The 72089-nt window shown below is 37.0% G+C and overlaps 1 pseudogene; it reads right to left on the bottom strand.

Annotated features, from left to right (window-relative positions):
• Positions 50709-50815, bottom strand: RNU6-458P (RNA, U6 small nuclear 458, pseudogene; annotated as a pseudogene).

Raw genomic sequence — 72089 nt, 5'->3', positions numbered from 1 at the left:
TTTGTATATAAGTTTAAGAGGAGTGGAAGATTATTTTTTGGAGTTATAATTACATTCAAGGTATACGTTTTTCCTTGAAAAAAATGTAGATTTTTTGAAAAGCAAATAGTAAGGTAATTCAACTGTAAAATTGCTTCATGCTGTTCCTTTTTTCCTGTTGTTTGTTTAAAAGCATGTCATCAATTTCTGTTGCATCAGAAATCTGAGAAATTCCCTTCTTATTAGGTAGGCATCATTCATTAACTTTTCCATGGAAGAGTAAGGATATTAAAATGTAAGATGCATATTGAAAATCTAATTGGAGAGGCTCTTTATGTCTGACTTTTAACATTGTTCATGTGATACATGAGTTATGTGTTTAGAGTGATATTCTGCATTATAGTGAGAGGAAAACTTTGTTTTAGTAGTAAATTGTTTTACCAATTGTACTTTTATGCAATAAAATGTAGGGAATTTTAAAATTCTTTTATAAGACTGTGATAACTTAGCTTTTAAATTAAATGAAATAGTTTTAAACTTTTTAAGACCTGCATTTAGTAAAGTGCTATGTCACCAACTTTAACGTGTCCCACCTTGTTAAAGATGTAGATAAAAGATGGTAACATAGTAGAATGACCTCTCTAGCAATCTCTTTTGCCTGTGGCATTAAACTGAAAGGTTTAAGAGTATTGTTTCAATGGGTAAAATGTACATTTGTTTAACGTTTTAAATTTTTGTAGGAACATAGTATTGTTTACCTATTTATGGCATATATAGAATATTTTCATACAGGCATACAACTTGTAATCACATCAGAGTAAATGAGGTATTCATTACGTAATGCATGTTTTGTGTGTGTTACAGACAATCCAATTAAACATTTTTAGTTATTTTAAAATGTACAAGTAAATTATTACTTGCTACAGAGGTTTTTTTATGGTCATAATAATAATTACATAGTAGTATAATAAGAAATCTCACATTTCTAAGTCCTGAATAAATATTTTTAAAAATTGGTCATATATATTTTGAACAAGTGGCCTCTCTGCCTGTAAACTCATACAGACTGTTAGTTTTTACTTACGTGATGCTAAATATACAAATATATTACTCTTAAGATAAACATTAGGTGTAAGAAAATTGTGGGGCAAGTAATTGTGTGAGTGTGAGTGTACCTATTTTCAGAAGACAAGAAATATTGGAACAAAATATCGCTTTAATAAAGTGGACAAATAGTTTACTAGAAGATGAGAAACCTCAGTGATTTTGAATATCTGTATTCTCTGTATTTTATTTAATTAATTACTGTGAAGTCTTATGGATTGCTTTTCCGAATCTTTCCATGCAAATTCTTTCTTTCATGTGCCTGGTACTCATGGTAGACTGATATTTTTTTCATATTTTTTGTGTTTATAATTTATTAAGTATTCATTATGTGAGTTGCTCAGGTATTCTAAGAATTTTTATAAAATTTACTAATGCACGCAAAATAATTTTTCAATGTTATTTCACAATGAGTGTATTAACTTATATTTCTTTTGTTGCTTTCTTTTTTCTTTTTTTTTTTTTTGAGATGGTGTCTCACTCTGTCGCCCAGGCTAGAGTGCAGTGGTGGGATCTCAGCTCACTACAACCCCCACCTGCTGGGCTCAAGAAATTCTCTTGCCTCAGCCTCCTAAGTAGCTGGGACTACAGGCATGTGTCACCATGCCCAGCTAACGTTTTTGTATTTTTAGTAGAGACAGTGTTTCACTATAAATGGCCAGAGTGGCCTTGAACTCCTGACCTGGTGGTCCACCCACCTTGGCCTCCCAAGGTGCTGGGATTACAGGCATGAGCCACTGCATCTGACCAACTTATATTTCATTTAGTTAGAACATCCCATTTTGTTATTTTAATTGGAGAAGCCTGTGTAAGCTAAGTTTCCTTTATTATTGTTCCTTTTACTCTTTATAATTGACATAGGTTAATTTATTCATTCAGCCAATTTGTTTAGGTAAATACTGGGGAGGCTTCATAAGTCATAAAGATATTTTGATATGTAAATGTAGCAAACACAATGCTTGCTGATGCACCATTATTGGCCACAAATATTTCTGCTGGAGTTAGTTTGTAGCTCCAAGTAAAAATAAAGAAATACGCATGGTGAAGAAAGAAAATCAATTCTGTATATGGAGAGGACACTGTTCTTATGCTGCAAAATTGTCTCTTTCTGAATTTAAAGAGACATTCTGCTTATTTTCTGATTATCTTTAGTTTTGTTTGTGTGTCTACTTATGTTTATCCCAACTGTGTATGCATCACAGCCCTTCTTTTTATTCTTTGTGTTATGGCTACATCTTTATTGCTGTTTGTTTTGTGCCATGCCACTTCACACAGTACTTTGTAGGTTCTGATGAAAGTTTGTCAATGTAACTTTCAGATCTGTTAATTGAGATAAAAGGCATGCAGTGTTCACAGGTGAGAGGAATAAATCAGTCAGAATTTCTTGTCTTTGTAAAACCAAACTTTTATCAAATTTTAACACAGTCTGTGTGTGGTAGCTCACACCTATAATCCCAGCACTTTGGGAGGCTGAGGTGGGAGAATCACTAGGTCAAGAAGTTGAGACCTTCCTGGACAATATGGTGAAACCCCATCTCCACTAAAAATACAAAAATTAGCTGGGCATGGTGGCATGCACATGTTGACCTAGCCATTCAGGAGGCTGAGGCAGGAAAATCGCTTGAACCCAGGAGACAGAGGTTGCAGTGAGCTGAGATTGTGCAACTGCATTCCAGCCTGATGATAGAGTGAGACTTCATCTCAAAAAAAAAAAAATTAACACAAGGTATGGAAAATATAAAATTAGTTAGAAGATATGTCTTAGAAATTAAACTTTTAGAAGAGTTAATGTTAAGTGGAGAATGTTAAATTTAATTTTTTATTACATACTTACAGCTCAACTTAAGTTTTCATTCAGAATCTTTTATTTTGGTGTGAATGTTAAATATTCGAAAATAATAGAATGACACCTGTGGATTTCACTTGTGAAATAATCTTTTTCATATTAATGTTAAAATCTTGAGGAATTTCTCACACTTGTATAATGTACTTTTTTATTGGGTGCAGTTTACAATTTAGAGGTTTCAGTCTTTGTCACCTAACTAGTCAACTCCTTGGTCATTTTATCTCGAAAAATTTTAAAGATCATGGCATCTTTTGAGTTAAAAAATGTCTTCAGTGGTCTGGGATGCAAACTTATTTACTCTCTTCAGAGTGGTTTAATCATGTGAAACACAGCAAGAGCTGCCCTTTTTGTGTCTTCCCTATCATTACCACCAGCACCAGAAACTCCAGTTGTCCCAAGCTCAAAATAAAAGCCCTAAGGTACATTGGCTTCTCCCATGCTCTGTGCTGGTTCCCGAACATGGTGGTAAATATTAGAGTTCATATGGTCATGACTGACTAGGTGACAAAACAGCACAGAAACTGTATCTTTCATACTATTCAGACAGGTTTACGACAAAAACACAGGTCAGAATTTGAAACATTGTCATTTTTAATACTTTTTATAAATATATTTTTAAATTCACTGATGAAATATGTATTTATTTTGTAAAATAGTATTTTGAAGTAAATATACATTGTCGATGCCTAATTTTAGGTAATTGTCAAATGCTTTGCCTCACATTGTTATTATTTTTGTGGTGAGAAGACAACATTTATTGTCTTAGTATTTTTTCAGAAATACAATACATGCATTATAATCTCTTGAACTTATTTTTCTTATCCAATTGTAATTATGTAATCAAGATACGTTTTGTAGAATCCACATGTGAGTGAAATCATGAGATATTAACCTTTCTGTGCCTTATTTCAACAACCATAGTGTCCTTTAGGTTTATCTTTGTGATTAAAAATAAGATTTTCTGTTGAAAATACACTATTTGATTGTATATATACCATAGTGTCTGCATTTCGTCATTGAATGATGGACACATATGTTGATTCTATGTTTTGGCTTCTGTAAAGTGTGCTGCAACAAACTGAATTGCAGATGTCTGTTCATCAATCTAGTTTCATTTGTGTTGTAATAGATATCCAATAGTTCAATTACATGTTAGAGTTTAATTGTTTTGCAAAATTTCTATTTTTCATAATGGCTGTTTTTATTTACATTGACACAAACAGTGTGAAAGCTCCCCTCTTTCTCTTTTTTCAAGTTTACCAACAATTTTTTTAAGCATTTTAACAGGAGTGAGTTTATATCTTAGAGTTGTTTTGGTTTGCCTTTCCTTGATGATAATTGACTTTGAGCCATATTCATCTATCTGCCAAGCTATATGTATGTCTTTCTTTGAAAATTATTTATATAGATCTTTTGCTTATTTTTCATGGTTATTTGTTTTTTGTTGTATAGTCCTTTGAGTTTCTTATATATTTTTGATATTAACTGCTTTTCACGTGTAATTTGCAAATATTTTCTTCCATTTTTCAGTTATGTCATTCTGCTGATTGTATCTGTTGGTGTGCAGCAACTTCTTAATTTTAAGGAATCTGATTTGTCTTTTTCCCCCTAAAATTTTGAGGTGAAACCCAAGAGTCACTGCCCAGACCAATGTTATGAGGCATTCATTCTATATTTCCTCATCTTAGTTTTAGATTTTCAGGTCTCGTATTTAAGTATCTAATTTGAGTTAATTTTTATATATGGTGTGAGATGAAGGTCTGATTTTATTATTTTGCATGTGGATATATATTTTCTCAACATCATTTATAAAAGAGACTGTTCTTTTTTTAAAAAAATTGTCATCTTTATTTACAATCAGTTGTCTGTAAATACATGAATTTATTTCTGGTCTTTCTCTTTTGCTCTGCTGGCCTTTGTGTCCATTTTTATGTAAGTAACACTCTGTTTTGATTACTGTAGCTTTGTTGGACATTTAAAAGTCAGGTAGAGTGATTCCTTCAGCCTTTTATTTTTCATTTTCTGCTTGATTTTCTTAGCTATTAAGGCCTTTTGTGGGGCAATATACATTTTAGATTTTTTAAAAACCTTTCTGTGGAGAATTTAACTGGTATTTTAATAGAAGTTTTATTATATCTGTATATCAGCTTGTGTAATGCTGATATTTAACAATATTAATCATGCCCATTTATGAATTAGAAATATCTTTTTGTTTGAATATTATTTTCTAACTTTTTTTTAGATTATAATGTACAGATCTTTCACCTTTTTGGTTACATTCATTTCTAAGTATAGTTATTGCTGCAATTATTGTAGATGGGATTTTTTTTGGTTTTATTTTCAGATACTTTATTGTTAGTGTATAGAAATATTACTGAATTTTTTATGTTGATTTTGTATCCTGCAAGTTTAATAAAATTGTTTATTCTAATAATTTTTTGTGAAGTCCTAGGTTTTTCTATACTTAAGATTATATCATCTGCAAGGAAAATATAATTTATCTTCTTCATTTTATTTAAGGTTGTTTTGATTTTATTGAATAATTTTTCTGTCTTGGTCATTTTGTATTATGTTCAGTAAGATCAAAGAAATTGGGCTGGGTGTGGTGGCTCACACCTGTAATCCCAGCACTGTGGGAGGCAGAGGTGGATGCATCACGAGGTCAGGAGACCAAGACCATCCTGGCTAACAAGGTGAAACCCCGTCTCTACTAAAAAGACAAAAATTAGCCTGGTGTGGTGGTGGGCACCTGTAGTCCCAGCTACTCAGGAGGCTGAGGCAGGAGAATGGTGTAAACCTGGGAGGCAGAGCTTGCAGTGAGCCAAAATTGCACCACTGCACTCCAGCCTAGGCAACAGAGTGAGACTCCATCTCAAAAAAAAAAAAAAAAAAGGATTGGAGAAATTGGACATCCTTGTCTTGTTCTAGCTCTTAGAGAAAAGGCTTACAGTTTTTCCTTATTCAGTATATTAGGTGTGCATTTTTGTTACACACGACATTACCTTGAATTTCATTTATTTTATAACTAGTTCAAGAGATTTATTATGAGGAGATATTGAATTTTGTTACACTTTCATTATACATCTATTTGAATGTTACATTTGTGACAACCAATCCCACAAAAATACAAAACATACTTGCAGACTACTATATATATCTCTGTGCACACCAACTAGAAAGTCTAGAGGAAATGAATAAACTCTTAGAAATATACAACCTCCCAAGATTGAATCAGGAATAAACAAATCTTGAAGAAACCAAAATGTGTAAGCAAATTGAATTGGTGATAAAAAAAATCTACCAATTATAAAAAGTGCTAAACCAGATGCATTCACAGCATGATTTTATCATGTATACAAAAATGAGTCAGCTATAATTCTACAGAAAGTATTCCAAAAAATCAAAGTGGGACTCCTTCCTAATTAATTCTATCATATCAGTCTCATCTTGATATATTAATCAGGTAAAGACACACACAAAAAATTACAGGCCAATATCCTTGATGAATACAGACACAAAAATTATTCATGAAATGCTTGCAAACTGAGTCAGGAAATCAAAGTTATTTCACTGCAACTATGTGGACATTATTCTGTGAATGCAGGAATGTTTTAACATGTGCAATCTATAAATGTGATTCAACATATAAAAATAATTTAAAAACAAAACCACATTACCTCAATAGATGTGGAAATAGCAATTAATAAAATGTAATATCTATTTATGAAAAGAATTCTCAAAAAACTAGGCATTGAAGGAACATACCTCAAAATAATAACAGCCACATGAGACAAATCCTCAGCCAACATCATACTGAACAGGTGAAAGATTAATGCATCCTTCCTAAAAACTGAAATAAGAAAAGAATGTGCACTTCCACCACTCCTATTCAACATAGTCCTGAAAGTTTTAGCCAGAACAATCAGGCAAGATAAAGAAAGGAAAAGCACTCAAATAAGAGAAAAGGAAATCAACTTATCTGTCTTTACTGATGCTATAATTTTCTACCAACTTCAAAGACTCCTCCAAAAGACTCCTAAGCCTAATAAAAGACTTCAGCAAAATCTCAGCAACAACAACAAAAAGCAAAACAACATTCAAAAATGAGGAACATTTCTACACCAGTAACACTTAAGCAGAGCAAAATTAAGAAAACAATCCAGTTTACAATAGCCAGAAACAAAAAATAAAATAGTGATCCATTAAACAAAGGAGGTTAAATATCTCTACTAGAAGAACTACAAACCACTACTGAAAGAAATCAGACACAGTGCAAATAAATGGAATAGTATTTCATGCTAATGGATTAGAATTATTAAAAATTTCATACTGCCCAAAGCAATTGACAGTTTATTTGTATTTCTATCACTCTACCAATGCCATTTTTTATAAAATTAGACAAAAAAACTATTCTAAAATTTATATGTAAACAAAAAAGCTCAAATAGCCAAGGCCATACTAAACAAAAAGTATAAACCTGGAGACATTATGTTACCAAACTTCAAACTTTACCACAAGTTACGGTAATCAATATAATGTGGATGCAGATACACACACACACATATCCCTATTGAACAGAAGAGAGAGCCCTGAAATGAAGCTGAACTCTTACAATTAATTGATTTTTGACAGCATCAACAGAAACAAATGGAAAGAACTCCCTACCCAATAAAAGGTGCTGGAAAAACTGGTTAGTCATATGCAGAAGAGGAAAACTCGACTCATGATATGGAAAATTAACTCAAGATACATTAAAGACATATCTGTAAGAGTTCAACCTATAAAAATCCTAAAAGAACACCTAGAAAATTCTCTCCTTGGCATTGGTCTCTGTAAAGAATTAATGACTACATCCTCAAAAGTGAAAGCAACAAAAATAAAAAATAAAAATTGTGACCTGCACAGCAAGAGAAACTATTAACAAAATAAACAGACAACCTACAGTATGGGCTAAAATATGTGTAAACTGCATACAACAAATAACTAATATATATGTTTTATAAGGAATTTAAGAAAAAATATTGACAAAAAATGTGAACATATACTTTTAAAAGACAAGAAAAGCAGCCATCAAACATATGAAAAATGGATCAACATTTCTAATGATTAGAGAGATGTAAATCCAAACTACAATGTGATACCATCTCACCCCAGTCTAAATGACTATTATTAAAAAGTAAAAAAAAAAAAAAAAAAACAGATATTAAAATTGTGTAGAAAAGAGAACCCTGATATACTTAGTGGGAATGCAAATTAGTTCAGCTCCTGTAGAATGCATTTTGGGGATTTCTCAAATGACTAAAACTAAAGTTACCATTTGACCCAGCAGCCTCACTACTGGGCATATACCCAAATACAAATAAATTTTTCTTCCAAAAATACACTGCACTCGTATGTTTATTGCAGCACTAGTCACAATAGCAAAAACATGGAATGAAACCATGTGCTCATAAATCTTAAGATGGATTTTAAAAATTAGGTAATTACACACCATCCAATACTATGCAGCCACTGAAGAAGAATCTTGTAATACTCTTTGCAGCAACATGGATGCAGCTCAAGGTCATGATCCTAAGCAAATTAACACAGAACAGAAAACCAAATACTACTTTTTCTCACTTATAAATGGAAGCTAAACATTGGGTACACACGGAAGCAATGATGAGAACAATAAACACTAAGGATTCCAAAACGGAGGGAGAAGGGGTACAAGGGTTAAAAAGTACTTATCATGTATCATGTACACTACCTGGGCAAAGGGATTATTAATTGCCCAAACCCCAATGTCATGCAGTATACCTATGTTACAAATCTGCACGTGTATCCTTGAATCCAAAATAAAAATAATAAAGTACTTTGTGATATAATGCCATGTTAGATTTCTCCAGTTTTGGTTAATGGTTGGAATTAAGGGTGGAAGACATAGAATTTTGTCCCCTTTAGACATAGGGGTGAATGTTTCTATAACAGGTCTCCTGACATCCTATAGGCTATTTTCTCTGAAAGCCCTTGGCCTTAGTCTTGAGTGTGCAGCTAAAATAAATGACAGTATATCAAGCTTGTCCAACTCATGACCTACAGGCTGCATGTGGCCCAATATGGCTTTCAGTGCAGCCCTAAACAAATTCATAAACTTTCTAAAAGCATTATGAGTTTTTTGTGATTTTTTTTATCATCATTGGTGTATTTTATGTATGGCTCAAGACAGTTCTTCTAGTGTGTCCCAGGGAAGCCAAAAGATTGAACACGCCTGCTCTACATCATTATTTTTCATCTATTTACAGTATGCTAGATGATAGTGTTAATTTATTAGTCTACTCCTTTGGGAAACAAAGATGGTCAGTGGTTTAAGTTTTTTTAGAACCGTTTTTGAAAATATGAAGCTATGGTAATCATACCTAAGTGACATAATTAGGAAATAAAATTTCTAGAAAAAGCATGAAAGCGTTATGGTTAAAGTTCAAGAACAATGAAACGGGAGTATTGGTTATTTAAGACAACCGTCCTGCAAAGGCAATCATTTCATCACAACCATTTTGGTGAAAAAGAATAATGTGTCAGAAGGAATTTTTAGAATAATTTTCTGATTATATGGCAGTGTTAAATTTTTATTTGTATTATTTGTCATATATAAGTCTGTAAATAAAAGAGAACATGGCCTGACTTTCAGATGCATCTTTTCACACATATATTCTCCCTAGAAGGGCACTGGTGTGCTTTTCAAAAGGGGTAGCATTGCTGGCTTTCGTTGTGCTGCTATGTTTGTGTGCTAAATGAAGGCAGAAAGTGAAGCAGAGTCAACCAGGACGTTTCTAGTTTCTACATCCACATCATCTGAAATCTAGTGTTATGTCAACTAGAAATAATCCTGGGGCTAAGTATTTTAAAACTGAAAAAAAATGCATTGATAAATATATTTTTTGTTTATTTCTATAGTTTATAAAAAATTATAGTTTCTGACTTATTATAAGTTAAAACCATTTGAACATGCAGATAACTAAAAGTTCCAACTAGATGATGGTATTAATATTTAATAACTTATGATTGTGAGCCACAGTTGCCCCATTTGGCTTACTGAAAAGCAGTATTTTAAATGGAGAATAGGATTTCCATAATTCCAAGCATATAGATCTTTTAAGATAAGCACTATGCTTAGATTTGAATAGATTGTGTTTGTAGTAACAGGAACTTTAATATTTTTTTCTAATAGGAGCAAAAAAGCAATAAAAATAGGTAGTTATAATTAGTTCAAAAGAAACTTCACATGTGGTCATTGAAGGAGTAGCTGGGGTTACAGGCATGTGCCACCACGCCCAGCTAATTTTGTATTTTTAGTAGAGATGGTGTTTCACCAGGTTCATCAGGCTGGTTTCAAATGCCTGACTTCAGGTGATTCCCCCCACCCCGGCCTCCCAAAGTGCTGGGATTACAGGCGTGAGCCACCATGCATGGCTGGAAAAAGTATTCTTATGTTACTGTTTCTGAAGTTTTGAGAAACTTTAGTCGACTCAATGGATGGCGATGTACATGCAGACCACCAATTATAAATAAAATAATAGGCTCCTTTTAGCTTTTAACATTAAAACTAAATATATGTCAAAAGTAAAATTAGTGGCTCTTTTAAGTCAGGAGAAGAATGTCAGTGTCAGAAAGCCTTTACCAAAATATTTGTGTTAGGCTTAGTAATGAGTGCTTTGCACCAAAAATTAAGTTCATTTGTTTTTATATTTTTTCTTTTTTTGTTATTTCTAGAAATATTTTAATTTTAAAATGTAAACTATGACTGTGTTAAATGCCTTCATTTCTATTCCTTTTTGTTAATATTTTGCCTGACTGAGAAGATGAGTTTTTTAAAAAAAATTCTTGAATCAAGACCATTAATTAACATAGAAACAAAATAGTAATGAAAATCGACCTTGATTAGTAAAACAATTATCTAACTCCTAGTAATCCTTACCTGTCTCACTCAACATAAAATCTACATCTTTGCATCCCTCTTAGTTATAAGGAAGTGGCATTTGATCAAATTGGTCAGCATGACATTGGGTAAAATGTAACTATGTTTTGGTCTGACAGTTGAACTGATTTATTACCAAAGAAGTTGATTTTTTTAGTATGCGATATTTTACTATTTTCTGTTTATTTAGGGAAACTAAACTGACAAAGCATGAAATTAAAATTTTATTTCAAATGGAAAATGCTTAAACATGTTTTATATAACTAAAACTAAAAATATTTTTGGATTTTTAAATTAAAGAACATCTCAAGTACTTCAAATTACCTTCCCTGACAGCAGATTATATTTTACTTTATTGCTAAAATGGAGTTTGGCTGTCTTTTATGGCTATATTGATCATTTTCATTCTATTTTTTGTGCACTATTTGCATCATGCATTTCACATTTTAATAGTTGTAGTTCATGCGATGTGGATTTTCAAACAATTGTCCTATTTACATGGCAAGCCATCTGCTTAAGCAGCAGACACTTTATTTTCAGTCTTTTCAAAGCCACTTTGCCTGAAAGGCAAAGAGACAATTCAATCCAGTGTGCCAAGCTGGTCCCCTCCAGTGACCATCTATTCAAATTCACACAGGTGATCTTTTGGTGAAAGAAGGAAGGTGCACTTCAACAGCATTGTCACAGCAATGTGGAACAGATATTATAAAATACAAGACGAAACATTGCCTTCAAGGAAAAAAAGTTGATTTTTATTATTCTGTGTACATGAGTATCTGATGGTTGTAAGGTTGAGAATAAAGAGTAAAATTGGGCCAGGCTCGGTGGCTCATGCCTGTAATATCAGCACTTTGGGAGGCTGAAGGAGGTGGATCACAAGGTCAGGAGATTGAGACCATCCTGGCTAACAGGTTGAAAGCCCGTCTCTACTAAAAAATATAAAAAATTAGCCAGGCGTCATGGCAGGCGCCTGTAGTCCCAGCTACTCGGGAGGCTAAGGCAGGAGAATGGCGTGAACCTGGGAGGCGGAGCTTGCAGTGAGCTGAGATTGCACCACTGCACTCCAGCCTGGGCAACAGAGTGAGACTCTGTCTCAAAAAAAAAAAAAAAAAGTAAAGTTAGATAAAGAAAATCTTTACATTAGTAGTACCTTCTTGTTTATCTAACACATCCTGAATGGTTTTGTCAAGTGTTAGGTTGCCATATCCATCATTTGATAGACTCTGATAATCATTTTCTATCTTACCAGTGTAATTATGCAATTGACATCATCTGGAGTTGATGTCTTTGATTCTTAGGTTCTCAGACATAAAACTATTAAATTATTATTGATAAAAATGTTAGGTTTTATTTGCCTGTTTTACTACAGAACATTTGATGCCAGTAAGCTTAAGTCCCTTGAACCTTTGAAAAAAATGCTTTAGCTTTTCCTGTTTGGAAAGTCAAATTTGGTCAAAAGTAAATATAACAACAAACTTGAATATAAATTACTTTTTAATTGAATCCAAAAAATTGAATAAAACAATACATTTGATATTTACTTGAGTATATGTCAGAAATTTTCAAAAAATTCAAATAGATACAAATTTGTGACTGAGCTGAAACTTGAAAAATATACCTGCTTTCATGACAAATCATTTTGTGATCACATTAATTTTCAATTTAGCCATGTTTTATAGTAGACTTCAGTAAAAGTCAGCTGTGGTCCAAATGTAAATACTGACATATTAGAGAAGAAAATGTTGGTGATAAAGAATACAAAACAAAGCATAATAGTACTTGCCTTGATTTATTCCCAACCACCAACTCTGAGACCAAGATTTAACTGTTACATCAACATTGTCCACAGTGGAAAAGGGAGAATTTTAAAATCAAACACATCTGAGCTTGATTTGGGTCATTAGCTGTGTGTCCAGGATAAATTATACAACAACCTTGAAGTTTTAATATTTTTTTAGATGGATTCTCACTCTTGTCATCCAGGCTGGAGTGCAATGGTGCAATCTCAGCTCACTGCAACCTCCACCTCCCAGGTTCAAGCAATTCTCCTTCCTCAACCTCCCAAGTAGCTGGGATTACAGATGCCTGCCACCACGCCTGGCTAATTTTTGCATTTTTAGTAGAGACTAGGTTTCACCATGTTGGCCAGGCTGGTGGCGAACTCCTGACCTCAGATGATCTGCCCACCTCGGCCTCCCAAAGTGCTGGGATAATAGGTGTGAGCCACTGCACCCTGCCTTAATCTTTATTATTAATAGAATTAATATTTCTTCCAGGGCTGTTTTAATCATACATTGTAGCTATAAGTATTTTTCATTAAAAGTCTTGTCTAAATATGGTAAATATTTGTAAATAAGATTACCATTTAAAAATACTTTATTGTAATTGTATATGTTCTGTTATATTTAACGTTATATTTAATGCTAGTTTTTTATTTGTTGTGGGAAGTCAGGGACCCCAAACAGTGGGACCGGCTGAAGCCATGGCAAAAGAATGGGGACTGTGAAGATTTTATGGACATTTATTAGTTCCCCAAATTAATACTTTTATAATTTCCTATGCCTGTCTTTACTGCAATCTCTAAACACAAATTGTTAAGATTTCATGGACACTTATCACTTTCCCAGTCAATACCCTTGTGATTTCTTATGCCTGTCTTTACTTTAATCTCTTAATCCTGTCAGCTGAGGAGGACATATGTCACCTCAGGACCCTGTGATAACTGCGTTAACTGCACAGATTGTAGAGCCTGTGTGTTTGAACAATATGAAATCTGGACACCTTGAAAAAAGAACAGGATAACAGCAATTGTTCAGGGAATAAGAGAGATAACCTTAGACTCTGACCACTGGTGATCCAAGTGGAACAGAACCATATTTCTCTTCTTTCAAAAGCAAATGGGAGAAATATCACTGAATTATTTTTCTCAGCAAGGAACATCCCTGAGAAAGAGAATGCACCCCTGAGGGTGGGACTACAAATGGCCCCCTTGGGTGTAACCATCTTCTATGGTCAAAACTTTAGGGATGAAATAAACCCCAGTCTCCTGTAGAACTCCCAAGCTTATTAGGAAGAGGAAATTCCTGCCTAATAAATTTTGGTCAGACAGGTTGCTCTCAAACCCTGTCTCCTGATAAGATGTTGTCAATGACAATGGTGTCTGAAACTTCATTAGCAATTTTAATTTTGCCCTGGTCCTGTGGTCCTGTGATCTTGCCCTGCCTCCATTTGCCTTGTGATATTCTATTACCTTGTGAAGTATGTGATCTTTATGATCCACACCCTATTCGTACACTCCCTCCACTTTTGAAAGTCCCTAATAAAAACTTGCTGGTTTTGCGGCTTGGGGGGCATCACGGAACCTACTGACACGTGATGTCTCCCCTGGATGCCCAGCTTTAAAATTTCCCACTTTTGTACTCTCTCCCTTTATTTCTCAAACCAGTTGACACTTAGGGAAAATAGAAAAGAACCTACGTGACTATCGGGGCAGGTTCCATGATATTTATAGGCATAATAGACTAAAGGTTTCTGTATTTTGACTTTGGTAATTTTTACAAATGGTTTTTGCCTGGTACTGTTGAAGTTAGGCTTAATTTTGAACCAGTAGCTTTGTTGTTTATCTTATGTGGTTTTGGGTTCATTTGTTCTATACGTATAATGCATATTCTTTTGGGGGTAATTTGGCTTTATTTCTGCTTTTTTATTTTTACATCTGGGACTGGAGAAATTGCTAGAATTTCAATAAGTTTGATTTGAAATCAGGCAACAGAACATCCCAGAAAAGACTGAAGGTTGTATGTACTGGATAATGCCTTTAGGTGAGGTTTATACATAAAACACAGTTCAGTAAAATTTATATAATCATTACAAGTTTGTTAAATTTGAGAACAAAATGCCAATGACATATTAGGCACTTGTCTTAGTTTCTCTTTGACATCCCTGTCTTGAGAAGCTGATATTACATGAAAGTATATTGCCTAATATAATATAATATGATGTGGAACAATTACTTATGTGCTGGAAACATTCCCCTTAATAACCCTTAAATACATTTTATTCTGGCTCAATTCTTTTTTTTTTTTTTTTAATTGACGGAGTTTCGCTCTTGTTGCCCAGGCTTGAGTGCAATGGCACGACCTCGGCTCACTGCAGCCTTCGCCTCTTGGGTTGAAACTATTCTCCTGCCTCAGCCTCCCAAGTAGCTGGGATTACAGTGCCTGCCACCATGCCCAGCTAATTTTTTGTATTTTTAGTAGATATGGGGATTCACTATATTGGCCAGGCTGTTCTCAAACTATTGATCTCAGGTGATCTGCCCACCTCGGCCTCCCAAAGTCCTGGGATTACAGGCATGAGACACCACACCCGGCTGGCTCAATTCTTTTGGCACAAGTATTTTTGATCCCAGAGGCTTCTTCCCACCAAATTTAAGCCATGATGTTTTCAAGTTTGTATTTTTAGTTTTATTTGCTTGTTTTGTTTTTTACTTTCTTGGAAATGGGAGTGTTGACTTACCTTTGTAAAATGAGATCAGCCTATTTGTAGTTTTACCCAGTAAGCTTCATAGTTGACATCATTATATTGAGTTTCCCCAGGCCACCCTGAGCTTCAGAGCTGACCATCCTACCTTATTCTTCTTGGTTTCTCAGGCTCTGATGTTAAGTCCCTCTCACTTCAAATTTGAGCTTTCATAATGCCTCAGCTCAAAAGAAGCAGAAGAAAGTGTTGCCATATTTATTTGGATGAGGATCAAGACTTTACATCCATCATTCATAGTACAAAGCAACACTTTTAATAATGTGGACATGTTTCACTCAAATTAAATATAAGCAGTTTTATCAACATGCCAATATAGTCAAAATAAATAACGATCAAGTTTACCAAAATGTTCTGCTTTAGATTTTCCCAGCACAAAGATCAATATGTATGCATTGGTGGATGTTAGGGTTTTTTTGGTGTAGGTTTTTGTGTGTTTTTTATTTTTATTTTTTACAGATTTTCATCCTACTTTACACTGATGTAAATTTAACTGCCCAAGGCTTACCAGAAGCTTTATTTTACATTATTTCTACCAAAAATTCATATTCTCAAATATTAAAAGTGGTATTCTGTATTACCATTTTTCAAGTAATGTAGTCTGCATTTATTAGTACATTTCAATGTATTTTTTTTTTACATGGGGTAAGGTTATTAAAATGCCTTGCAGTTGATTTTCTAGGTAACAACGGAATCTGTTTTCTCAAACAGTAGCATGAGAATTCTTGATATACCACCTCCAGAGGTACTGAAAACAACCATATACTTTTGCTGAAATTTGGATTTTTTCATAACCTCTTCATAGGCTGAGTCATGGCAACATATGACAGCTTAATTTATTCTTCTTCTCTAAATGTTGTGGAGCCACATCCACCTGTGTAAATAACACTAACTGGGTAAAAGCTTTTTTATACTAAGCCAGAAATCATTATACCTGGTGGTTTTATTTTAAATGTATGAACAGTATTCTATAACATTCAAATAAGTAATAGAAATTTAATTCTATATATATGGAAAGAAAAGTTATACAGGCACACTGAGAATAAATTGGAATCTGGAACTGAATGCTGATTAGCATGGCCTATAAAATCAAAACCAAGTTAATTACTTCTAAGATACAATGAGGGTACAGGCATTGGATGAGGATGCTCCCATTCCATATAGGAGAATTGGACAAAACAAAGGGGCTAAAGGCCCCATGCAAGTCCAGAATCCAGCAGGGTAGTCATTGCATTTTAAAGCTCCAAAATAATCTCCTTTGACTCCATGTCTCACATTCAGGTCACACTGGTGCAAGAAGTAGGCTCTCATGGTCTTGGGCAGCTCTGCCCCGTGCCTTTGCAGGGTACAGCCCCATTCCAAGCTGCTTTCATAGGCTGGCATTGAGTGTCTGCAGCTTTTCCAGATGTACAATGCAAGCTGTTGGTTGATCTACCATTCTGGGATCTGGAGAATAGTGGCTCTTTTCTCACAGCTCCACTAGTCAGTGCCTCAGTGGGGACTGTGTGTGAAGGCTCTGACCTCACATTTCTCTTCTGCACTGCCCTAACATGGAGTTCTCCATGAGGGCTCCACCTCTGCAGCAAACTTATGCCTGTATATCCAGGCTTTTCCTTACATCCTCTAAAATCTAGGTGGAGGTTCCCAAACCCCAATTCTTGACTTCTGTGCACTCACAGGCTCAACACCACATGGAAGCCAACGAAGCTTGGGGCTTGTACCTACAGAAGCAATGGTCTGAACTGTACCTTGGCCCCTTTTAGCCACAGATGTAGTGGCTGGGACACAGGGCACCAAGTACTGAGGCTTCACAAAGCAGCAAGGCCTGGACCCGGCACACAAAGCCATTTTTTCCTCTTAGACCTCCTGGTCTGTGATGGGAAAGGCTTCTGTGAAGGTCTCTGACATGCCCTGGAGACATGTTCCCCATTGTCTTGGTGATTAACATTAGGCTCCCTGTTGCTTATGCAAATTTTTGCAGCTGGCTTGAATTTTTCCCCAAATAATGGGTTTTTCTTTTCTATAGCATTATCAGGCTGTAAATTTTCCCAAACTTTTATGCTCTGCTTCCCTTTTAAATGTAAGTTTCAATTTCAGATCATCTAAGTTCAAAGTTCCACAGCTCTTTAGGGCAGGGGGAAAATGCTGCCAGTCTCTGCTTAAGCATAGCAAGAGTGACCTTTGCTCTAGTTCCCAATAGGTTTCTCATCTCCATCTCCAGATCCAAAGTCGCTTTTACATTGCTGGGTATCTTTATAGCAGTACCCAACTCTATCAGCATGAATTTACTGTAATAGTCCATTCTCACACTGCAATAAAAATCTTCCCAAGACTAGGTAACTTATAAAACAAAAAGGTTAAATTGACTCACAGTTCCTCATAGCTGGGGAGGCCTCAGGAAACTTACAATCATGGCAAAAGGCAAAGGAGAAGCAAACTGGACCTTCTTACATGGCAGCAGGAGAAAGAACATGTGTGTGTGTGCAGAAAAAACTACCATTTATAAAACCATCAGAATTCATGAGAATTCACTCAGTATCACAAGAACAGCATGGGGGAAACCACCCCCCATGATCCAATCACTTCCCACCAGGTGTCTCCCTTAACACATGGGGATTACAATTCAAGATGAGATGTGGGCACACAAAGCCTAACCATATCTATCATAAAGACATAGTCCCAATTGCCTGATATCTCTGCTTCCTGACCCCTGTGTGAGACAGGCTATGTTTGTCCCAGAATGGCCTGTTTCTCTTGATTTGGGAGGGCAGTGTATTAAGCAACTTAAATCCTAGGCACAATTCACAATGCCAGCTCTCAATAAATTTGTTACTGTAATTTGTTTCCAGAAATGATATCAGAGCAGAAACACAAAGCAAAAGGAGCCAAAAGATAGGTAATGCTGAATGGTTGGAAAGTATATTTATGAAAGAGCTATGCTTCGCAAAAGCATCTTTGCTATGATTCAAGGGAGAAATCATTAAACACCAACTCCATCATATCCACATAAATCCAGTAATCTAGAGACTGTTGGTCTTTTTTCTTTTCTGCATTATGTTTCTGCTCTCAGTAAAGCAAGGTTTTCATTATAATATTGAAGCATTGGAAATTTAATACCAAGATATTTTCAAAACTAAGTGTTTTTTTGTTTTGTTTTTTTTTTTTTTTTGACAGAGTCTCTCTCTGTCACCCAGGCTAGAGTGCAGTGGCTTGATCTCGGCTTGCTGCAAGCTCTGCTTCCCAGGTTCATGCCATTCTCCTGCCTCAGCCTCCTGAGTAGCTGGGACTACAGGCGCCCGCCACCACAACTGGTTAATTTTTTTTTTTTTTTTTGTATTTTTAGAAGAGACGGGATTTCACCATGTTAGCCAGGATGGTCTCAACCTCCTGGCCTCATGATCTGCCTGCCTTGACCTCCCAAAGTGCGGGGATTACAGGCCTGAGCCACCACGCCCGGCCAAAACTAAGTTTTAATTATAATAGGAAAACTAATGCGAGGCCAGAAATTGTTGACTTTGTTCACAGAATACTAATTTTCCCCAGACAAAATATGCAGAGCTATGTTTCATTAATATGCAGAGCTATGTTTTATTACCAAAACACACTACTGCCAAATGCACAAAAGGAAAAAAGATATTTGTACCCTGTGCTAAAACAGATTCATTTGCGGTATTTAAATGACAAAACTGGAATTATTTCAACCCGGAAATCATTGTTTCAAATTTCCATGGTTAAAGGTTTGCTCAAGCAAATCTTAAAACACAGGTATGTATTTCAGAAGATCAACCAAATTCGAGTTTGCATCCCATTTTGGGTACATTGTAAATAGAAATTTCAAAATCTTCCTCAAAAATATCTGCATTTGTTTTCCAGATTCTTGCAACCCAAAACAAAACTTCACAGAAACTCTGCACAAGAGTTGGCAGACAGCTAAACCTTCTCCAAATTGAGTTATGGACAATAAGGTCTTGATTATAGCAGAATTGGAAGGTCTATTTACAAACCTGCACACAGTGCTGTGTAAATTGGGTGCTGGGGCACATTGATTGGCAGGGAAAGGCCAGGGAGGCAGTTGAATCCCTGGCATTTTTCAAAGCTTTTTTCCTAGGTTCATTATTCCTAGAATTTTGAAGCTTATTAAGACATTCCCTATCCTATGTCATACTCTAGAGCACTCTAGTCAGAATCCTGATAGAATACACTCTTTTTTTTTGTTTTTTAAAGTGTACATTTCAGTGATTTTTAATAATTTTTTTTATACTTTAAGTTCTAGGGTACATGTGCACAACGTGAAGGTTTGTTACATATGTATACATGGGCCATGTTTGTGTGCTGCACCCATTAACTACTCATTTACATTAGGTATATCTCCTATTGCTATCCCTCCCTTCTTCCCCCACCCCACAACAGGGCCTGGTGTGTGATATTCCCCTTCCTGTGTCCAAGTGTTCCCATTGTTCAATTCTCACCTATGAGTGAGGACATACAGTGTTTGGTTTTTTGTTCTTGCGATAGTTTGCTGAGAATGATGGTTTCCAGCTTCATTTGTGTCCCTACAAAGGACATGAACTCATCCTTTTTCATGGCTGCATAGCATTCCATGGTGTATATGTGCCACATTTTCTTAATCCAGTCTATCATTGATGGACATTTTTTGTTGGTTCCAAGTCTTTGCTATTGTGAATAGTGCCGCAGTAAACATATGGGTGCATGTGCCTTTATAGCAGCATGATTTGTAATCCTTTCGGTATATACCCAGTAATGGGATGGCTGGGTCAAATGGTATTTCTAGTTCTAGGTCCTTGAGGAATCACCACACTGACTTCCACAATGGTTGAACTAGTTTACAGTCCCACCAACAGTGTAAGTGTTCCTATTTCTCCACATCCTCTCCAGCACCTGTTTTTTCCTGACTCTTTAATGATCGCCATTCTAACTGGTGTGAGATGGTATCTCATTGTGATTTAGATTTGCATTTCTCTGATGACCAGTGATGATGAGCATTTTTTCATGGTCTGTTGGCTGCATAAATGTCTTCTTTTGAAAAGTGTCTGTTCATATCCTTCACCCACTTTGTGATGGGATTGTTTGTTTTTTTCTTGTAAATTTGTTTGAGTCCTTTGTAGATTCTGGATATTAGCCCTTTATCAGATGAGTAGATTGCAAAAATCTTCTCCCATTCTGTAGGTTGCCTGTTCCTTCTGATGGTAGTTTCTTTTGCTGTGCAGATGCTCTTTAGTTAATTAGATCCCATTTGTCAATTTTGGCTTTTGTTGCCATTGCTTTTGGTATTTTAGACATGAAATCCTTGCCCATGCCTATGTCCTCAATGGCATTTCCTAGGTTTTCTTCTAGGGTCTTTATGGTTTTAGATCTAACATTTAAGTCTTTGATCCATCTTGAGTTAATTTTTGTATAAGGTGTAAGAAAGGGATCCAGTTTCAGCTTTCTACCTATGGCTAGCCAGTTTTCCCAGCACCATTTATTAAATAGGGAATCCTTTCCCCATTTCTTGTTGTTGTCAGGTTTGTCAAAGATCAGATGGTTGCAGATGTGTGGTATTATTTCTGAGGGCTCTGTTCTGTTCCATTGGTCTATATCTCTGTTTTGGTACCAGTACCATGCTCTTTTGGTTACTGTAGCCTTCTAGTATAGTTTGAAGTCAGGTAGCGTGATGCCTCCAGCTTTGTTCTTTTGGCTTAGGATTGACTTGGTGATGCAGGCTCTTTTTTTGGTTCCATATGAACTTTAAAGTAGTTTTTTCCAATTCTGTGAAGAAAGTCATTGGTAGCTTGATGGGGATGGTATTGAATCTATAAATTCCCTTGGGCAGTACGGCCATTTTCACGATATTGATTCTTCCTACCCATGAGCATGGAATGTTCTTCCTTTTCTTTGTATCCTCTTTTATTTCCTTGAGCAGTGGTTTGTAGTTCTCCTTGAAGAGGTCCTTCACATCCCTTGTAAGTTGGATTCCTATTTATTTTATTCTCTTTGAAGCAATTGTGAATGGGAGTTCACTCATGATTTGGTTCTCTGTTTGTCTGTTATTGGTGTATAAGAATGCTTGTGATTTTTGCATATTGATTTTGTATCCTGAGACTTTGCTGAAGTTGCTTATCAGCTTAAGAAGATTTTGGGCTGAGACGATGGGGTTTTCTAAATATATAATTCATGTCATCTTCAAACAGGGACAATTCGACTTCCTCTTTTCCTAACTGAATAATCTTTATTTCTTTCTCCTGCCTGATTTCCCTGGCCAGAACTTCCAACACTATGTTGAATAGGAGTGGTGAGAGAGGACATCCCTGTCTTGTGCCAGATTTCAAAGGGAATGCTTCCAGTTTTTGCCCATTCAGTATGATACTGGCTGTGGGTTTGTCATAGATAGGTCTTATTATTTTGAGATACGTCCCATCAATAACTAATTTATTGAGAGTTTTTAGCATGAAGAGTTGTTGAATTTTGTCAAAGTCCTTTTCTGCATCTATTGAGATAATCATGTGGTTTTTGTCATTGATTCTGTTTATATGCTGGATTACATTTATTGATTCGCTTATGTTGAACCAGGCTTGCATGCCAGGGATGAAGCCCACTTGATCATGGTGGATAAGTTTTTTGAGGTTCTGCTGGATTTGGTTTGCCAGTATTTTATTGAGTATTTTCGCATCGATGTTCATCAGCGATATTGGTATAAAATTCTCTTTTTTTGTTGTGTCTCTGCCCGGCTTTGGTATCAGGATGATGCTGGCCTCATAAAATGAGTTAGGGAGGATTCCATCTTTTTCTATTGATTGGAATAGTTTCAGAAGGAATGGTACCAGCTCCTCTTTGTACCTCTGGTAGAATTCAGCTGTGAATCCGTCTGATCCTGGACTTTTTAGTTTATGTCCAATCAAAAGTTTATAACCAGAATATATGAAGATTTGTAGGAAATTTTTATATATTCTGGATATAAATTTTTGATTGGACCTAAACATTGCAGATATATTCTCCCAATTTAACTTGTCTTTTCTTTCTCTTAATGGTGACTTCGTTAATACCAATTTCTTAATTTTAATGTAGTTCAATTTATCAGAATTTTTCTGTGTAGTTAATGCTTATTTAATCTTGCTTAAGAAATTTCTGTCTACCCCATTGTCATAAAGGTATTCTTCTATGTTACAGAAGCTTTTTTTTTAATTTTTAACCTTTCAGATTGAGCTTTATAACCCACTTACGATTGATTTTTGTTTGTGATGCAAGACAGGGGTTAAAGTCTTTTATTCCCCCATATTGATATCCAAATTATCTACCACCATTTATTGAGAAGATTATTATTTCCTCACTGCACTGCAGTTTCACCTTTGTCATAAGTCAGGTGATGGTATAAGTATGAGTTTGTTTTTGGTTTCTCTATTTGTATGTCCTGCTAATACCATCTTATTTTAATTGTAATAAAGTTGGAGACATCTGATGGTATACATTCTTGAGCTCTGTTCTTCTTCAGAACTTTCTTGGTTCTTCTTGTCCTTTTAAATTTTCAAAAAAATTTTAAATTAGCTTGTCAATTTTTAAATTACCTGATAGGATTTTGAGTAGGATTGCATTCAACCATAATTTAATGAGTAGAAATGACTTTTTTACAATATAAAATCTTTCTATTCATAAACATTGTGTGTCTTTTTTATGTATACAATATTTATATCTGTTTTAAAAATTGTACTTTAAGTTCTGGGATACATGTGCAGTATGTACAGGTTTGTTACATAGGTATATATGTGCTGTGGTGGTTTGCTCCATCTATCAACCTGTAATCTTAGTTTTAAGCCCCATATGCATGAGGTATTTGTCCTAATGCTCTCCCTCCTCTTCCCCTCCAACCCCTGACAGGCCTCTGTGTGTGATGTTCCCCTCCGTGTGTCCATGTGTTCTCATTGTTCAACTCCCATTTATGAGTGAGAACATGCACTGTTTGGTTTTCTGTTCCTGTGTTAGTTTGCTGAGAATGGTCGCTTCCAGTTTCATCCATGTCCCTGCAAAGAACATGAACTCATGATTTTTTATGGCTGCATAACATTCCATGGTGTACTCTAATTTGTACATGTACAAATTAGAACTCAGGATTAAGAAACTTACTCAAAACCACACAATTACATGGAAATTGAACAACCTGCCTCTGAATGACTACTGGGTAAATAATGAAATTAAGGCAGAAATAACAAAGTTGTTTGAAACCAGTGAGAACAAAGAGACAACGTACCAGAATCTCTGAGACACAGCTGAAGTAGTGTTAAGAGGGAAAGTTATAGCACTAAATGCCCAAAACAGAAAGCTGGAAAGATCTAAAATCAACCCCTTAATATCACAATTAAAAAACCTAGAGAAGAGTAAACAAATTCAGAAGCTACCAGAAGACAAGAAATAACTATGATCAGAGTAGAACTGAAAGAGATAGAGACACGAAAAACCCTTCAAAATATCAGTGAATCCAGGAGATTAACAAAATAAATGGACCACTAGCTAGACTAACAGAGAAAAAAGAGAAGAATCAATTAGACATAATAAAAAATGATAAAGGGGGCTGGGTGCGATGGCTCATGCTTGTAACCCCAGCACTTTGGGAGGCCGAGGCAGGTGGATCACAAAGTCAGGAGTTCGAGACCAGCCTGGCCAATATGGTGAAACCCCATCTCTACTAAAAATACAAAAATTTGCTGGGTGTGGTGGTGTGTGCCTGTAGACCCAGCTACTAGGGAGGCTGAGGCAGAAGAATTGCTTGAACCCCGGAGGTGGAGGTTGCAGTGAGCTAACACCACTGCACTCCAGCTTGGGTGACAGAGTGAGACTCCATCTCAAAAAAAAAATGATGAAGGAGGTATCACTATTGATCCCACAGAAATATAAATTACCCTCAGAGAATACTATAAACACCTCTCTGCAAATAAACCTGAAAATCTAGAAAATACAGATACATTCCTGGCACATACACCCTCCCACAACAAAATCAGGAAGAAGTAGAATCCCCGAATAGGCCCATAACAAGTTCTGAAATTGAGGCAGTAATGAATAGCCTACCAACCAAAAAAAGCCCGGGACCAGATGGATTCATAGCTGAATTATACTGGAGATATAAAGAGGAGCGGGTACGATTCCTTCTGAAACTATTCCAAACAATGGTAAAAGGGGGACTCCTCCCTAACTCATTTTATGAGGGCAGCATCATCCTGATACCAAAACCTGACAGACACAACAAATAAAGAAAATTTCAGGCCAATAGCCCTTATAAACATTGATGTGAAAATCCTCAATAAAAGACTGGCAAAATGAATCCAGCAGCACATACAAAAGCTTATCCACCATGTGCAACACTTTTTTTAAAGGCATGCTTCAAAAAGAAACACTCCTATTTAGTCAGGAGACTATCTCTTTGAATCTAACATAGATTACAACCTTGACATGAATAAGATTCTTCTTTTATGTACTCAATAAATGTTTACTTACAGCCTATTTTATGCTGGGTAGTATTATGGGAACTGGAGAGAGAAGGTCTGTCTTTATGGAGATTGCAGTATAGTGACAGAGATAGAACATAAATGCATAAACAGTTGCACACTAAAGTGATGGATGTACTAAGCGCTATGAAGAAATATATTAGCCAAGTGTTGTGGTGCTCACCTATAGTCCCAGCTACTAGGGAGGCTGAGACAGGCGGTCTGTTTGAGCCCCAGAGTTTGAGGCTGCAGTGATCCATGATTGTGCCACTGCACCCCAGCCTTGGTGACAGAGTGAGACCGTGTCTAAATAAAAAGTATAATAATACAAAGAAAATAAGGTAGGGTAATCACATTCAGGGTGTCAGGGACTGCTACTTTAGATAGAGAGCTCTTGAACAATCTTTCTGAGGAGATGACCCTTGAGCAGGTCAGAATGGTATGACGGAGTGAGTTAAGCGAATGTCTAGAGGGCAGAGAGAAGAGACATTGTGCAGAGTCTGGATACAGACAGCGCTTGATGAGCTCAAAGATCACTACAAAGACCAGTCAGGCTGCAGGCACTGGGAGGAGGAAAGGAGAATGCACACTCTGAGGAGCAGACAAATACAGAACATAGTAAAGAGCTTGGATTTCTTTGTTAATTGTGATAGATAACCACTGGAGGATTCAGAGCTGGGAATGAAATGGTATAAGATATGTTCTTACAGGAATTGTCCAGCTTTGTGGGAGAATAGATTACAGATTACCATAAATAGAATAATAATAAATACAAAGGCAGCTTAGAAATGATTATATCTGTCCAGGGGTTGATACTGGTGGTGTTAGAACTGTGAGGTCCAGTATGATAGCCACCAGCTGCATTTAGTTTTTTACATTTAAATTAATTAAAATACCATAAAATTTATTCCTACCAGGGACTTGGGAGGAAAGGGAGAATGAGGAGTTATTGCTTAATGAGTACAGAGTTTCAGTTTGGGGTGAAAAAAAATTTTGGAAATACATAGTTTTGATGATTGCACAACATTCTGAATGTAATTAATGCCTCCGAATTTTATGTTTAAAACGGCAAAGCTTATTACATAGGCTTTACCACAATAAAACATTATAAAATTAATCACAGAACCAAAACTCTAAAACCATTTTTTAAAATTGTATAAATTTAAGGAGTGCAAGTGCAATTTTGTTACATGGGTATATGGGGTAGGAGTGAAGTCTGAGCTTTTAGTGTGTTTATCACTGGAACAATGTACACTGTATCCACTAAGTAATTTCTCATCAACCTTCCCCCTCCCACCCCTCACCCTTCTGAGTCTACAGTGTCTTATCATTTTACACTCTTTGTTCATGTTTACGCATTATTTATTTCCCATTTTTAAGTAAGAACATGCAGTATTTGATTTTATGTTTCTGAATTGGAAAACTATAAAACTCTTAGAATAAAAGATAACAATAAATCTTTATGGCCTGGGATTTGGCAATAGTTTCTTAGATATGGCACCAAAAGCACAGTGATAAAAGAAAATGTACTGAGCTTCATCAAAATTAGAAACATTTGTGTTTCAAAGAACGTAACAAAGAAAATAAAAAGACAACCAGAAAAGTGGAGAAAATGTTTGCAACTTATATATTTGATTAGAAATCTGTATCCAAAATGCACAAATAACTTTTACAACTCAACAGTAAAAAGAAAAAATACATAAAAATAGGCAAAATATTTAAATAGACACTTTTGTGAAGAAGATAAAAGAGTGTTCAATAAGTGCATGAAGAAAAGCTTAACATCACAAGCCATCAAGAAAATGCAAAATCAAACCACAAGCAGACATCACTTAACACCAACTAGTGTACCTACAATAAAAACTGACAAATGGTTGGGTGCGGTGGCTTACTCCTGTAATCCCAGCACTTTGGGAGACTGAGGTGGGCGGATCATGAGGTCAGGAGATCCAGACCATCCTGGCTAACATGGTGAAACCCCGTCTCTACTAAAAAATACAAAAAATTAGCCGGGCGTGGTGGCGGGCGACTGTAGTCCCAGCTACTCGGTAGGCTGAGGCAGGAGGATGGCGTGAACCCATGAGGCGGAGCTTGCAGAGAGCTGAGAGTGCACCACTGCACTCCAGCCTGGTGAGGACTTAGAGAAATTAGATCTTTCATACATTGCCGGTGGGACAGTAAAATAGTGCACACTTTGGAAAACTGTGAGGTGATTGCTGAAAAGGTTATGCATAGGTACCTTACGACCCAGCAATTCCATTCCTAGGTACATAACCAATAGAAATGAAAACTTATGAATGAAATATACAAAAGTTTGTACCTAAATATTATAGCGGCATTATCATAATTCTGAATAATACCTACTAAATCGAATGGATATTAAAAGTAATATTGATGAAATAAAGTTAGAAATATAAAATTTTTACCAGCGATTGATTGAGCTGATTCAAATTACTTCTTACCATCTTCAATTCCATATCTTGTATATTCGGAGAGCGAGTTCAAGTTGCTTCACTTCTAACTTTTTCTTTTGCAGCTCTTCGAATTTTCCTAATTCTTTCCTATTTTTTCTTTTAATATATTGGCATTTCTTCTCTTATTCTTGTTTTAAAGTCAATCTGCCATTAAATATACTTATCTTAAAATTCATTTTGTTAGAAAATAGAATTCACTTTGAGATCTACTTCTTCCTATATCGGTTTATTATTCCAATGAAATTCTTATATTCTTGAATACGTTTTTCCTTTCTAGTTCTGAGGTATTTTATTACTGAACTCTCTTCCAAATGACACACATGCTTGAACAATAGTGAGAAAAGAATATCTTCTAGTTAGAAAGATTCTGTTACTAGTAACTTCAACAACTGTTATGGAAAAGAATACTGGAAGCTATCCAGTAAAGTTATAAGTTGAAAATTATTATTTAAAAAATATAACAGTCAAAATTACTCCTCAATGAGGACAGATCATTTAGAGTTAACTAATTAAAATGACGTTACTTTTTATAAACAAGTTTACATATTTATTAGACATAAATATTCATCTTTATAAAATAAGGCAAGTATCCTTAAAAATAATTATAATATTAAAATCTGAGACTAGGCTAGAGAATCTAATATCTGTTATCCCATATATCTTTTGTTTCTTTTTTTAGTAATACTTTAAATGTATCTGTTGATTATTATATATTTTATCAACAAATTTTAAATCTCTTTTAGAATAAGACAGAATATAATATTTAATTTAAAATAAAAATAATAAGTATTTTTAACATAGAACTCGGAATTAATTTTATTTATTTAGGAGAGAGAGAGATGTTGAATATACTAGTCATAAATTACTCTGTATTTTTCTTTATACTCCATGCATATTAAGATTAAAAGTGTATAATTAAAGGAAAATGATTATTGGGGGTAGAGGAATGGCCGTTTCACACTCCCTTTGTTGAACTATAAATGAATATAAATTTTCTTGGGAACAATTTAGAAGTAATGAACAAAGAACTTCTTAAAAACTTCCTATAATTTAACCAAATATTTTTATATTGAAGAATTTATTCCAAGTCAATAATTAGAATGGTAGAAAAGGATTTACATGCAGTTATGCCTTGCAACACTTATTATAACACAAAAAAATTAAAAATAAAAAATTAATTTGTTAAGTAAATAATGGGGTTTCCGAATAATGGCCTTCTATGTAGCCATTAAAATTGTGATTTAAATAAATAAGTATTTAATTATCAGGAGATGTATTCACAGTTAAGAACTTGTATTATTTAAATGAATTTGACACTCTACAAGACAGAGATTTCTTCCTCCAGTTAAACCTCAGAAGGTAAGTCAGCTAGTACAAAAAGTATCCTATATACTAGTATATCATACCTCAGACTGCAGAGCTCTTGTTCTCTTTTAACTTTTTGATTCTCTATGATTTTATTTCTTTTGGTTCTGATAGTTCATTTTGTAGTACACGAAGCTTATTTTTCATTTGTTTCATTTTTGCTGTAAGTTGTTCACAGGGATTTTTTTTCTTTTTTTTCTTTTTTCTTTTTTTTTTTTTTTTTGACGGAGTCTCTCTCTGTTGCCTAGGCTGGAGTGCAGTGGTGGGTTCTCCACTCACTGCAAGCTCCACCTCCTGGGTTCACGCCATTCTCCTGCCTCAGCCTCCTGAGTAGCTGGGACTACAGGCACCCGCCAGCATGCCCGGCTAATATTTTTTTTTGTATTTTTAGTAGAGACGGGGTTTCACTGTGTTAGCAAGGATGGTCTTGATCTCCTGACCTCATGATCTGCCCGCCTTGGCCTCCCAAAGTGATGGGATTACAGGCATGAGCCACAGCACCTGGCTCACAGGGATATTTTTTAAGTTCCCTTGCTCTTTCACAAGAAAGAACTGCATCCAAGATTTTTGATAGGCTAGTTGAATCTGTCTCAAGGAGGAGATAGAAATAAAATGTATTAGTACTTTTGGGATAAAAAGAACTGCATATTTTAAAAATCACTAATTCATACACTGAACAAATATATATTGATTGCCTACCAGGTAGAAGGCATTATACTAAGCTCTGCAGATTAAACAGATAAAAGCAAAACCTCTGCCTGTGTTTAACTTAAAATGTGCTAAAAGACAAAGCTCCAGAAAAGTGACAGTTATAAATTCAGATAGATACTGTAAGAAAACAGATTGCTAAGAATTAGATCTATACTAGGCTCACGGAAAATTCCCCCGAGGGATGTATAGCTACACTGAGGAATGAAGAATGAAAAGGAAGCAGTTGAGCAAACAAGGAAGGAAAGCACTTTAGCCAGTCTGTGGCATGTGCTGAAACTCTAGTGTAGTCTGCCTCTAGCCAAGGGAGAGCAACAGGTATGATTTTTCTTCTTAGCTAAAATAACTAAAATCAAAACACACAAAATACATTAAACAATTTTTTAGACACTGTACATTAGGCAAAGAAGATAATAATCCCTGAAAAACAGAAAAAAAAACACGAAAAAAAGCAAACCTTATGAATGTTTCAGCTTCCTGCCTTGACAGAGATTCCGAGACATGACACAGGAAGAAAAAACTGAGGTGGGATCTACCAGACTCTCCTGGTTACATTGATGAAGCTTAGAGTCTGGTAAAACCAAAGCAGACAGATATTACAGAACAAACACTGAGGAGGAGAGAGAGATACAGAATCAACGGCAAGAAACCCCCTGTCAGTACTTAGCAAAATTTTGAAAATTGCATGTGAGCTAGGAAACTACCTAAGAACAAACCGGGTGGGGGTGGGGGGTGGCTTATAAAATTAGAGGAAGTCACACCTGGTGCCCACACAGTGCCAAGAAGAGCATCTATTTTTATAGATTTGACTGGGAAAACTCAGACTTCACAGGAAAATGAATACTCAGAAAGGCCTTGCCTCGGGTATGGGGAGTTAGCTCATACCATAAAAAGAAAAATGAAAAGGATCAAGCTGTTTATAAGTAACTCAACTCTATTCTACTATAAAAATCAAGAAGATAAGTTAAGCAATAGAAGATACTTTTTAAAACCAAATTGCACTTGTAGAGATACAAGTTACAATGCTGGAGATGAAAGCTGCACTGAGTAGATATGAGCAGATTAATTCACCATCATGAAATAAGAGATTCACAAATTTGAGACATTAGTGAACTATGAGCAAAGTTCCAGCAGGTAATATATAAGTCCCCAAATAGGTAGGAGGAGAGGCAGAATAAAAAATTTGAGGAAAAATTGGCTAAATACGTTTTAAACTTAACAAAAGCCATAATCCCACACATCTAGGCTGGGATCTGGCTGACAGAAAAGAAATGAAAATATGATTGTAATTTCTTATACCATCTATGATATGATATAATATTACTTGAAGGTGGATTGTGATGAGGTAAATTCATACAGTATAAATCCTAAAGCAACTACTAAGACAACAAAGAGTTATACCTAATACCAAATAAACTTATACCAAAAAAGATATGACTAAATCATAAAGAAATGTAAAACTAGATTAATAACTAAAAAAGTTATGCATATACAGATATGTAACTAAATCATAAAAATTACTAAACTAGTCTGAAGGAAGCAGAAAAAGAAAAAAAGCAAAGCAAAGAAGATCTGGGACTAATAGAAATCAAACAGTGTGATGACAGACAACTCTAATCATATCAATAATTACATTATAAATTAAACTGGCCTAAAAACCTCTGCTCAAAGGTAGATTGTCAGAATGGATAAAAAAGCAAGTCTTACTTGTATAATGTGTATAAGAAATAAACTTTAAATATAAAGACAAAAATTGGTTAAAAGATGAAACAAGATATACCACACTAACACTTGAAAAAAGAAGGCTGAGGAAGAGTGGTTGTATTAACACCAAAGTACATTTCATAGCAAAAATATTACCAGCAATAAACAAGGTCATTTTATAGTGACAAAGGGTTCAATTAATCAAGAAAACATAACTGTCCTAAATATTTATGTAATAATAACACAAATGCTTCAAAATACATGATACAAAAATTGACAGAACTGCAAGAGAAATAGACAAATTCCCAAGTATAGTCTAAAATCTCTAAACCCCTTGCTCAAGTGGTATAATAAGGAGGAAGAAAATTCTGGAAAAATGTTGGTATGTGTACTCACCAGTCTAGACATTTTCCCACTCCCTGTGTATGTATGCTGCTTTAGTTACAAAAAGTTAGGTAGGATCTTGGGAGATTTCTTCTTGGATACCAGAAATATCAATCACATCAAAAGTATACCTAACAACTCTAAAATAATTCTTTTGAACAGATTACCACTGAAGAACTTGTAAGTTAAATCCAGTAGACTTTTGAGTAATTTTACTGCTTGAAATTCTCACATTTAAAAGAAATTGGTAACATCACTTTCTCAGACTCCTCTCCTACATTTCTTTAACCACTGCTCAGCCTCCTTTACCAAGTCCTTTGACTCTTGTGAAATGTTGATATTCCCAGGGTTTTCTCAATGGCTTTCTTTTTATTCTACATCTTCTGCCTCATGGATAAGCTCATTGAGATCTATGGCTTTGCCTAATAATTATAATAAAAGTATTCTAAGCCTGCATTTTCAACCAGAGTTCTATCTCCAGCTAGAAATGCATATAATCCAATTGCCTACTGAATGTATCCCCCATGAATGTTTCATTGAACTCAACATGTGAAGAAAACTATTGGTCTGTCCCATGACTGTTTGCACTTCTCTGTTAACCTGACAAATTCCTACTCCTTCCCCATGAGCATTGTAAATCCTTGTGCACAATCTGAAAACTTATGAGTGACCTGAGATTTTATCTATCCCCTAGCTTTTTAAACTCAATTATCACTAAGCCATATTAACTGCACCTCTTTTCTGCCTTTGCTTTATCTTTCCAGTGCCACTGGAAATACGTACTTATTTATTTTATATTTATATTTCCTAGTTAAACGTGGCCCCTTAACTGATGGATTTCACAGGGAAAAAGAAACCCTACAAATTACTGTTCTTATTTTTTAAGTTAAAAAAATTAATCAAAATAAAATAATGCCAAAGAAGGACCTACATGTTTAAATGTGTAAATTGAGCTTCTGAACTTGATTCATTTTACCCTTGACGGATCAAACTTTCATAATAGATTGATACTAGGCCACAGATTGGTTACAAAAAAAAAAAAAACTATCACATGAACTACTACAAAAGCTTCATCTTTAAATCTTTTTATGTGATTATCCTCCATCTATCTTCTATATGAAGGGCCAGAAACTATAGGCCACAGGCCAAATTCAGCTTACTAAATGTTTTTTATACAGACTTTTATTGGAGTACGATCATGCCTCTTTGCCCATCCATTATCTATGACTCCTTTCACCCTACAATGGCAGAGTTGAATAGCTGTAATAGAGACCACATGGCCCAACATATTCGCTATCTGGCACTTTACAGGAAAAGTTTGCCAATCTCTTCTTTATACCGTGACCAGAATGCCCTGATACTCAAATCTAATCTTGTGACTCCCCTACTCAAACTTTTCCACTGAGTTCCTGCAGAAAACTTTACTGGCTTCCTATGCATAGTCATTACTTATTCTTTATTGCTGCAGAAACACAAGTTCATTTAGATATTTATTATTCCATTACCCCTATCCAATCTTAAAAGAAAAATCATTATTCTAAGCTAATCTCAGTAATTACATTTGGTTTCCTAGTGATTGCTATAGAAATAAGCATGTAGTATAATCCAGCAAATAAAATGTTACAGGAAGATTACTGCAAGCTTCCAAGTTTTCTTCCTATTTAAAAAAAAAATGTGAACAAAAGCAACCCTCCCAGCCTTCATATATTGTCTTTAGTTAGCATGATGATTGGAGCTGTTGCTAATTAGCCAACCAAGAAAGGAGACATGAACAAAACGCTGCTGATAGCACAACTAATAATGGGGGGAGAGAGTGAGATCCTATAATATCCCTTTACCACCAAAACAACTTTGGTTTCTATGGTTTTAGCAATTGTTAGTTAGTTCATCTAATATTTACAGCCAGAAGTATTCTGGGAATTTTTCCAGGGCCTACAGAATAAGATCTACTCATTTCTACACTATTAAAATGTGTTGCCTAAGCTTGCCTTATCTAGACATTCAAGCCATTCCCGACTACTCCCATACCACACTATTTCCACTAGGGAACCCAAAGTGCCAATAAACTCTACAAAGTTCACTCAAGCATCTTACCATTTGTACTTGCTTTTGTAGCTGTTTTTTTGTAGGACATGTGATCATCTTAGATGTTCCTTCTTCCAAAACTTCAATTTTATTAGATGTTACTCCTGCCACGCATTCAGTCTTTACAGATGTTTCTTCTTCCTCACATGTGGTCTTTGTAGGTCTTTCTTGTGGCCATGCAAATTTCTCAGATTTTTTTTCACAGGTCTTGTAATTTTCCTAGGTGTTTCTCCTGCTGACTGTTCAATCTTTCCAGATATTGTTTTCCCCAAGCATTGAACTTCGTCAGATGTTCCCTCCTCCAAGGGTGCAGCTTCGTGTTGGAAATAACTTTTTGGTGCCACAAAGAAGAGTTAGCACTCCAGTAACAAGTTAACACTCCAGCAAGGCAAATTTACTTCTATAGAAGGGTGAGTCTTGAGGATGGAGCAATGGCAAGAGCACACTGGATAAGGGAGGGGAAAGGGTTCTTATTCCTAATGCAGATAGTCCCTACTGCTGTATCTTTCCCCTATTGGCTAGAGTTGGACCGCACACTATAAGCTAATTTTGACCGGCTACTTCAAAGAGGACAGGGGTGCAAGCCAGAGTGGCAGGGTGGGTAGTTTCCTCAGGAAGGATGGTTACAGAGCAGGTGACTAAAGATGACTAAGGACAGAGCAAGTGACTAAGAATGACTAAGGACAGAGTAGGTGATAGGGACTAGGAGGGGGTCGTTTACTGAAACTAGGGGCAAGGAGGCATAAAGAATGAGGAAGTTAAACTTTAAAATGGAGAACAAAGAACAGAGAAGCTGAACATATTGACTTATTGGCTCTTTGAAGAGGAACTGAGAACTCACTGTACTTAACAATCTTCCCTCTCTTGAATTTTAAAGGACGTTAACAGGTTAAAACCTTTGAAGAGTAATTCACTGTATTCTACAATTGCCTCTTTCAATTTTTGTAGCCCTTCCTCTTCAAACCTTTTTAACATGTCTTGGCTTTTTTTTTTTCAACTTGATCCTCTAAAAGGAAAAGCCTATCTGAATAAGGTGGCGGACAGCTAAGGGAGGTTTTAGAAAGTGTTGTTTCTATAAGCCTTTGCACTAGCCCATGGATGCATGGTATGACACAACACCCAACAAGAATGAGTACACCCGTTACTGCTGTAAGAGAAGTAAGAATTGGGACTATGATTTCTTTCCATTTACTGAACCACCTTTCTAGCCATCTTGAGAAAGGGTTATTGACTCCAGAATTTTTAGCTAATTCATTGGATAAAGTAGTAAATCCTTGTAGGGCCCTTGTTATGCTCCCATTGGGGGCAGTGTTGTTTGCCCCCAATGGATAAAGGTACAACACTGAGTTTTAATCGTAACACAAACACCACTTTTTCAGCTAATATCGTATCTAGGGCCATTCTGTTTTCCCAGGCCATCTGGCTAGTGGGCCTCAATTGTTCTGCTATTCCCTTGACAACATCCCTGCTGTAATTAACAAACCACTGTTGATTATTATAGATGTAATTTATCCAATCTACGTTTTTATTGTCACCCACCAAAATATCGATTCAAATCCGGTAGCTATTTGATCTTGGGCTTAAATGTATCTGGTACTCCTCATGGGATTCCAATAGCATCTAAATAAACGTGGGAGTCAAAAGACCCATAAAGGACTTCCCTTGCTTTACGATGTTGTGGTTTCCCTTTTTCTGGTTGATGAAATGCCAGAGTGAAAAGTATAGCCAACTAGACTAGAGCAAGAGCGCTGCTCCAGTTACTTGGCAGAGTGTCCTGTAAAGGTCCACCACAATAGCACCATAAATCTGCTCAGGGGTGTATAAGGGCTGACTGATTGGTAAGCTCTTGGAAAGTCTTAAGCTTACTGCATCCTTTTAGGTCTCCAAGCAAAGCTAAGTTTCCTCCTTGTTGTGAGAGACATGAAGTGAACTTAGTGTCGGGAGACGGAAGCTGGTTGGCCCTTGGGGGCTGACCTGCAGGGTGTTGAACTTTGGGATATAGCAGAGAGAGAGATTGACATGACTTGTTATCCCAGGCTGTGGAACCCTGGAAAAGAGCTACCATACAGCCCATGCCTGGTCGACTGAAGGACCATCCTAGTGGAAAGGGGACAATCTGGGCCTCTGGTCTGCCGTGTGCACAAGCATAACAATTGCTTTTGTTTAAAGTGTGAATGGAGTATTTGATCCATTCCAACCAGGCATTCGCATCTTGATATCCTGTCTCAGTTGCCAAAGTTTGTTTTAGATCTTTAACTTCTACAATAGCTACCTTGGTCTTGTCATTAGATGGAGGAGGAACAACAGTTTCATTGTGAGAGTTTTTGGAAGAAGACTTAGGGGAAGCTGTAGACAGTAGGGGAGCAATGAAGCATATTTCAAAGATCCAATAGGGTCTATTTCTGAAAACTCAGCCCCCATATCATAAAACCAGCTTAAAGAAGGGAATTGACTTAGAGAAGGGGAAGAACTTTGAGAGTTTGAAATAATAAGCTGTATTGAGTTACACTAGTTTACCTGAAAGTTAGGGGGAGCTATATCTTTAGTAAAATGAATGTATGGTTTTAGGAATTACAACTACTGGTTGGGGCAGTCCATCCTTGCTCTCACTTGCACATAGTTGGACCAACTACGTCATAAAAGCTTTGTGTAAAGGGGGCAAGACTCCCAGTTGACACTGGGGTCTTCATTGAAACTTTCCCAGACTAAATGATCCAAATTCACTAATGTCCAGTCTGAGGACAGCCGGGAAGTACAGAGGTACTTTTCTGAAGTGGAGAGCTGTCTTTGGCCTGACAAGGCTCCACAAGGTATAACAAGGCAAGCATCAAATGTAATAGTTTCAGGCAAAATGGGTTCCATTGTCTAAGTCAATGTTTTCTATTAGCCTAAACCTGGGCACTATATTTTCAATTAAGGCCTTAACTACATTATTGGCCATCACATTTGAAAAGGGAATAGCTTTGACCCAGTGAGTAAGGTGATCTACTGTCACTAGTAAATATTTTAGACGACCTATTGAAGGCATCTCTGTGTAATCAATCTGGATACTTTAAGTCTGGACTCCTTCTACCAAGGGGTAATCTTTTTATAGTTTGTTTATTAGTTTTCTTACACACTAAGCCACTGTCTGTAACCTGTTTGGCCAGAGTATAAATCCCTATACACCCAAAAACTTTCAGAACTCTGTCACACATGGCTTGGGACCCCAGTGGGTCCCTTGATGAAGTTGGGACAAGTTTTCCCTCATAAGGGGTTTGGACAACATTTCCCTCTGCTCTGGCAGTATCCACTTTTCTTTTGAATTCTCCTTAGCACCTATTTTTATTAGTTTCTCTTTTCCGTGGAGGAGAAAATGGAGATTATGTCAGGAGGAGGAAGGTAAAGAGTTCAGTGAAAAATAGATGTTTTAAAAGAAATGGCAGCCTGTTTGCCTATGTAATCTGCTAGGTTATTTCCTAGACTGTCAAAAGAAAGACTTTTCTGGTGTCTGGGGACATGGACAGTCACTATTTCTTCTGGCAACTGAAGGTTATTCAATACTTGGGTGAATAGCTCCTTATGAACAAGATCTTGACGTTTACTATTAATGAGACCTCGTTCAGTCCAAATTTTTCCGAATCTATGAGCCACTCCAAAGGCGTACTTAGAATTGGTATAGATGGCTCCTTCCTAGTTCTGCAAGTACTTTAAGGCTCGGCTGAGTGCAAACAGCTCACAAGTTTGGGCAGTCCAATTATTAGACAATTTTCCTGCCTCAATTTCTTCAAGAGTTTCTCCATCAATTACTGAATTCCCTGTTGCATCTTTTTGCCTCAATCACCTGGGAGGAGCCATCTATAATTAAGTGTCATCCCATCCTGAAGGGAGTTTATCCTAGGTCTTGTCAGACCTTTGTATGGTAATCAGTTAAATCTAAACATGTGTGCTATCTCTTTAGATTTGGATCCCCTATTAGAAAAACTGCTGCGTTAAGAGAATTATCAGTGGTTAATGTTAAATCATCTTTTTCTAACAGAATAGTCTCATACTTTAAGATTCTTGAGTCAGTAAGCCACCTCCCTGCTTTCTGATTTAAGATATTTCTAACTTGATGGGGCTTTCTCACTGTCAATTTTCCTCCAAAGGTTAACTTCCTGATTTCTTTGACCATTAGTGCTGTAGTCACAATGGATTGGATACATTGAGGCCACCCACTAGTAACTGAATCTAAGGCTTTTGACAGGAAGGCCACGATGGGCTGCTGATGGCCTCCGTGTTCTTAAGTGAGCACTGCTAATGCTACCCCATTATCCACGTTGACAAAAAGGTGGAATGGCTTTTCTAGGGAAGGTAAGGCTAAGACAGGGGCTGTTATAAGCCTTTTTATCTGCTCTTTAACCTGATCGACTTCTTCAGAGGTCCACAGCAGGTCGTCAGTCTTCCCCTCGGCAAATTTTGGATATAGAAGTTTACTGTTTAGTGCATGTGAGTTAATCCATAAGCAGCAGTATCCAACTAACCCTAAAAATTTCCTGAGTTCTTGTTTAAGTTTGAGGCAAGGGTAGGGACACGATTCCCTCAACTCATTCAGGCCCTATTCTTCACTTCTCTGCACTTATCAACTGGTCTAAATATTTAATTTCAGGTTCTACATACTGAAGCTTTTTTCTTCGAGACTCATAACTCCTCGAACTGCAGATGGTTGAGAATATGTGTAGAGAAGCCAGCTACCTTCTCTATATCTTCACCAGATATAAGAATATCATCAACATATTGGAGCAGGCATATTTGTTTGGGATGATAACTTTTTCTAATACTTGTTCTAAAATTTGACTGAAAAGGTTAGGGGAGTCTGTGAACCCTTGGGGTAAGACTATCCATCGATAGTGTTGTTTCTACCCTGAATGGGGATCCTCCCACTCAAAAGTAAATATATCTTGCCTATCTTCTGCCAGGAGACATGCCCAAAAAGCATCCTTCAAATCTATTACAGTAAACCATTGATTATTATATGGAATCTTGCTGAGAATTGTGTAAGGATCGAGGACAATGGGGTGGGTAGATTGGACTATTTGGTTAATAGCCCTAAAGTCCTGTACCAGCCGGTATGACCCATCTGATTTCTTGACTGGCAATGTTGAGGTGTTTTAAGGGGACATAGAGGGCTCAAGAAGCCCATTTTTAATAAGACTTTCAATTATAGGTTTCAAACCTATCCTGCCCTCTAGGGGAATGGGGTATTGTTTCCTCCTTACTACTTCCTTGGGGATTTTTAGCTTGATGTGGTTGGAGGGACTCAGAGGTTCCCTCAGTTTCCTTCTTTGGATCAGACATTAGGATTAATATATTTGTCATCTGCAGTGGTGAGTAGCTTTAATGAGGTGAGGAAACCTCTTGGGCCGAGTTGCAGGCTTATGCCTAACTTCAACATTAAATCCCTCCCTAGTAAATTAGTCCCTGCTTTAGGGATTAGCAAAAACTGAATATGAGCTGATTGAGCCTGGTATCTGACTTCTGTGTTTTCTAAAATTTTTGCTTTAAATCCTTCTCCATTTACCCCACAAACCAAAAGTTCCCCTGAAGAGTAGGCAATATTAGATGGGGGGAAAACAAACAGAGGATCGAGCCACTCCTGAATTGACTAAAAATGTTATAAAATCATGCTTAGGTCCCACTTCTAGACTTATCAAGGGCTCCTGGTGGGACTCAAGATAAAAGAGACAGAACCCCTGACCCCATTATTCTTCCTCAAAAGCCATGAGTGGAAGGGCCTCTTTTTCCTTTTCTAATTTGGGACATTCTCTCTTGAAGTGGCCTGTTCTTCCACATTTTTAGTGCCTACCTTGCCCTTCCCCACTCTCAGTTCTGGGATTCTTTGATTTTACTCCCCTATACTATTTAGATGGCCTGGTAGACGAGAGCCTTGATCCTCCCAATGGAGGCTTGGGTCCTTTAAAGGAGGGTTTGGAACCTTTATAGTTTCTGGCCCACTGGAAGCTCTGTTTAGGGGTACATGGATTTGGAGCCATCTGTTGGAAGGTGAATAACATAAGTTTTGTCTTTTGTTTTTGCTTTTCTTCGTCTCTCTTCACAGATACTTTTTGAATCTCTCTGAGAAGTTCACTTGAGGTCAGTTTTCCCAATCTTCTAATTTTTGTAACTTTTTTGAAATATCTGGACAACGTTGGCTAGGCGCAGTGGCTCATGCCTGTAATCACAGCATTTTGAGAGGCCGAGGTGGATGGATCACGAGGTCAGGAGATTGAGACCATCCTGGTTAACACAGAGAAACCCCGTCTCTACTAAAAATACAAAAAAATTGCTGGGCGTAGTGGTGGGCATCTGTAGTTCCAGCTACTGGGGAGGCTAAGGCAGGAGAATGGAGCAAACCCTGGAGGCGGAGCTTGCAGTGAATCAAGATTGCACCATTGCACTCCAGCCTGCGTGACAGACAGAGACTCCATCTCAAAAAAATAAAAAGAAATATCTGGACAACTTTTTTTATTTTTTTATTTTTATTTTTTTTTTATTATTATACTTCAAGTTTAGGGTACATGTGCACAATCTGCAGGTTAGTTACATATGTATACGTGTGCCATGCTGGTGCGTTGCACCCACTAACTCGTCATCTGGCATTAAGCATATCTCCCAATGCTATCCCTCCCCCTCCCCCCACCCCACAACAGGCCTCAGAGTGTGATGTTCCCTTTCCTGTGTCCATATTATCTCATTGTTCAATTCCCACCTATGAGTGAGAATATGTGGTGTTTGGATTTTTGTTCTTGCGATAGTTTACTAAGAATGATGATTTCCAATTTCATCCATGTCCCTACAAAGGACATGAGCTCATCATTTTTTATGGCTTCATAGTATTCCATGGCGTATATGTGCCACATTTTCTTAATCCAGTCTATCACTGTTGGACATTTGGGTTGGCTCCAAGTCCTTGCTATTGTGAATAATACCGCAATAAACATACGTGTGCATGTGTCTTTATAGCAGCATGATTTATAGTCCTTTGGGTATATACCCAGTAATGGGATGGCTGGGTCAAATGGTATTTCTAGTTCTAGATCCCTGAGGAATTGCCACACTGACTCCCACAATGGTTGAACTAGTTTACAGTCCCACCAACAGTGTAAAAGTGTTCCTATTTCTCCACATCCTCTCCAGCACCTGTTGTTTCCTGACTTTTTAATGATTGTCATTCTAACTGGTGTGAGATGGTATCTCATTGTGGTTTTGATTTGCATTTCTCTGATGGCCAGTGATGGTGAGCATTTTTTCATGTTTTTTTGGCTGCATAAATGTCTTCTTTTGAGAAGTATCTGTTCATGTCCTTCACCCACTTTTTGATGGGGTTGTTTTTTTCTTGTAAATTTGTTTGAGTTCATTGTAGATTCTGGATATTAGCCCTTTGTCAGATGAGTAAGTTGCGAAAATTTTCTCCCACTGTGTAGGTTGCCTGTTCACTCTGATGGTAGTTTCTTTTGCTGTGCAGAAGCTCTTTAGTTTAATTAGATCCCATTTGTCAATTTTGTCTTTTGTTGCCATTGCTTTGGGTGTTTTAGACATGAAGTCCTTGCCCATGCCTATGTCCTGAATGATAAAGCCTAGGTTTTTTTCTAGGGTTTTTATGGTTTTAGGTCTAATGTTTAAGTCTTTAATCCATCTTGAATTGATTTTTGTGTAAGGTGTAAGGAAGGGATCCAGTTTCAGCTTTCTACATATGGCTAGCCAGTTTTCCCAGCACCATTTATTAAATAGGGAATCCTTTTCCCTATTGCTTGTTTTTCTCAGGTTTGTCAAAGATCAGATAGTTGTAGATATGCGGTGTTATTTCTGAGGGCTCTGTTCTGTTCTATTGATCTACATCTCTGTTTTAGTACCCGTACCATGCTGTTTTGGTTACTGTAGCCTTGTAGTATAGTTTGAAGTCAGGTAGTGTGATGCCTCCAGCTTTGTTCTTTTGACTTAGGATTCACTTCGTGATGTGGGCTCTTTTTTGGTTCCATATGAACTTTAAAGTAGTTTTTTCCAATTCTGTGAAGAAAGTCATTGGTAGCTTGATGGGGATGGAATTGAATCTGTAAATTACCTTGGGCAGTATGGCCATTTTCATGATATGGATTCTTCCTACCCATGAGCATGGAATGTTCTTCCATTTGTTTGTATCCTCTTTTATTTCCTTGAGCAGTGGTTTGCAGTTCTTGAAGAGGTCCTTCACATCCCTTGTAAGTTGGATTCCTAGGTATTTTATTCTCTTTGAAGCAATTGTGAATGGGAGTTCACTCATGATTTGGCTCTCTGTTTGTCTGTTATTGGTGTATAAGAATGCTTGTGATTTTTGTACATTGATTTTGTATCCTGAGACTTTGCTGAAGTTGCTTATCAGCTTAAGGAGATTTTGGGCTGAGACAATGGGGTTTTCTAGATATAAAATCATGTCATCTTCAAACAGGGACAATTTGACTTCCTCTTTTCCTAATTGAATACCCTTTATTTCCTTCTGCTGCCTAATTGCCCTGGCCAGAACTTCCAACACTATGTTGAATAGGAGTGGTGAGAGAGGGCATCCCTGTCTTGTGCCAGTTTTCAAAGGGAATGCTTCCAGTTTTTGCCCATTCAGTATGATATTGGCTGTGGGTTTGTCATAGATAGCTCTTATTATTTTGAGATACGTCCCATCAATACCTAATTTATTGAGAGTTTTTAGCATGAAGAGTTGTTGAATTTTGTCAAAGGCCTTTTCTGCATCTATTGAGATAATCATGTGGTTTTTGTCTTTGGTTCTGTTTATATGCTGGATTACATTTATTGATTTGCATATATTGAACCAGCCTTGCATCCCTGGGATGAAGCCCACTTGATCATGCTGGATAAGCTTTTTGATGTGCTGCTGGATTCGGTTTGCAAGTATTTTATTGCGGATTTTTGCATCAATGTTCATCAAGGATATTGGTCTAAAATTCTCCTTTTTGGTTGTGTCTCTGCCTGGCTTTGGTATCAGGATGATGCTGGCCTCATAAAATGAGTTAGGGAGGATTCCCTCTTTTTCTATTGATTGGAATAATTTCAGAAGGAATGGTACCAGTTCCTCCTTGTACATCTGGTAGAATTCGGCTGTGAATCCATCTGGTCTGGGACTCTTTTTGGTTGGTAAGCTATTGATTATTGCCACAATTACAGCTCCTGTTATTGGTCTATTCAGAGATTCAACTTCTTCCTGGTTTAGTCTTGGGAGAGTGTATGTGTTGAGGAATTTATACATTTCTTCTAGATTTTCTAGTTTATTTGCATAGAGGTGTTTGTAGTATTCTCTGATGGTAGTTTGTATTTCTGTGGGATTGGTGGTGATATCCCCTTTATCATTTTTATTGCATCTATTTGATTCTTCTCTCTTTTCTTCTTTACTAGTCTTGCTAGTGGTCTATCAATTTTGTTGATCCTTTCAAAAAACCAGCTCCTGGATTCATTAATTTTTTGAAGGGTTTTTTGTGTCTCTATTTCCTTCAGTTCTGCTCTGATTTTAGTTATTTCTTGCCTTCTGCTAGCTTTTGAATGTGTTTGCTCTTGCTTTTCTAGTTCTTTTAATTGTGATGTTAGGGTTTCAATCTTGGATCTTTCCTGCTTTCTCTTGTGGGCATTTAGTGCTATAAATTTCCCTCTACACACTGCTTTGAATGTGTCCCAGAGATTCTGGTATATTTTGTCTTTGTTCTCATTGGTTTCAAAGAACATCTTTATTTCTGCCTTCATTTCATTATGTACCCAGTAGTCATTCAGGAGCAGGTTGTTCAGTTTCCATGTAGTTGAGAGGTTTTGAGTGAGACTTTTAATCCTGAGTTCTAGTTTGGTTGCACTGCGGTCTGAGAGATAGTTTGTTATAATTTCTGTTCTTTTACATTTGCTGCGGAGAGCTTTACTTCCAACTATGTGGCCAATTTTGGAATAGTTGTGGTGTGGTGCTGAAAAAAATGTATATTCTGTTGATTTGAGGTGGAGAGTTCTGTAGATGTCTATTAGGTCCGCTTGGTGCAGAGCTGAGTTCAATTCCTGTGTATCCTTGTTGACTTTCTGTCTTGTTGATCTGTCTAATGTTGACAGTGGGGTGTTAAAGTCTCCCATTATTAATGTGTGGGAGTCTAAGTCTCTTTGTAGGTCACTCAGGACTTGCTTTATGAATCTGGGTGCTCCTGTATTGGGTGCATATATATTTAGGGTAGTTAGCTCTTCTTGTTGAATTGATCCCTTGACCATTATGTAATGGCCTTCTTTGTCTCTTTTGATCTTTGTTGGTTTAAAGTCTGTTTTATCAGAGACTAGGATTGCAACCCCTGCCTTTTTTTGTTTTCCATTTTCTTGGTAGATCTTCCTCCATCCTTTTATTTTGAGCCTATATGTGTCTCTGCACGTGAGATGGGTTTCCTGAATACAGCACACTGATGGGTCTTCACTCTTTATCCAATTTGCCAGTCTGTGTCTTTTAATTGGAGCATTTAGATCTGGACAACTTTTAGTGTCAAAATGGAGTTTTAACCTTCCCTGTCCCAGGGGACGTTCCAAATTTAGGCCTGCATATTGTCTCATCTGCTCCTTTAGTCTGTCTAATAATTTCACAGTCCACTCATCTCTCTCCTGTTGTATATCAAATGCTTTAGAGAGATTTTGAGTTTGGGGTACTGATTCCCTAGTTTCTTTCATTATCATTTCCCTTATGTCTTGCATGTTTTCTTGGTGAGCTGCGTTATCATTATCCCACTGGGGATCTTCGGCAGGGAATTTTTGGTCTGTGGTAGGAACGTTTTGACAAGGAGGGTGTTCATATTCCCAAACTGCCATAGCAGCCCTATGGATCAGATCATGCTTCTTTCCTCCTCCGAAAAGAGGATGCCTAGGATGGACATAAACTCGACCCAAGTGTATAACTGAGGTCCCAAGAATTGATCAACCTGATTTGCTACCTCATAAGGTTCATCTAACAATGGCTTAATTTCCTTTTTCAAACTTCAGGCTTCTGAACTGGTCAAGGGAGCCTTCACAAATACAATGGCTCCTCCTCCTTGTGGCATGTCTTTTAAGGGGAAGAGAGTTGGGGCTGACTCCTTAGGTGTGGAGAGAAAAGGGAAGTTCTGAATGTCCTATTTACATTGCTGTACCTCATGCTGGAGTCCCTTTAAGGAGAGGTATTTAGGTTGACAGGGGACAGGCTCATGGGATGATAACTCCCAAGAATTAGAGTTGTAAGGAGGAGGAACATCATGAGCAGGAGAAGGATCTGGGGTGGGATCTGGGGTGGCAGCAGCTGCCCAAGAGGAAGGGTCAGAGGCACTGAGCAGGGCAAAATGGTATAGGGGATCCCATGTGCTGGCTTTAGGTGTGGGAGTCAGCTCGTCTGACTTTTCAATTTGAGATGCTGGATCGGGTTCTTCCCTAGTTGTCTTTAAGGGAATAAAGACAGGTCCCTGTCTCCAACAAAGAGCATAGTCTAGTTCTTCTTGAGAAACCAGATTTTTAACATTAACATATTGAATTAGAAGTTGACACATTACATCCTCATTCGACCCAAACTTTGGCCAGAAGATTGAGGGTTTGAAAATGGGACATTGGGTCCAAATGAAACAGCAATATTTTATCTTCTGATGCTTTTTCTTATGTTTACTCCTCTCATTATCCTTCCAATATTTTAACATGAGACCCAGGGGACTATCAGGGGGCATGTCTTTGTTACTATCCTCTTCTTTTTTGCTCCCTGTTTTACTTGGGGCTTTTCCCATGTTAGGTCCTGGTTAGGCTCAATCCCACATGCTAGAGATTTCTTCCCTATCTTTTAACCCCACCTACTGGAGGCTCCTTGCCCCCTTCTTTTGCTTCATCCACTCTGGTTGCTTCCCTCCCAGGAATTTTAGGTCCCTCTTAGCATTGGCACCATGGTATAAAACCCACAGCAGGATCTGCCCTGAGCCCTGTGAGGATACAGTGAATTCCTCTTCAAAGGTTTTTTATTCAAATAAAAAACCGCAGATAGGACCCACTCACTCCTCACAGCAGTAATGCTTAGTATCATCCACACAAACAGCACCACAAGCAGTAGTGCTTGTGATCATTCACACATACTTTCAACCTCCAGAATATCCCGACCACCAAGGAAATACTTTGTCACCCCTGTGACATTTCTTACCTCAGTCTATGCACAGTTACCTGGTCACCACGGCATGTGAAGATCCTTTCCCCAAAGATGCTGGCCTGTTTCTTTCCACGTTGCTGAGAGCCCAGGTTTATTAATCGCACCAGTTGAGTCTTGATTCCTTACCTTTATGGCCACTGCAACAAGGCAGCGGGGTGCGCCTCCTCATGGGAGAGGACTGGACCCTCCCCCAGAGGAGAATGGGAATGCTGGGTGGGCCCCCAAATTTGTGGAAAATAAATTTTTGGTGCCACAAAGAACAGTCAGCACTCCAGCCACAAGTTTTTACAGCAAGGCAAAATTACTTCTATGGAAGAGTGGTCTTGCAGATGGAGCAATGGCAAGATCACACCGGACAAGGGAGGGGAAAGTGTTCTTATTCCTAACACAGCTAGTCCCTACTGTTGTGTCTTTTCCCTATTGGATAGGGTTGGACTGCACACTCTAAGCTAATTCAGATTGGCTATTTCAAAGAGAGTAGGGGTATAAGCTGGAGTGGCAGGGTGAGTAGTTTCAGCGGGAAAGCCAGTTACAGAGCAGGTGTCTAAGGATGACTAAGGACAGAGCAGGTGACTAAGAATGACTAAAGACAAAGCAGGGGTTAGAGGCTAGGAGGGGGTTGTTTAATGAAACTAGGGGCAAGGAGGCATAACGAACGAGGAAGTTAAACTTTAAAACGGAGAAAAAAGAACAGAGAAGCTGGACATACTGACATATTTTTTTTTTGATGAGGAACTCAGAACTCACTGTACTTAATCTTCCCCCTCTTGAATTTTAAAGGATTTTTACAGGCTAAAATCTTTGAAGATGAATTCACTGTATCCTATTCGTCAGGTGTTCTTTCCACCAAGCTTTCAGCCATGTCAGGTGTTCTTTCTGTCAAGGGTGCAGCCTCGTCAGGTGTTCCTTCAGATGTTCCTTCTGCCAAACACACAGTCTGGTTAAATTTTCCTTTGGCTAAATATCATCCTTCTGACTCTTAACTTGGAAAACTTCTACTCATTCAGCTTGCTTTCCTTAAATACTACCAAACTTTTGTTTTCTCCTTATTTTTTTTTTTTGAAACAAGAGCCTTGCTCTGTCACCCAGGCTGGAGTGCAGTGGCACGATCTCAGCAGATCACTGCAACCTCCGCCTCCTGGGTTCATGAAATTCTCCTACCTCAGCCTCCCATGTAGCTGGGATTACATATGCATGCCACCCAGGCCCAGCTAATTTTTTGTATTTAGTAGAGGTGGGATTTCACCATGTTAGGCAGGGTGGTCCCAAACCCCTGAGCTCAAGCAATCTGTCTGCCTTGGTCTTCCAAAGTGCTAGGATTACAGGAGTGAGCCACCGCTCCTGGACACTATCAAACTTTTTAAAGCTTTAATTCTTCACGTTGGATATAAAATGTCTGACACATACTGAATATGGTAATGACATAATAAGTGATAATTATAAGCTCCCAAAGGGGTTCTGGCACAGAGTAAGCACTAAATAAAGTAGTAAATAATAAAAAAGATGATAATAACAAGAAAAATGCTTAGTACCTTAATAAAGTAGTAAATAATAAAAAATGACAATGATAATAACAAGAAAGATGCTTAGTACCCTAAAGATACCTGACAGTTATTTGTTAAGTGGACAAGTGGATAAACAAATAAAAAACATAGTTAGGAAATTCTGTTGGAAAAATGCAGAAATTCAATAGAGACAGCTCTAATGTATTATGAGCACCTTAAAGACCCAGACTATGTGTATTCCATCTTGGTCTCCTGCATCTTGCAAAATCTAACTTATAGAAGTCCTTTGATAAATATGTAATAAATTAAAGAAGTACTAATACAGTTCATATTGTACAATGTATTGTGTCACATTTAGGTATCACAGTAGCACTTTTGTTATTGTGAAAACTTTTTCCACTTTTATTATAATTTGTTGAGCCTAGAATTGAGCTAGTTGGATATTTATAATGATAATATTTTGGCTAGTAGGAACAGAGTAACTTGTTGTAACAAAATTACTATTAACACACTAATTATCCAGCAGATAGAACAACATATCTTGTTCTAATGAAGTAAATATATCTTATTTGGTTTCAACTTAGAGGGAATGAAGTAGATAATAGTGAGACCTTGTTGGTACAAGACTATGTAACATAACCTGCACTTCTCAACAAAGAATTGCTTTTCTGACTTCTGCACTCGGTAGGTATCTTTGAAAAATAATCTCCTATTGGTACTGATGCACCCTCGTTAAGTTATGTTAATTCTTATTGACATTCATTTATGGTTCAAGAAAAGTATTATTGAGTTCCAAATTCTAAAGAGAGTTACTTTTTTAGTGACACAAGTCACTATGCCACACAGTTGATCTTTGAATAAGGGTTTTCACTCTAGGAGCCCACTAATAGACAGATTTTTCTTTTCCTTTGCCACTGCAAGATACCAAGACAAATCTCTCCTCTGCCTCCTCCTTATCAGCCTACTCAATGTGAAGGCAATGAGAATGAAGTCCTTTATGTATAATTCACTTCCATCTTATAAATAGTGAACATATTTCTTCCTCTTTATAACAGTTTCTTTTCTCCAGCTCACTTTATTCTAAGAATACAGTATATAGTACATATAAAATAGAAATTATGGGTTAATTGACTGCTTCTGCTTTCACCTTTTTTCAGGCTCCAGGTCAACAGTAGACAATTAGTAGAGTTTTGGAGGAGTCAAAAGAAACCGATTTTCATATAAAGCAGATTTTCAGTTGCATGGGGGGATGAGCACCCTAATTCTCATCTTGCTCAAGACTCAACTGTAATTAATTCTAATTTTCTAAATGCAAATCATTTATTGTAAAAATTAAATAAATCCCCGAAGTTCAAGACCATCCTGGGCAACATAAGGAGACCTTGTCTCTACAATAAAGAAACAAACAAAAAAATAAATTATTTTTTTATTTAACAAATAAACATTTTATATGTTTGTTTATGTTTAATAAACAAACATAAATATTTGTTTATTTAACAGTTTATTTAACTGTGTTCCTTTATAGTTTATAATATTCAAATGTTGCAGTTTTCTGTTATTAATTCCTACTTTTCATTATTAGATGTTCTATTATTTGTGGCTTGTAATTCAAGGCATCTAAGCTATTTTATAATTTGTAATAAAGTTTATTTATAAATATATTAATTCATTAAATTTGATAAGCTGATAATCCCCTATTACTGAGTTCATCAATCACACCAAGGATTCTACATTTTATAACAAGCATAAATTGTTATGACAGTTGAGAAAACATACAATATATAAACTTAAAAATTGTTTTACTTATTTATACAAAAGTATTATATAGGATATTAGGGACCACAATTAAACAAATATCTTTTCAGATAATATTTTTGAGATTATAAACCACCTACAACTAAATTCTTAATGAATTCTGAATTATAAACTAAAAAATTAAATCAAAGCTATGTATATATAAAAACACTTACATATAGATATATATGTAAACACATGCTACTTACACATTGCTTTTTTAATAGCTCTTTTGTGATCAACACTCCTATAATCTCATGGTAGCACCACCAAGAGTAGTTTACTATCAGATGTCTTACCTGGATTGTTATTTTGAGAATTTTTAGATATCTTTTGTTTGTATTCCAAAAGTTGTTGATGAATGCCTTGTATAAAAATGAAATAAATAAAATTACTATTTTAACATTGATATAAAAAACATTTACCAAATTTATTAAGTTCTTAGGGTATTTCAGACAACATTAGAGCTAACATCAGAACATTACTTTTTCCATAGTCTTTAAGTTTGTAAGCTCTATGAACTTATTAAGCTTCTAATTAAAGAAGAAAGAAAGATAAAACACTCATGAAGTGAGGGCAGTATAACTCAGTAAATTAACCAGAGGTAGCTTGATATATGGAAAATATCCTTACCTCAGAATAAGTCCTAGCATGGCTACCAACAGGTATTTTTTCTTGAACAATTTGCTTCTCTTAGACTCAATGTCTTCTAACGATGAGGATTTTAGGGCCTTATTTCACTATGTTATTATAAAGATTTAACAAGATAACATTTTAAAAATGCTTAAAATAAAAAGTGAAGCAAAAAAATAATTTGTTCTTGAACATTATTGCTGAAACTATTTTAAAATTCCCAAAAAACCCAATGTATTGGCCTGGTGCAGTGGCTCATGCTTGTGATGTAAGCACTTTGGGATGCTGAGACAGGAGGATTGCTTGAGTCCAGAAGTTCAAGACCAGCCTGGGCAACGTAGGGAGGCCATATCTTTACAAAAATTAAATTACAAAAAAAAATGTGTTTCTTCATAGGTTATAATATTCAAATATTGCAATTTCCTGTTATTAATTCCTACTTTTGGATATTAGATGTTCTATTCTATGTGGCTTGTAATTCAGAGCATCTAAGCTATTTTATATTTTGTAATGAAATTTATTTATACATATATTAAATCATTAAATCAGATAACCTAATTATACTCTATTACTGAGCTCATCAGTCACACCAAGGGCAGAAAACTAATAGATGTCAGCATCTGGCTTGGAATACTACTACTCTTAATCTACCTCCTTAAATTCTGAACCAACAAATCTTTGTTAGAATGACGCTTAGTCACTATGTTCATTTCCAGCTGCTGTGGAAGACAAAACCCTACCTTCATTTTTTGTAAGTTCCACAAAGAAGATGCAAGTTGGTATTTTCTCATTTCAGAGATCCCTACTAACAAAATATTGCACACAAGATCCTATGGGTTACCACATCTCATTTCATAGACCACCTTACATAAATAATTTTTTGTATGAAAATCACAATTGCAATACTGGGTGTCACCCATTTTGCTTTGACTCACACCGTTTCCTTGGAGCTAGTTAGAAAGTAGTAAAATGTCCTTTTGGGGACTGTAAGAAATATGCAACACTTTACAGATTTCTATGTCATCCTTGTGTGGGGACCGTGCTGATCTTCTCAACGTTGTTTCAATTTTACTATATGTACCACTGAAGCCAGCACAAATCCTTATTTTTATACGTGAAGACTGATCAGTGATGGATGAGGCTTAGCTCTGTTAAATCTAACCAACTTACTTGAGATTTAGTGAAGTCTATTGAATGGCTTCATGGTGATGCAGCATTTGAAAATATTTTAAAATCTCGAGGTAGAGATGTAAGTAGCATGGGAGATTTTTACTTTTAGGAAAAAAGAATCACTTGAGGGGACAACCACAAGTTGGAACCCACTACAACTTGGGAAAGATGACATGGGATTTTACAGAATAAGGTGAGACTTTCCACTACCTACAAAATGGTGCTACACAGGATATAAAGGGCCAGGGATATAAATCTGTTAACAAAGACAAAATGGATCTCTAATTTCTTCCTGTAACATTATTTCAACCTGACTTACAGTTTCAAACTACCACAACTAATATTGGCTAGAGAAAATAGAAAAAAGCCACTCAAAGGATAACTTACCATGAAGGTCTAGGCCATGCCCAGGCTAAGATGTGGGTTTCACATCAGGTTTTGGGTGTGAGGAGAAGGGTCAATTTGCTCACTATGTGTGTGGCTAAAGCTAAAAGTTCTAGCTGCCAGAGTAGGGTGCTGGTACTTTGGAAACAATGGCTAAGAATATGTACGTGAATTTTAAAAACATGTAGTAACTTCAAAGTCTACACCATGAAGACTGAGGGATCTGTGTTAATAAGGGCATCCTGGTCACAAAAGTCAATCATTACCAGACTGCAGGAGCAGTTTCAATGGCAACGATGCAGCAACAGAATCAATGGAAACAACAAAATGAAGAGAATGGGCATTTCCCCCCCAATCCTTCTGACTTGTACAAAAGGAATGTCTTCCTTGGACTTAGGTTCAGTTTCTTTTAAAAAATTCAAGAATGAAGGTATGGAAGACAGCCCCCTGGGGACACTATCAGGTTTTCTGCTTAAAGTGGACATTTTGAGACCCAAATAACTAATTAGGAAAACCAAAATTGTGACTTTATGTTTATCCCATGCATAGGGGTTATACTTCAAATCAAGTAGACAACATTTGCATCCCTAAAGCCCTAAAACAAAGAATCCTGGAGCCATTACTCCTTCTAAATAGTCTAGCTTTTTGCCTAGTTTCTGGCTGATGAAGTGAACTAACTCACTGTCATTCAAAAACTACCTGAAACAAACTATAAAATCTCACCTAACCTTTAAATGTAAACACTTACAGATTAAATCCACAAGCAACAGCATAACGTTCTGCAATCATTCCACACGTATCTACAGCACAGATGTCAACATTTTGCTGAAGAACCATGCCAACTATCTCTGATGATCCATGACATATGGCAAGCATGAGGGCTGTGCTAAAATAACAAAGAGATAACTTCATTATTAGGAACAGAACCAATTTAATATGTGCCTGTCAGTGTAGAATTAACCATTTACATGTATTAACAAATGTTAAGTATCTTGAGTGCTCAAGTGTTTATCCTTGTAAATCACGACCAAGGCTAAAAGGAAGGGGTGAAAATACTCATGTCTCACTGGGATATGGCATAGTAGAATTGGCTAACATAAAGTCCACTGAGGGGCAAGAAAATATGTTCTGTTCACTAATCTAAAAGAGGCAAAGTTTTAAGTGGAGAATTATCTATTTCCTCCTTAGTTTGATATAATATTTTGTACTTCAAAATTAGCTAGAAGTCGGACAAGTGAGAGCAATCTGAAGACTTAAAACAATATTAGGAATAATATTTGTCCTGAGTAGCTGGGACTATAGGCATGTGCCACCATGCTTGGCTAATTTTTATATTTTTCATAGAGATGGGGTTTTACCATGTTGGCTAGGCTGGTCTCAAATTCCTGGCCTCAGGTGATCTACCCACTTGGCCTCCCAAAGTGCTGGGATAACAGATGACAGCTATCATGCCCAGCAAATATTGCATTTTTAAAAAGTGTATGAAAAACAGAAGTTAGAAAAATACTATAAAGGTGTTAATCATTCAATATTGAATTATAAAGTAAACTAAAAATTCATACTTCTTAAAACTAATACAGAACCACTTTAGCTAATAGAAGATAATGCAACCAAAAACATCAGATTACAAATAAGAATCAGTCAATATAACAAAAGAAGAAAATCCTACTATATACTGTTCTTTATGTTGACCAGTCCAAATAATTGCTTTTCTTCCTAACTGATAATTTGTGTTGGTATTTTTCTGTATAATCTAATAATTTTAAGTAAATGTTATTAATTTAATATTTCTGACGAGTGTTATTACTCTAGCACACTACTCAAGTGTTTTTTAATAAAAAAAACTACTATACCATTTAAACTTATCAACTGAATTTGCATTTGCATTTGCATTTTTTGTCAGTAAAAATTCCACAATTTGCTCACTTCTTTTCCTTATGGCCAGTAAAAGTGGTGTGTGGCCAGCCTGTAAAACAGCAAAAACCATTTATAATTCATGAAATTACATATTTCTCAGCTGAACTGAATACCTTATATAATATCCTATGAACTTAAACAATGGAAAGTAAATCAATAGCAATCCCTTCTTTCTCACTTTTCTGTGCTTTCCCATGCACTGCACCTTCTCTTGTAAACATTCAGCCTCTGCATCACCACATTAACTCCGGTTATCTCCAAAAATCATTATATTGTAATGATTTTATTGTTTCCCATTTAAACCAGGAGCTTCTTGAGGGCAGGGGCTATATCTTTTACCTTTATATCCTTAAACCCTAAGACATAGTAGTAAATACTTTGTTTTTTACTAAATTAGTAATCTAAATTATTACCTCTAGAACAGTGTTTCTTCAACTATATTCCAAAGAATAATTACCTTACCAGAATCATTGTACCCCAACAGATTCCACCATTATCTATTTTCAAGAAATGTTATAAAACTGTGAATTAAATGTTCATTATTCAAGAAATGAATTGAACTTTACCTAATCCTTATTTGACAGTATATTTTTGTGGCAAACATTAACATTTGACAAATTAGAATTTCAGGGATGCAGTTTTGAAAGCTTCCCCCCAAAAATGGAGGTTTCCTCTGGGTGATACAAACTTACTTGATTCTCTTCTCTCAATGATCCCAAGATTCCAGATGACAATGTCAGGCACTCCTGCTCTAAATGGGTCACTAAGGAAGTGGCTCTAAATTAAAAGAGATTGGCTTCAAATAAACTTTGATTGTTTATTATTAAATGGTCCATGGGGTTTATCCTATTACCAGAAAATAGGATTTTATCTAAGCTATTAGAAATTCAGTATAAAAGACCAGGTGAGGTGGTTCATGCCTTTAATCCCAGCACTTTGCGAGGCCAAGGTGGGCAGATCACAAGGTCAGGAGATCGAGACCATCCTGGTCAACATGGTGAAACCCCATCTCTGCTAAAAATACAAAAAATTTAGCCGAGCATGGTGGCACATGCCTGCGTCCCAGCTACTCAGGAGGCTGAGACAGGACAATCGCTTGAACCAGGGAGGCAGAGGTTGCAGTGAGCCAAGATCACACCACTGCACTCCAGCCTGGTGACAGAGCGAGGCTCCGTCTCAAAAAGAAAAAAAAAGAAAAAAAGAAAAGCAATTCAGTATAAAAGTTTATTCTCAATTATAATGATACTCCTAGGATCCTAATGCATATCCACTTCTTAAAATGCAATAATCCATTTTTATTCCGGTTTCTATTGTAATTGATACTATTTTTTGGGAAAATATCAGAAGTATGAATAAAATGGCTTATTAATGAAAGTTCTAACTCATGTATATGGATTAGCAAAATAGAAGCCACTAAATCGCTTGAATTTTAAGGGACAATTCTGTGGAGAAAGATATAATATTTTCTGCAATTTGCATAACCTATTCAAATATAAACATGATTAATCTAAAAAAGCTTAAAGGCCTTCTAATAGAAAATGATTATTTATGGTTTATATGAAGAAAAATCATCATTTAAAAAATATTCTAAATTCTAGAAGACAACCCCATTACTAATGAATTAATGTAAAATATAAACTATATATTATAAACACCTGTAAACTGTCTTCAATAACTTGAAATCTTTATCAAAATATACTATGAGAGAGGAATTGATAACTGAAATATTTACAGAGGCAAAAGAGGTAAGTTGAATAAGTGATGTAACTAGGTGGACACAGTAGCAAACTGGAAACATATGCTTTATGTAAAGTTAGAATGTCTTCATAGCATACCAAACAGTCATACAGGCTCAAGAGACACCAGATTCAATCCTTTAAGAGGAAATCCAGATTTCTGCATGTCTCCTAAATTTTACATGTTGACTCAATTTATGCAGGCAAATTTTACTTTCCTGTAGTTTTATGCTAACAGGAAAGAAAAAAAAAACAGGTGGGAAAGAATATTTGAAAAATTTTACCTTTAACAAACTCAAATATTTATCATAATGCACAGAAAAGCCATACTAATAGTTCTTGTAAAAATAATAATATTTAAAGCAAAATCCTAGACAATTAAGTTTTGTCAAACTATTTTCATAGAAAAATAGGAATGTTTGAGCTTCCAAATATAAAACAATTTACATATGTTAATGTTAAAACAAATGAATTTCAAATATTTTGAAAATAACATTGGTTAACTTCTACCTTGTTCTTCACTTTGATGTCTGCACCACAGGACAGCAATTTTGCCACCACTGACAAATTCTCACCATAAACAGCATAATGGACAGCTGTGTTGACATACACATCTACAATATTTGGATCAGCACCAGAATCTATGAGAATATTTGCACAAACTTCCCTCTGGCATTGCACAGCCTGTCAGTATTAAAGCAAGAAGTAAATTATAAATTATAGGAAATATAAATAAATATTCCACAGGTTTCACAAACTAGTTATATTTCAATGAGATACATTCATTTTTATTCTATGTATTTAAACCAAATCCATCTCCTGCTGAAAGAACTGGCTACCATTTTCCTTCATCAGAGGTGTCCCGTTTTCACCATCAAGGACGTCAAGCTGGCACTTTCTATCTACCAGAAGTGTTACTACTTCTGCATGGCCATTGGCACAGGCCCAGTGTAGTGCAGTCCTACGAGAGTGAGAGGACTTTTTAGGAAAGTTTAGTCCACTGTCTCAAAGCATATAATGATTTATGTAATTGTCAACATTAAATACCATTCTCTTTCTCTGCCTTCAAAACAAATATTTAATATTCTCCTGAAGAAAGAACAACATTCATTCACTCTTCTTACTCACTACATTAATGAAAGAGTGGCCTATTTGAATAGAAAGAGCTTGGCCTTTGGATTCAGTTCAACTTGAGCTTGAATATTACTTTAAAGTCTTTCACCTTCTAGCTATCACTTAACCTTTCTGTGCCTCAATTTTCTCATCAATAAAGTGAAGATGAATACAGCAGTTATCTCACAGGACATCACTGTGATGCCTCATGAGAATCTGTGCAATGTATTTCAAAGAATTCCTAGCACATGTAACAGCTCAGTAATTGTTAGATATTGTAATTATTTCTACTACTTAACAAAGAAAACATTTTAAGTAAAATGGTACAGTTATGCCTACGTTGTGATATGTTTTAAAGGTTAGAGATAAAACTGTATTTTAATAATTCTAAGATACTCTATTTCTCATATTTTAACATCTCTGACATTGAAATGCCACTTATAAGTCATTATTTATTACAAGTACATTTTGCAGAAATTTAAAGAATCTTTTATTGGTACATAAATAAGGAGGCATCACACAATTCATGATGCCTTCCATGAAGTGGAATGCAGTATATAAAACAGGATGATGGCAGTCCTAGTCATAGGATTAACACTTAAAGAAATTTTAGCTTTTAAGAGTGCTACACAAAAGGGGAGTTGAAATAAAAACAAACTGTTAAAACAAAGTACTTCTTCAATATTTTTAAAACTTCAAGCCAAAGAAAACTTGGGATTCAAGTAGGTATGGCTCATTTTATTCCATATTTAGATTTACAGAATGTATGTAAATTCATATTTAAATTTATAGACTGCATGTAAATTAGGTATTTCCAATGATTAATATTACTATTTAAAGCTGTTATAAAATTCTGAAATCGTGGTTGGTAGTTATCTTTTACTAGTTTCTCACTTCAGAAGTGTTTTTGTTTTAAAGAAGAGAGGAAAAGCTTCAATTGAGATTCAGTCCCAGTACTCCAACTTTAAATCTCTCACTTTGCTAAGGCTGAGCAGGTAAATGTAAAATTTTTAAGGATGAAAGGATCTTGAGAGTTAATGTATCTTATACATAATAGGCATTCAGCTTACATGTGATAAACTGATTAAAAGGATAAATACAGTTGAGAAGTTCAATACCTTAAAAAAACTGCTATAAAACACTTATATTTTCTATTTTGTTTTCTTAATAATAAAAGTACACTAATCTATAATTATTGACATATATGTAATAAATCTATATATAATAAAAATATATGCCTAATAAGATGTATATGTAAATCAACAAGCACAGGTAAAAAGATTGTCTTTTGAAGATGCTAAAAGTTCACAGAATATACTAATCCACAAAAAATAATAATTAAAATATGGAAGGTGAGAAATAATTTTTACTGCTGCAAAATTATATTCTTGCTCTTCTTAAAAATTATTTCTTTAATAATAAACTTTTTCTAATAGCATTGTACATGCTCAATGTGGAAATCAAAGATAATAAAAAGGAAAAACATTTTATATTAAAACCAATGCCCTCAAATAACAAATTTTATCGTATTTCATACACAATTTCAGATAACACAAGACTGTAGTCTGTGTGTATGTATAATCAAACTGAACTTTACCCTCACTTGATACACCAAAATATATTTTCAAATGTCACCTACTTCTCTACATATTTCTACCTTCAGTGGTCACATATTATCCCATGCTGTAAATTCACTGAAGTGTATTTATAAAAGCCATTATGTGGATTCTTCTTAATAATATGGTACTTACCACCAAATTGTCTACTTGAAAAGTTATCTGCAACTTAAACTTTAAATAGCATTATAAATATCACTGCTCTTTTTCCTCACAAATTTTGTAGATAGAAAACAGTATTTGATTCCTCTTTTAACTTAAATACCTTCTCTAACCAGGAAAGCTAAATATTGTTTTCTATGTGCATAGGTCACTTACAGATCTTAAGAAAATACTTTCCCAATTTTAAATTAGAAGCGAAGTACTATTTTTAGATCTGCAATTTAGATCTCTAATTTGAATTGCTCAATTTTAAATTAGAGGGTTTTTTGTTGATTTAAGTGAATTATCTATAAAATGACGATTTTTAAATCTAATATATATATACACACGCACATACATGTGCAGTAAACATTTTACAAGTATGCTGCCTTTTATTTTTTCTCATTACAGGTTAATTTAATTTTGTTTTGCTTAATTGTCCTTCAGATTGCTTGCTTCTGAGCTTCTTAGAAAGGTGTTGTCAACATAAAAATGTACCTGTGTAAATCGGCATTTATATTTTCTTCTGGTGCTTTTATCATTTTGTATATTAAAAAAATTTAATCTGTATTCCGTCAGAAATTTACCTTGTGGTATAAAAATCTAGTTTTCTCCAAAAAGTAGGCATTTCGCTTATGAAACTAATTCTTTCCCTACTAGTATAAAGTTCTAAATTCTTAGATATTTGGGTGTTTCTGGATTTTCTATTCTGTTGTATTCATTTACCTGTCTTTTCAGCTGTTATCAAATAATTTGTGATTTATTTATTTATTTTTGAGACAGAGTCTCACTCTGTCGCCCAGGCTGGAGTGCAGTGATGGAATCTCAGCTCACTGCAACCTCCACCTCCCAGTTTCAAGGGATTCTCCCTCCTCAGTCTCCCGAGTAGATGGGATTACAGGCTCCCGACATTGTGCCTGGCTAATTTTTGTATTTTTGTAGAGTCGGGGTTTCACCATATTGGCCAGGCTAGTCTTGAACTCCTGACCTCAGGTGATCCACCCGCTTTGGCCGCCCGAAATGCTGGGACTACAGGCATGAGCTACCACGCCTGGCTTTTTTTTTTTTCAAATTTTATTTATTTTATTTATTTATTTATTTATTTATTTATTATGATTATTTTGAAACAGAGTCTCGCTCTGTCACCCAGGCTGGAGTGCAGTGGTGCGATCTCGGGTCACTCCAAGCTCCACCTCCCGGGTTCACACCTTTCTCGTGCCTCAGCCTCCCAAGTAGCTGGGACTACAGCGCCCACTACCACACCCGGCTAATTTTTTGTATTTTTAGTAGAGGCTGTGTTAGCCAGGATGGTCTCCATCTCCTGACCTCGTGATCCACCCACCTCGGCCTCCCAAAGTGCTCGGATTAGAGGCATGATCCACCGCGCCTGGCCGTGGCCCATTTTGTGCAAATTAATAGCACATTTTGAAATCTAGAAGGGCAAGACTTTTCTACTCCGTTACAAAATTTTTTAAATGTCATCACAATAGTAAAAGACAGCGTGTGTAATTTTAAAAATGTTAAAATGTTGATAACTTTGTTTGGTTTATGTAAAACTGATGAAGAGCTTGCATCTTGAGAAAAATGAGTCTTCTTAAATTCGAAAACATAAACCATCTTCCCACCTCAAAGTTACCTTCTAAGGTCCCTCAGCAAAGAACATATTTACGTAGGCATTCATTGATATTGAAATGGATACTGGACTTTATCCAAAAAATTTTTAGCCAAGAAGTTAATATATTATGGGAATTATTTCATTACGCACCATTTCATAATGTATCTAACATTATCTTTTAAAACCTGTACATTAAAAGTAAAACCCTGTATGTACTTAAATTTGTAAGTTAAATCACTTTAAAATACTCTACACAGTGCTCTGTGAGAGGAAGTGGGAGTGAAGGAGAAAGCAGCTAACTAAAGTTTGGGGTTGATTTTAAGGTGGCCTGGGCCCTCCGCCCTGCAGGGCGCCCCCATCCAAGGCCTGGGGGGCCTGCCCGGGAAGAAGGTCAAGACCTCGGGGCTCAGGACGGCCGCCCCGCTGCCCGCCACTCCTCCACCTGCTCCCCTCGTCCCCAGGACCCCCAGCCCCCACTCTGAATGGGCGATCCTCCCACAGCCGCCTCCTCCTCCTGCAGCCCCGGCTCAGGCACTGTCTGGTACCTCTTCTTCGCATCTCTTATGTTCGGGTCCATTGTCGTTTTCTTCATCATCCTCTCCAGCTTCCAGGCTTGGCCCCGGGAGGCAGCTTTGTGGATCTTCCTGAGATCCCCATGGTGAATCACTTAAGAGTCATTATTGGTGTAGACCAGCTGACTGAAGGGGCTCGGGCACTCCAGGCCCGTCTGGCCCTTGACAGCGGCGGCAGAGAGCCTCTCCATGGCTGCAGCCACCTGCTAGAGAGCGCCCGCACCTCCCGCTGCTCGCCCTTTCCCAGTCCCCGCCGCTCGCCCTTGCCCTTCTTCAGTCCCCGCACCCGCCCTGACACCAGTAGAAATCTCAGTCGGGCCAAGCTTTTGGACACTCCAGCCTCACCTGGGAGAAAAGGGCTGTGCAAAACCATTAGGCAGCTGAGCAGAACCATTAGGAAACAGCGCATGCGCAACTCAGCAGACCGGGGAGACATGCGAGGCGGGAAACGGCCCTGACTGCGCTTCGCCCAGCACCGCGTGCAGGTGGCACCTGCCACTGAGGCGCTGTCAGGCTGGCGAGGCTCCCTGGAGCGGAAGGTGGGGGACTCCCTGCCACATGGCCTGCTTGGCAGAGCCGCCCCTGGCCCCTCTTCAACCTGAGATCCAGGAGCTGGGCCCTGGAGCCGGGCATCGTGCAGCCTCTGGGGTGGCGCTGAGCATCGGTTCCCGCCCTCCTGCAGCCAGGACCCAACCCCTGACTTAGGCGCCCTGGAGGCTTCTGGCCCAAGTATCCACGCTGCTGGTGGCGCTGGCAGGGTCGGGGTTGCAGCCTCTGCTGCCACGTGCCATGTTCAGGTGGCAGCTGCAGCTGAGCCCATGGTAGAGGCTACAGGGCTGGGCCCAGACCACTGAGCATCGCCGAGTACATCGCCCTTCCACCCAGGGCTCTGCTCTTCCTCGGCTCGCGCTGGCAGCGCAGGTTCGCCACCACTGGGCCCTGTAGAGCTGTGGCCATGAGGTTTTGCGGCAGGTTCCCACCCTCCTGCAACTGAGGTCCCACTGCCTGACTTAGGCGCAGTGGCGGTGTCCGACCCTGGGGTTCGCCTGCTGATGGCATGGACAGGTTCTGGGGTTGCCACCGCTGCTGCCACCTTCAAATGCCAGCTGCAGCTGAGCCCACAGTAGAGGCTGCAGGGCTGGGCCCGACGGCCTGAGGGTCGCCGTGTGGCACACGCCCTCCCACTCTAGGCCCTGCTCTTCCTTGGCTCGCGCCCTGAGCGCTGGTTTGCAGACTCTGGGGACTGTGCAGTCGCCAGTATGGGGCTGAGTGGCAGGTTCAGCGCTGCCTGGGCCCAGAGGGGAAGAGGGGAGTTTGGGGTTGCTTGGCCATATTTGCCTGTGTGCCAAGTGCAGGTAGTGGCTACAGTTCTGACAGGCACGGATGGCGGGTCCCATTTAGAGGGCTTCAAGATTGCTGAGAGCGCCAGCTGCCAGGCCTCAGGATCCCTTCCTCGTTGACCAGCATCTGGAGTATGGCGGTGGCGCTGGGTAATCTGCAGCCATCCTGGATGGGGCTGAGCTGCAGTTCTCTCCCTTGGACTGAGAGGTAAACTTGGCTGAGTAGAGCAGATGGAGAAACAGTTAAATTGAACTTATCTATAAAGACTTCCAGGCTGGGTGCAGGACCTCATGCCTGTACTTACAGCACTTTGGGAGACCGAGATGATAGGACGATCATTTGATCCCAGGAGTTTGAGACCAGCTTAGACAACACAGGGAAACTTCATCTCTATAAAAATAAAACCAGTCAGCCAGGCATGGTGGTGCATGCCTGTGGCCCCAGCTACTTGGGAGATTGGTTGTGGGAGGATCACTTGGACCCGGGAGTTCCTGGGTACAGTAAACTGATTGTGCCACAAACAAGGAATGAAAGGTCCTGTTGCTCCACATCCTTGACAGCATTTGACTTTTTCAGTCTTCTGGATTTTGGTTATTGTTTGTTTGTGCTGCTGCACTCCAAGCCTGGGCAACAGAGACTCTCTCTCTCAAAATAAATAAATAAAAGACTTCTAGTCACTATATCATATCTATGTCGAATTCTTTACACATCAAGCTTGAAGAGTTAAAACCCACAGCGCCCTCTGGTTATGTGATAGGGACCATGTGATTAAAGTGGGTGACCATGTTCTTGCCTCCAGGGGGCGCAAGTCAAGGGATGGGTCTCCAGCTGCAGGAGAGTGGGAATGGATGCTCAGCACCATCCCGGAGGCTACACAATGCCCAGCCCCAGGGCCCAACTCCTGGATCCCGGGTCATGAACAAAAACCCAAGAATTGAAGACTTGAGTGTTAGATATGCTCATTTCTACTGGGATATCATTGGTTCTACACTGTCTTAGCTTACAGAGCAAAGAAATAAATGTGTGTATACAAAGCTGTGTATAGACATAACTATAAATATTTCTAAATGTAATGTGTGTGTTAGTTCATACTGATGTCAATTCTTTTATCACATGATCATTCCGGCCTTCTCCCCTTGCTTACATGTAACCTCCCACTTTAATAGTGAGAAACCAGGCTCCTGTCATTTGTCATCCGTTTGCTTAACTGTCTAGTTCCAATATACATTTATTCTCTATCAATCTCAGAATCGCTATCCCATTTCCTGTAGGAAACAGCTATACCAAACAGATCACGTGAGTTGTTTGCAGTTTCTCTTCCTTTCAGTCTTCATGCATTTTCTTTGTTTCTTTCTTTTTTTTTTTTTTTTTTTTTTTTTGAGATGGAGTTTTGCTCTTCTTGCCCAGGCTGAGGCTGGAGTGCAGTGGCGTGATCTCAGCTCACTGCAACCTTTACCTCCCAGGTTCAAGCGATTCTCCTGCCTCAGCCTCCTGAGTAGCTGGGATTACAGGCACCTGCCATCATGCCCAGCTAATTTTTGTGTTTTTAGTAGAGACGGGGTTTCACCATTTTGGCCAGGCTGATCTCAAACTCCCAGCCTCAGGTGATCTGCCACCTTGGCCTCCTAAAGTGCTGGGATTACAGGTGTGAGCCACCACGGAAGGCTCATCCATTTTCTAAGATGCTTATGTCAGCACGTTTTTCCCACTCCCTAGAGTGAAGTGGCTCTATACATTTGTAGTACTTCAGATTTTTTATGACATTCTGCATTCCATCCCAGGATCCCCAGAACACCTACTTTGTTGTTGTTGTTGTTGTTTTAAAATTTGCATATATTAAGTGACACTCTTTGTGCTGTGAGATTCTTTGTTTTTTAACAAATGCAGGCCGGGTGCGGTGGCTCACGCCTGTAATTCCAGCACTTTGGGAAGCTGAGGCGGGCAGATCACGAGGTCAGGAGATGGAGACCATCCTGGCTACATGGTGAAACCCCGTCTCTACTAAAAATACAAAAACAAAATTAGCCGGGCGTGGTGGCAGCCACCTGTAATCCCAGCTACTTGGGAGGTTGAGGCGGGAGAATGGCGTGAACCCGGGTTGCGGAGCTTTTAGTGAGCCGAGATCGTGCCAGTGCATTCCAGCCTGGGTGACAGAGCAGACTCCGTCTCAAAAAACAAAACAAAACAAAACAAAACAAAAAAAACAAACAAACGCAATTTCATACTCTCATGTTTCCACAGTTGTGGTATCATACAGAATACTTTGACTGGTCTAAATAATGCCCACGTGCTTCACCTATTAAACCTCCTCACTGAATCTTTTGCCAGATCATTTACTTTGTTAGGAAGTAATATTCCCTTATAAGACGTATCACAGTGCTGTTTTTTTTTTTTTCCAGTCATCAATTATGAGACCTCTTGGTTTCTTCCAGTTTCGGGAATTATAAACAAACTGCTATATATATATTCATGTGCCAGTTTTGGTGTGGACATAGTTTTCAAATAAGGTGGATAAACACCTAAAAACACATTTGCAGCCAGGCGCGGTGGCTCACGCCTGTAATCCTAGCACTTTGGGAGGTTGAGGCGGTCGCATTGCCTGAGCTCAGGAGTTGGACACCAGCCTGGGCCACATGGTAAAATTTCCCAAATCAACAGGTTATACTGTCTCTAGTAAAATATAAAAAAAAAAAAAATTAGCCAGGCATGGTGGTAGGTGCCTGTAGTTCCAGCTACTCTGGAGGCTAAGGCAGGAGAATTGTTTGAACCCAGGAGGTGAAGGTTGCAGTATCCTTCTATTGCACCACTGCACTCCAGCCTGGGTGACAGAGCAAGACTATCTCAAAACAAACAAAAAAACCACAATTGCTATATTATATGTAAGACTTTTTTTTTTACATATAGTATAGCAACTATGGGCATAAGAAATTGTCCATCTGTCTTCCAAAGTGGTGGTTTCATTTTGCAAGTGGTGAAAGAAAAAAAACAAAAAACAAAATTCTTCTTGCTCCTGGTTTTTGGGAAAAAGCATCCCATTTCTCATCATTAAGTATGATAATTTTAGGGGTTTGGTAGATGTTCTTTGTCAAGTTAAGAAAATTCACCTCAATTCCTAGTTTTCTGAGAGTTTCTCAAATTATAGATGGGTGATAGATTTTGCCATAAGCTTTTTCTACATCAGTTGATACAGTCACATGATTTTTCTTCCTGCAGATTTAGGAAATTCTGCAGATAATTTTCCAATATTGAATCAGTCTTGCATACAGTCTTACCTAGAATAAATACATAGTTAGATTCAATTGTCTAGTATTTTGTGAAGGATTATTGGATCTTTGTTCATGAGAGATACTGATGTATTGATTTTATTTCATGTTATGTCTATTGGATTTGGTAAGAGGGTAATATTTACCTCATAGAATAAGTTAGGAAGTGTTCTCTCTAATTCCATTTTCTTGAAAAGTCTGTGGAAAATTGGTATAATTTCTCCTTTAAATGCTTGATAGAATTCACTACTAAAGCCATTTGGGCCTGGAACCATTGGTGGGGGGGCAGGTTATTAACTATTTATTCAATTCCTTTTATAGCTATAAAAGTACTCATGCTATCTATTTTTTCTTTTGTGAGTATTGGCATATTGTGTCTTTCAAGGTATTTGTCCATTTTATATAGGCTATTGAACTTGTGAGTATAGAGTTTTTAATATAGTAAATATATTATCCTTTTAATGTCCACAAAATCAGTAGTCATAACCCATACCCCTCTTTCACTTCCAATATTTGTAAGTTGTGCATTCTCTCTTTTTTTCTTTATTAGTTTGTCTAAATGTTAGCAAGTTTATGGATCTTTTCAAAGAAACAGCTTTCTGTTTCATTGATTTTCTCTATTGTTTTCCTGCTTTCTATTTTACTGATATCTGCTATACTTTATATATTTTTTCCCTTGTTACTTACTTTGGATTTTCTTTTTCTAGTTTCTTAAGGCAGAAGCTTATTGATTTTATCTCTTTTTTCATAATAATATATATTTAATGCTATAAATTTAGGTACTAGTTCTACTGTATCTCATATATTTTAATAAGTTGTGATTCCATTTCCATTTAATTCCAAATATTTTAATTACTCTTTAGTCTTCTTTTGGGATGCACTTAGATGTTTTGTTAAGTCTTCAAATATTTGAAAAATTTTTCAGTTCTTCCTGCTATTTATTTCTACTTTAATTTTTATTGTGGTCTCGGTGTGTACTTTGTATGAACTTTGTTCTTTGAAAAATTTTAAGACGTTTATGGCCCATAATGCAGTGTGTCTTGTACAAACTAGAGAAGAATGTGCATTCTACTTTTGTTGAAGTAGAATATAAACATTAATTATATTCATTTATTTTTATTTCATTTTATTTTATTTTGAGATAGAACCTCACTCTGTCAACCAGGCTGGAGTGCAGTGGTGGTCTTGGCACACTGCAACCTCCACATCCCAGGTTAAAGTGACTCTCCCACCTCAGCCCAGAGTAGCTGGGATTACAGATGTGTGCCACAACACCCAGCTAACTTTGATATTTTTAATAGAGATGGTGTTTCATCATGTTGGTCAGGCTGGCCTCAGGTGGTCCACCCACCTTGGCATCCCAAAGTGCTGGGATTACTGGCATGAGCCACCGTGCCTGACCTGCCTCCTCTTATTTTAATTGAGCATCTTCTATGATTGCATTTTTGTCTCATCACCTCATGAGATGTGATCTCATCACTTTTCTTTTAAAAACTTGTAGTGGTTTTCTTAGAATTGATTATATGCATTTTAAGTCTATCTTTAAATTAATTAGAATTGATTATATACATTTTAGTTCTATCTTCAAATAAAATTGTTACTTCACATGTAGTGTAGGTATCTCATAAAAATACCACCAGATTGTACCTCCTGTACCTTATGACATTGCTATTGTTCATTTCATCTATCCTCATTCTATAATTACCCATTTTTTGTTACTAAACAGTTATCTTATGGATCAATAAGAATAAAAAAAGTTTTTAACTTTAATTTATTCTTTTTCATTTATTTCTTTATTGTGTATATGAATTTCTCACTTGCATCATTTTCTCTCCCCTTGAAGAACTTCCTTTAGTATTTCTTGCAAGACAGGTCAGCTGACAATCACTTAAATTTTGTTTTTCTGAGAAAGTTTTCTATTTGCTTTCTTTTTAAAAGGAAATTTCAATATATAGAATTGCTTTATCCCCCTAAAGTCATATGCTGTTGAATATATTTTCAAATACTTATTTGCCATTTTTATATTTCCTTTGGTGGCTTATCCATTTATATTGTTTCCCCATTTTTAACTGAATTGTTTGCTTTCTTGTGAAATTTGAAGGGTTTCTTGTGTATTTTGGATATAGCCTTTATTACAGATTAGTGGATAAAGAAAGTGTGGCATATACATACAATGGAATATTATTCATCCTGAGAAAAGAAGGAAATCCTAAAATCTGTGATAACATTGATGGACTGAGAGAACTTAATGCTAAGTAAAATAAGCGAGACACAGAAAGACAAATATACTGCATAATCTCACTTATCTGTGAAATCTAAAAAATTTAAACTCATTAGATGTTAGGGATTAGAAGGTAGGAAAAATGGGGATATGCTTTTAGTTAAAAGATGAATAAATTCTGGATACCTAACATATGTAGCATAGTAGTTACAGCTGATAAGAATGTATTGTATACTTGAATTTTGCTAACAGGGTAGGAATACGTATTTCCATACAAGCACACATAGACACACACAGAGAAAGTCTAACTTTGTAAGTTGATGAAAATGTTAATTGACTGTGGCTATTATTTCACAATGTATACAAACATCACATCACATCATATTATATAACTTAAATATGTACAATTTTTATTTATCAATCATACTTCAATGAAGCTAGAAAGAAAAATAAGAAAAAAATTTATACAGCATAATTATGGAAGGGATACATTTTCTAACAATTATGATATGTTTTCCTATGCTTATTTTAGAATATTGTATTGTTATTGGGATTATTGCCACCATTTTCTTCTCTGCACCTGTATTCCTGTCTTTATCACAGTGACCAAATCTCCTCTGATAACACTTAATTTTTGCCCATCTGAAATTATATCTTAAATTCCAAAAAGTAAATGTTTTCTGATTTTTAGCGAAAAATAAGTATTTTTTAGATTTCCTAGGTGACCTCTAGAAAAACTGTGACAATTTTTGCCTTATAAAATGAGTGAGGCTAAAATAAATTGGACTTCTTTGGTGTGCCCCATATTTCTTCATTAGTTCCACACATCTGCTTGAGTTCCATGAGGACAATTCTAAAGGGCTCAGCTTTCTCAGTTCATTTTACATAATCTTACATATTAAGATGAATGGTGGTGGGGTGCGTTGGCTCACGCCTCTAATCCCAGCACTTTGGGAGGCTGAGATGGGCAGATCAGGTCAAGAGATGGAGACCATCATGGCCAACATGGTGAAACCCCATCTCTACTAAAAATACAAAAACTAGCTGGGCATCGTGGTGCATGCCTGTAGTCTCATCTATTCAGGAGGCTGAGGCAGGAGAATCACTTGAACCCAGGAGGCAGAGGTTGCAGTGAGCCAAGATCGCACCACTGCACTCCAGCCTGGTGACACAGGGATACTCTGTCTCAAAAAAAAAAAAAAAAAAAAAAAAAAAGAGGTGAATGGTTTAGGAACTGTATACATTTAACTAATAGATTAGAGACTGTAATAGGAAATTGGAGCGGTGTATGCCCCCAGGTGAAACATTGGTCAAGTCTTTATGAGATAGTATTGAACCTAATGCAGAATTTTATTCTTCTCCATTTTTATATTATTGTTTACTATATCAATTAAATAGCCATTTAGTTGCATCTCTAGGTGGTTTTTGTTTTCCTCTGACACTTACTTGAATGTTCTCCTATAAAGTACTGAGCATAACAACTTACTTTTAAATCTCATTGTTTTAAGGATATATCTTTTTGCCTCATTGGTAGATAATTTTATCAAAGCAAAAAACTGACTCAACATCCAGTAGAAGGAGTATTAATTACACAGTTTCTTTTTCTATCTCTGATCCTCAATTTTATATACAACACCTTGTAAGTGAAATACATCATTCAAACACTGTCTAATTTATATTTTTCTCTGAGAATTCAGAACAATATATTTGTACTTACTCTGCATGCTTGTAGGACAACATATTATTATTGTAGGACTTTCTCCTTAGTTCAGCTAAAAGCTGTATTCTTGTCACACAGCCATGAAATATTAGGCTCACAGACGCTTTGAAGGGTGAGAAAAATGGAATTTATTGGCGAATGGGAAAAAAGGGGAAACAGAGACTGTCAGTAAAGTGAGTCCTGCTACCCAGCTTCCTGCCTCATAGATTGAATCCCAGCCTCCGCCCTGGAACAGAAGAGGCCAGGCTCCTCCCCGCTGCAAACTTCCAGAGGCTCCACCTCAGTGTGCACTCCTGCCAGTGTGCAAGCCGGTCGGAGGTTCTGCCGGGGAGCCGTTTTTACTTGCTGTCTCATTATTTGCATAGTTTCATCAAGAATCTGTCCTTTTTTCCTGGGATTTAATTGGACATCCAAGCCATACATGTGTTTATAAGGTATGAAAACACCTATTAAGGAACAAGATTGTACTTTAAATGTTGAGCCAATACCTACTAAGTCCTCCACCTGTTCTATGGTTCCAGCCTCACATTGGTAAGGGAGTGTTTTCAGAAGGCCATGAATCTTACATTTTAGAACCTGGTGGAGGGAAGACTTCACCTATTTGTTTAACTCCTCTTTCTGAAGCTACATAAATAATCAGGGTCAAATATAGTCAGATAAACTTTTTCTTTTTTTGATTAAGAATAACACTTGGAGGCCGAGCCGGTGGGTCACGCCTGTAATTCCAGCATTTTGGGAGGCTGAGGTGGGTGGATCACGTGGTCAGGAGATCGAGACCATCCTGCCCAACATGGTGAAACCCCATCTCTACTAAAAATACAAAAAATTAGCCGGGCATGGTGGCGGGCGCCTATAGTCCCACCTACTCTGGAGGCTGAGGCAGGAGAATGGCGTGAACCCAGAGGCGGAGCCTGTAGTGAGCCGAGATCATACCACTGCACTCCAGCCTGGGAGACAGAGCCAGACTCTGTCTCAAGAAAAAAAAAAAAAAAGAATAACACTTGGAGATTATTGACATGAAAATAAGGAACTGAGATAGTTATGGATTAGCACTAACAGAGGACATATTTGTGATAAGGAATGCTAAGGAAGAGTATCTAAAACTCTTACATAAGACGTGTATTTTTAGTGTAATATTACATTATTAAAAGCTATCCTCTAAAAGGTTAACCCAAAGATTACTTCATTTTCTTTTGATTTGGCCATGTATTAGTTGATTTGATCCTAGACACTATGCGATTATGTAATAACTTGTAGGTTTCTCTCTAGTAGAAAAAGACAATGCCAGACTTTATGGATCTGTTTCCATGAAGGATATTTACCAGTTTTAATTCATAACTGATAGGAGTTTATCAAGCCTCAGAAAAACTGCTCTTGAGTGCATTTACTGTACACATTTTTTGTGAATTACTGCATTATATCACATTTCCAATTCCCTTTTTCTAATAAGTTTAATAAAGTTTAAATTTTATGCTTAATACCCAAAAATACAGTGCAATTGGGAATACATCCTTTTTTCTTTTAATTTTCTTTTTAAAATTGTGGTAAAATACACATACTGTAAAATTTATCACTATAATGAATTTTAAATGAACAGTTCAGAGGGTATTACATTCACCAAATTGCACAACCTTTACCACCATCTATTTCCAGAACTCTTTAATCATCCCATATAGAAACTCTGTACCCATTAAACAATAACTTCTCACCCACAGTAGTCCATGGTAATGATTATTCTTTCTGTCTCTACGATTTGCTTATTCTAAGTACTTCAAGCAATATTTATCTTTTTGTGTCTGGCTTATTTCACTAAGCATAATGTTTTCAAAGTTTACATATGTTGTAGTCATTGAAATTCTGTAGTGTATATTAGAATTTCATTCCTTAATAAGGCTGAATAAGTTTCCATTATGTGAATATGGTATATTCTGTTTATTCTTTCATTTATTGATGAGCATTTGAGTTGCTTCCTGCTTTTGGTTACTGTAAATCATGGTACTGTGAACATTGGTGGTCAATATCTGTTGGAGTCTCTATTTGCAACTACTTTGGGCATGTATATAGGCATAGAATTGCTGGATCACATAGTAGTTCTATGTTTAACCTTTGAGGAGCCACCTAACTGTTGTCCACTGAAGCTAAACCATTTTACATTCCCACCAGCAATGCACAAGGGTTCCCATTGACTCTAAATCCTCACTAACACTTGTTATTTTCTGGGGTTTCTTTTTTGTAATCATCCTAATAGGTGTGAATTGATATCTCATCATTAGTTTTATTTTTGTTTTTCTAATGCTAGTGATATTGAGCCTCTTTTCATGTGCTTGTTGGCCATTCGTACATCTTCTTTAGATAATTATCTATTCAAGTCCTTTGCCTATTTAAAACATTGAACCATCAATTATTTGTTGTTGTTGAGTTGCTGGAGTTCTTTATTCTATTATACATATTATATCCACATATACCAATGTCATATCACATATGGGATTTGCAGACATCTTCTCCCATTCTTTGAGTTGTTGTTCCACTGTCCTGAGGGTGATTATTTTTTTTTTTTTTTGAGACGGAGTCTCGCTCTGTGGTCCAGGCTGAAGTGCAGTGGCACCATCTCAGCTCACTGCAACCTCTGCCTCCCAGCTTCAAGTGATTCTTTTGCCTCAGCCTCCCAAGTAGCTGGGATTACAGGTGCACACCACCATGCCCAGCTAATTTTTGTATTTTTAGTAGAAATGGGGTTTCACCATATTGGCCAGGCTGATCTCGAACTCCAGACCTTGTGATCCACCTGCCTCAGCCTCCCAAAGTGCTGGGGTTACAGGCGTGAGCCACCACACCTGGCCACCCGTGACTTTTAATGCACAGAACTTTTACTTTTGATGAAACTAATTTCTTTGTTATTTTCTTCATTCCCTGTACCTTTGATGTCACATCTAAGAAATCATTGCTAAATCTAACATAAAGAAAATTTTCTCCTATTTTTTTCTAAGAGTTTAAGGGTTGTAGGTGTTACTTTTAAGTCTTTGATCTATTTTAGTTTATTTTTGTATATTATGTAAGTTAAGGGCCCAAACTTTATATTTTGCCTGTGGATATCCAATTTTCCCAGTACTCTTTGTTGTTATTAATCAATTTTGCTTCTTTTTTTTTTTTTGAGATGGAGTTTCACTCTGTCACCCAGGCTGGAGTGCAGTGGTGCAATATTGGATCACTGCAAGTTCCGCCTCCTGGGTTCATGCCATTCTCCTACCTCAGCGTCCTGAGTATCTGGGACTACAGGCCACCACGCCCGGCTAATTTTGGTTTTGTATTTTTAGTAGAGACCGGGTTTCACCGTGTTAGTCAGGATGGCCTCGATTTCCTGACCTTGTGATCTGCCCACCTCAGCCTCCCAAAGTGCTGGGATTACAGCTGTGAGCCACCGCTCCTGGCCCAGTTTTGCTTCTAACATAGTTGTCTTATTCTAACATTTCTTGTTTTGGGGAAAAAAATCTGTAATTACTTTTTTTTTGCTTGTTCTTGGAACCAGCTTTCCCACCTACTGATTTCCTCAGGAATAAGTGA

Source organism: Homo sapiens, chromosome 14, assembly GCF_000001405.40.
Source record: "Homo sapiens chromosome 14, GRCh38.p14 Primary Assembly".
NCBI lineage: Eukaryota > Metazoa > Chordata > Mammalia > Primates > Hominidae > Homo > Homo sapiens.
Note: the sequence above shows the minus strand (reverse complement) of the source record. Positions and strands in the feature narration are given on the sequence as shown.